The following is a 72,089-nucleotide window of genomic DNA, read 5'->3' as shown; positions in this document are numbered from 1 at the left end:
AAAAAATCTTGTGCCCTTTTAATACATTATTAGCTCTCATTCCTTAATTGTAACCTCCTAGGAAATGCAGTTATGTGAACATGTAAAGTGCTGGAGTCCAGTCGTTGACTGCTGTCCTTTTTCAGGTGTTCATGTTAGTGTGCACGCGGAGAAATTTCCTGCAGGGGCCGAAATTTCTAGGCCCCTCCCGACGCGGCCCGTTAGAGACACTGCCGGGCCTTGTCTGAGCCCGACAGAATTTTTAGATATAAGCCAATGCGGTGTCCAAGCCCGACAATTTTTTTTTCAAATATGAGCTTGAGCTTGGCCTGAACCCGACATATTATAAACATGAGCCCGAAAAACGTTGGAGGTCTTAACCTAAAAACTGTCTGAAGTGGGCAGTCCCGGTGCACTGGTGGTGTCAACGTATACGTTCTTTTTCTATCCACTGAAAAGCTTTCCATGTGCAAGACGTCTTTTTTTTAACAGCGTTGTTGTGGCTTTACACTTCGCGTATTTGTTTTGATTGAACCTAAAATATCAATGAGCACACTTCTTGTTATCAAAAATTCAAAATATGCTGCACAAGACTGTATTGGCACGGCATGAAAAATGTTTTGTTCAAGCCGGAGCCCGGACCGGGCCCGAGAAATTACCTGCTACCCGACACGAGCCCGGTCCGCGGGCCGGGCCCGTCCGGTGCTCTAGCGCAACCACTGTAATTTATTTGTTTTAACCAGTGCATTGTGCCGGCGTGATTAAGCCGCCACAAATTGGATTTAAGTAGTATAATATGCTTTTGGTTTGAAAAACTGAGTGTCCTCAATATGACTATTGTCGATCAAACTGAACTACTGCAGCATTTTTCCTGCACATCAAGAAACAGCCATATGTATGACGTAATCACTTCTTCGCGATTCATTCTTGCAGTTTAGTATCAAACAACAAATTGTACAGCATAAATAGCGGTCGAATTTGTTTTTCTTTCTGCGTTGTGCTCTGTACATCACAACTCATGAATGCTGCCCCAGGAAACATTTCGGCCTCTCGCTGCAAGAGAGAGCACTGGTGTCGTACCCACCAACCAATGAACCTGACCCTCCAGATTTGGGGGCACTGGTGTCCCATATGACAAATGCGGCTGCCAATAGCGCAGAACAGTGGCAGCACCCACGACTGATGGCCAGTGCCCTCAATGCCACCATACGCCATTTCCGAAGCCACGCTCAACGAGCATGACGACTGTGTCATGATGCCATGTAAACGCTTTATTTTGTGATTGAATCTGCTACATACACATGAAAGTCACTTTCTACTAGACCACACATCTTCCAATGTTTAATTACAAAAGGAAAAAAAAATGTCGATGCTCTTTCGTTTAAAAGTTATTTCGAATTTGGCATCTGTCTAGTAGGAACGCTAAAAAGGTTGATGATGAGCCGCGTTTACGTGAATGGGACTTATGGGTTTCACCTTGGGGGTTAGCACGTAAAAATACAGTAGGTTCCTTGGGTACGGATAGTAATGTGACTATTCACAAATACGCCGCACGTTTGATTGAGCGCCAACAAGGTGCGAGCTAATGGCGCTGTCTTTTTCACGGTATCACCACTCGGAGTCCACGCTGCCACTATTCAGAGTATCACGGAAAGGTAATAGTGAGAACAAGAATGAAGGCTTCGTCGAGCAGATTTTTCCCCAGGAAGAGTCGCTCCTTGGCCTATGGTTTTGGCCGTCTTCTATAGCCCGAGGCTATGGATGCGACTGTTGTGGTCGGATGTAGGTTGGCTCCCCACAGGGACTTGCGCGTCCAAGTATCAAAATCCCAAAGGGTGTGCCTGAGGCAGACCATTTGGGAAGGGCAGGGAGAGCCGTCCACAAGGGGATATGGCCTCGCCTCGCATCCGGGACGTGCCCCGACATGGCGACGCCCACGGCCTGCCTAAGCTAGGCCAAGATAAAGATACGGCAAGCATGTGGTTCCCACAGACTTATCCGCATCAAATCTAATTGTTTTTGGATGCACATCAAGATCTACGTAAAGACGGAGCGATGCCGTATCGCAACCCTGTACATACCAAAACAAAAGCTGCGTTTCCAGCACGTGCTGCTTCAGATGACCACGTTTTCTGGGCGGTGTTTTGGGCTTCTTGGCTGTGTACCACGAGAGTGCACTAAACTAAAGTGCCGACGGAAGAGCGCACGACAGGAGAGCTCCACAACAGCAGAGCGCACGACAGCAGAGCGCCGCGACACCAGGGCGCACGACATGAGAGCCCATGTCATAAGAGCGCGCGTCTTAAGAGCGCATCAGGGCGCTTTGGGAATGGTCGATATTGGTGTCTTCAAACACTTTTTTTCACGGAGCTAAAATTTTGACACCGAAGGCAGCCGCATTTCGAACGCTTGGTGTTGTTTGGTTAACAGAGTCTGTAGACCTGTGAGAAAGTCATTACAACAAAGTTGCCGTCGCTGCCACTTGTATAGAGTGTTCTTTTTGAACTTGTACACTACTTTAGCTTTCGAGACAACTCTACTTGTCATTTTTGTCCCCCAGAGACAGGAATTTGGTTTACATATTAATAAGCCTTAAAAACAAAAAGTCGGTTTGGCGATGAGGTTTCTTCTGGGGGATTGAACATTTTAGTTATTTACTGCGAGTGAGACTGCAGGAGTCTACCGTGAGCACAGGTGTTACATTAATATCACGTTCAAGTCTGGCAAATATCAGAAAAACATCGAATTTGGAACGCTGTTGAAGTCAATCCGTTCGTTCTTTTGTTTAATGACGAACTATGAAGCTGCATTCACATATTGTACAGTGCTGGCTATCGCGTAACAGCTAATTAAGTTTATAACTACCAAGTTACTAGACAAAGAATTTGATAGTTGAACGTTCTGCCACGAGGAAAAACACCTGTGACTGCAGCTGTTCAGCGCTCTCCCGTCGCACGCTCTGCCGTTGGTGCTTTCGTGTCGTGCGCTCTTGTGACGCCTAAAGTCACTGGATCTTGGGGAAAAAAGCGCCAAGCTCCCTGTATGGTCCCCATGTTGGTCCGTGAAATGAGAAATTTCTCTTGACCCCTCATTTCTTGGCCAGCCGATCCTGGCAAGCAGGATCATTTCCAACCGGTCGCTGGATACCAGCACTGCGCCAACCACAGCCGAAACGTGAGGCCAAGGAGTTCTGCCGCAAGCAGGAGCTGCACCGACGTAGGAACTCCTCGTTCTGCAATACCACCGCTCGGAGATCTCGACAACGTTCGTCCTTGTGCCAGGGTCTCAAACGCTCTCTGATGCGCAAGTCTTGATTCGCAAGGCCAGGCCAAGGGCCAGCCTTGCTGAGCAGCTCAGCTATATTCAGCTCACAATAGCAGGAAAACGTTGTGTTACTTCTCACGGGTGAACATACGGGACCGTGCCCGTTTTCTGCCGCCATTGTGTTCTCAGCTGTTCACTCTCTCCTACGCCGAGCTGCTTCCCATAATGGTGCCCGTTCCAAGGTGAGATGCGACCTCAGTTTAAATGGGCTGTAGCCTGGTTGAAGGCGGTATTCACCGTCTAGATCCATCTCCGTCTAGCAGCTTGAATGCGATGCGCTTCCCTAGCATATTGTGCAGCTTACCTGACCGCATTGAATGTGAGAACGTGAGCCCATGCGCTTAAGTCACATTCAATTAAACGCGGCTTTGGGTGAAAACAAATTTTAATAAAAGCAAAGCAGAGTCGAGATTGCATCTAAATATCGTACACCAGTTCGATTCGGCTTTTTCATTCACTGTGGCGATGTTCATTGTTGTTTAATTCAGAAAAAAAAAACGCATTCGTGGTGAAGCGGTTGAAGATTAAAATATTGCAATATTGCGTCTTTTAACTGTCCACAGCACTGAGAGTGGTGCAGAACAGGGCACCTATAATAGAGTTTCCAGTTGACCACCAGTTGGCTTTTATCATTCCCGTAGTGGGGTCATTGTGACAGTCTCTACCTGTACTCCGGTGTCTTCACCGTGCCTGTAATGCTAGGTGTTAATGTGTTTTGCTTGCCCAGATTTTCCTGCCCCGCCTGCCTCACCGCCGCTGGATTGGGGCGACATCATAGAGGGTGTGGTTGCTACGTCGCAAACAAGCTCCCCGACTCCTCTACCTACTCATCCGCCACGTGTGGTCCTCCGAGTGAGGACGACTGGAAGTCACTCCGATGCTTTTGAGTAGAGGCTTGCTTCCGAGTAGGAGGCCCGTACGGTCGCTTTCAATAAAAAGCAGCAGGGCAAGGAGGAGCTGCAGCTGCTGCAGATGCAGCTAGGTCAGTGTCAGATTGCCTATTAATAGGCACAGTTTAAATGGTCAATAAACGCAACAAGTTGCGTTTATTGACCATTTTGAGACCCTCTGTACTATTGTTGATTTTTCTAAATACAGGGTACAGATATATTTAGTTTTTAACCTTTCTGGTCTTGATTGGTCGACTGGAACGGCGTCGCATATGAATTGTGTTACTTGTAAAAAAGCAGAATGGTTACTTTCTTTTTCAAATTTCTGTGGGTTTACTCAGTCTAACTTTTGCGAAAATACTGCTGATAACGTGCTTGGCTTATGCTTATTAAATGCACCTGTAGAGTATATTGTTCCGGCTGTTATACCTTCGGTGCCTGTCGATGCATATCATCCTCCCTTTGTAGTTCAGTTCTGTTTGTCATGTAGGACCCGTGCAAATCATCAGTTGTCGTCGTTGTTTTATCGAAATGGAGACTATTGCGGTTTTCGCGATAGTCTTGTTCAGCATAATTGTTCTGATGTTTTATCGGATCAAAATGCTGATTCAGCCGCTACAAAATTGACTATGGTAGTGTCTACTGCAATGAGCGTTTTTATCCCGAAACAGCAAGCACATTAATCTAAGTATACTGGCTGGTTCTCTAAAGAGCTAAAACGACTATTTCGCAATAAGTCTCACTGTAATCGAATGCATAAGAAAACAGGACTAACCATCTGGTACGATAAATTCAGTGTTTACCGTGCTTTCGTGAAATAAGTCTATAAAAATGATAAGCTATTGCACTCGTCGAATGTTGAAAAGACTTTAACTAGAGAACCTCGGACGTTCTGGCGCTATGCTAAAAACCACATGTACGACAATGCGCAAAACTTATGCTTACGTGAATCAACTCGCTATTTTTCCTCGCCAATTGACATAGCAAATCGTTTTTCTGATTACTTTTAGTCACTGCTATTCTAGTTTGAGAACTGCCGGTGCATCAGACAACATTAACAACACAGAATTTTTATTTGCTTTTACTGTTTTTTAAGTGACGATCGCGAATACGCGCTTGCCTGGAGACTCAATCGTAGCACGCTTTGAGTTCATCAATGCAGCTGTCGAACACGTCCAACGTAAGACGAAACTCAGACGAGGGTATGACTCCATAACACCGCCGTACTTAGACTATTTACAAGGATCTGGAACTTTGCGCTGTTTCCTCCTTACTATAGTTTGTCACCACAAGGGGGGCTAATCCATGTAGGAGTGTACTATATATAAAAAATTTAAATCTTGAAGAAACTAAATTTGAAACAGTACAATACCTTCATTTTTTTTAAAGCAGATAAAGCACACTTCACGTTCTTCCTAATTATTCTGTAACAAAAGCTTGGAGGACACTTAAGCTTCGCCTTTAAGAGTGGAACGCGATAGCGTAATCGAGCCCCGTTCGCAAAACCTTCTCATATAAACCTGCGCTCCCTCTCAGGCCGTGCATGCGTGTGTGCCTGGCCTAGTTGGTAGCGTCACGTATGACGTGACGTCACGCGCTACGTCACATAACATCGCGTGAAATGTAATGTGATGTCACGTGTAACATCACATGTGTGCCGTCAAGTGACGTCACGTGTAACATTATGTTTCGCGTGACGACACACGTGAGTGTTCAGACAGATTGTTTCATTTTCAAATCATTCATTCAATTATACAACAATTTGTTTGGACCCATGTCCACAGTGGGTAGTCCCTGGTCCAGTCATAAACTACGCTTCATAGAGCGGCACGTAAACTAATGTTAGAGCGAATACATTTATGATTACATGATGGCACGGTTACACCATCATACTTCAATTTTTAAAAAAATATCTTTTTAATGACTGCAAGAAGTTAGTTTCTGCTTTACATCCGTGGGTATTGCATTCCATATAAATGCACCGTTAAATTCAACGAGTCTTTTGCCCTATGCATTTATACATGGCGGTAGATTAAAATGATTATAAATTGAAGCCCTCATGTCTTATTGGGCTTTTGAGCAAACTTAGGGGCACTGGCTCATTAGTAGCTATAACGTTGTGTATTATTTGAGATATTTTTAACTTTTTACACCAAGCGTATAGGTAGTACGTGTATTGATTGAAATAAAGGTCGGCTTACATCAGTTGACAAAAATAATCCCTGGAGAAGGGGAACGAGGGGGACAAAGGCCGAACACAAATCTCCAAACACTGGCGCACGACTGGCGCACGACCGAAAAAATCCGTCTGGTCCTGGTATCAAATAAGGGACCTCTCCATTTCCAGTACAGCTGTCTACCAAATGAGCTAACCAAGAGTTAAATGTCAATAGGGCTGCCACCAGTCTAAGATAAACAAAGGTTAACGGCTTGCATTTTAAGGTTTTCAATAAAATACAATTAAATGCAGAGGTGCAGGCGAGCTGCACAAGAATGACGAAAATTATCCCTGGAGAAGGGCAACAAAGAGGACAAACGACAAATTCCCTTATTCCCCTTCTCCAGGAAATATTTTCGTCATTTTTGTCCAGCTCGCTTGCTCCCTTGCATTTGATCGCATTATAATGATAACCTTAAAATGAAGCCGTTCATTTTTGTTGGTGTTAGAATGGTGGTAGTTGATAAAACCCTTTTGCTCTACAGACGTATAACCTCTGGTTAGGTCAGTTGGTAATGCGCTCCACTGGAAATGGAAAGTTCCCTAGTTCGATATCAGGACCAGGTGGATTTTTTCGGTCGCACACCAGTCACCTAGCTGTGTTTGGAGGTTTGTGTTTGTCCTTTGTTCCCCTTCTCCAGGGATTATTTCCGTCATTCTTGTCCAGCTCACTTGCACCTTTGTTTTTAATTACATTGTATTGACAGGATCAGTTATTCTCGATAATGAAACAATTCTTAGCCCATGTTTCTGTTGACGATGAACCGGATTTAGGCAAGCAGGATAAGTACTTCCCCAGGACTCTATGCAATAGGTAAGTTGATTGTGTTCACATGCGAAGTAAAGAATTTGTAGAATATTGAATCAAAACATTCGCGTGCCTTTAGTAAATTATAACATCTAAATGGAGCCTTTAAACAAATATTAGTAATTTGAGTTTTCCAAAGCATATCTGAGTCAACAAAAAAAAAAAACGAAATATTTGTAGCAAGAAACATGCGGCAGCTCTGTAATATCCAGGTGAATTGCTAGCCCATAGTAGTTTCTATTCTTTATCCTCGAATGAAACGCTGTATGTCTAGTTTTCAGTATTTCATCGGTATGTTGATTAATTGGAAATCATGCCAGGGCCCTAGTTAACTCATCGGGCACTTTTGAGTCTTGACTGTAATGCAGGTGCAGTATCGCCTACAAAGATTAATGCCATATCATCAGCATACATTTGGGAACCTGACTACTTAAGGGACGACGGGAAATCATCTACATAAAGAAAAATAAAATATTCCTTAGGACAAAGCCTTGCGGTACACCGGTTAGCACAGTGTGTGGATAAAAATAAAGTGATTCATCCACTACTCATTGCCTTCGGTACGTAAGGTAACTACAAAATATTATATTTTACATGGAAATCTATAATAGTTTACCCTTTTCCCAATAAGATCATATGATTGACTGTATCGCGCGCCTTTTTTTATATCTAGATAAACTTCTATGGCAGTCTTGCTGTCATTAAGAGCCTTGTTAAGAAGTTGAGTCAAAACAAGCAAAGCAGTAGATGTAGATCTGTTTGTCCTACATCCGTGTTAATTAGGACAGAGAATATTGCACTTATTTATCAATTACAATACACAGTTACAAAGTATTTTCTCGAAGATTGTATTAATTGCGCTAAAAACCGAAAACGGTTTATAACTTGAGGGATCAGATGAGTCCCCATATTTTAGAAAATAGGATGTAAACATCTAATGGTATTACAAAAAAAACTTTAACGACAATGAATGACTAAATTAAACGTATAGCTCTTTGGAAAAGTTGACACATAAAGAATAATACAAACTAGGAAGAAGAGACGAACGCCATAAAATTATAGAGTAAATTAAAAATATTTAAATACTTAGCGCTCTAAACTCTCTGCGTAAGTTGACTTGCAAGATAAGTTCGTGGTCTCTTGCCTCGAGTTTGTTTTATTTCCTTTCTGTCAAGTCGAATAGCGAAGAAACGCAGTCACATGGGAATATATCTATTGCAATAGCTCTACGGTGTCGGGTAGTCAAGACGGCAGTGCCTTCTAGATGCTATCTCGACAGGAAGAAGACTCGAGTGCTTGCGCAATAGCATTAATTCCAAAAGCAAATAAAATATCACCAGTGAAAAAGAGTAACATATATGCAACAATAATTTATACCCGTGCATGATGGCAGAGTTGTATAGAAGTAATTATGCTGACGTGGAAGTATTTCTAAACCGTTTTATTTGTAATTCTAAGCTAGTTTTAGTTATATAGTTGATCGATTTGCTGAAAGGAGATCGTGGACTTTTCATATCCACCACTCGTATAATTCTGAACTTTATGAATGTGGCACAAATTTACTGTAAACAATCAATACTTGTTTAACCAGAAAGTAAATTCATAATCTCAGATGCAAAGGGGGTCTAACATTATTACATCTGCTTGACCTTCCAACGCTTGGATATTACATCTTTCAACACCTCAGTGGCACTTCATAACGTGTTTTGAGGCTCAGTTCGTCCTGCTCTTAATCAAAAGCTTCGAAAATAGACATTCTCTTTTTGTCGTGTCAAAGTAGCTTTCTGAGTTCAGGATTCAACATTCGAAGACAAAAAGAGGTGCCTATGGAAACGGTTCCAAATTATCGATTGTTTTGTTTATGACACCTTGCATCATCATTTGTTGTATTGCATCGCCCCAGTTCTCAAAAAAAAAAATATCGTGCAATATGCTTGTAATATGAAGGTAAAGTTCGAAAATACTAATGACCTGTACTGCTTGGCAAATATCCATAGCGTAGTTGGCCCAGTAATTTGATTGAAGTTGCACGATCACGTAAGATCTGACAATTTAGTACAACCAAATGAAAACGCTGAGGGATACTTTTTGAGATTATGAAAATATATTATATCTGTAGAATTGTGGAACGACGTCGAGAATATTTGGAGCAGTAGACACGCTCAAAAGTCTACTGCAGAAATTGTGCGCTTTGCTGAGCTCGACAAACATACAATTACAATGCATGACATGTGCGGGTTGCACACAGTCCTATTCTGCATCCTGTCGCTGATTTGCTGGTTTTGTTGCGATTTTCATTGTATAAACCACATGCTCACTTAGGTAAGCAGGCGAAAGTCACTATCACTGCTTCTGCAAACGATGAATTCATTTAAGCATTTTTATTTAGTTTTATTTAATTTCATTGTGTTTTATTAGACAATTTGAAATGAAGGGTGAGATGGAAAAAAAGCTAGGTGTATAATAACACCTAAAATAGTCCTATGCCCCGTACCGCTTGCAGAGTGGTAACACAGGTACAAAAACACGCACGAGTTAGTTAAAAGGATAAAATTAACATTGTTGATAGATTTCTAAGCAATAAACATTTAGGATCGATAATATAATCTTTTTTTTTTAATGTATGTATGCATACATTAAAAGGTGCTAAGATGGTTTTATCCAGAATCTAAAGATGCATATTTATACGTTGGGAAATTTGTTTTCTTGATGATGTTTACCATAGCTCGTATGTATTTGTAAGTTATTTTTGTAGTGTGCATTGCCTATCTGAAGTTCGGTGATAACTACTCCGTGTCAGTTTTAAGATAATTAAAGATTTCTTTCGTAAGGGTGAACATTATTAACCGCTGTACACTAAAAAACGAATGTTTTTTTTATTTTTCTTTATAACCAAGACCTTGCATTTATCAAATCGGTTTTTGCGTGGACGACCTTTTCTTTATTTATGTTGTTCCGAAACCGGTGGGACAATGTAAATGCTATTGGAGAAGCGCATAGTGAATTCGCACTTCATTTTAAGTCAATTGGGAGAAGAGAAACACAGAGTAATTAATGAAGTAATCCAAATCTTAAATGAACTTTTATGTAGTCGCATTTGACAATGATTTCTGAAAGTGATAGACTGAGTGAGGAAAAGTTTGCCTGTATAATGATATCTGTGTCAACTATATTCATATAACCAAAGAAGTAATCAGAAGGGCAAATGAGCTTCTACTGAGATATATTTTTGCGCTAATTCCTCAAAGTAGTTGGTCTGTATTGAACTTTCGTTATATAATTTATGTTACTGATATATCAAAGCAATTAGAGCTGCAGGATTTACGTCTGGTAAGCTTCAAATTAAATCGCATTACTCAAAGGAGCGCAAAGTAATCAAAAGAGTAATCACAAACTCCAATTGTAATTATATGATCTGATTTGTATAATGATATCTCAAAGTAATAGGAAGGAGTAAACAAAACGTCAATTCAGCTATATTAATGTCGGGTGCGCCACCAATCACTAGAGTTTACCAAGGGGTAATCGACATGTCAATTAACTTCAACGACAGTCAATGTGTTTTAGATCTCGTATTGACTACTCACCCTGAGCACGCAAGTGCCATAGCTTATCTTCCAGGGATAAGTGATCAGTCTATGCTACATTTTCTTTTCCAAACGTTTTTCAGGAAAGTTTTTTCCAGAAAAAACTTTCCAGTTTTACAATCCAGATAGTGAAAAGTTATACCGGCTTTTTCGGTAGGGTGACGTTGTGATTGTCACGGGCAAAACATTTTGAGGTGATAAAAGCCACGAAGAACAAATAAACCTATGAGACGCAATATGTCTATTTCGTTACATAGCGCGAAATCGGCCCCTTTTTAAACACCAAGCACATCACTATAATGCAAGTAAACATCTCTGACATACAGCGTTTCATGAGAGGTCTTACTGCAGTTAACGCTACGATTCGAAGGAACAAATCATGTTGCGGCAAAATTGTTACGTCATGGCAGTCATCGTCTCTGCGCGTTTCTATCACTGGCTAGAACTATAACGGACAAAAAACGCAGGATTACGGCGCATTCAATGTGTGGTATTGTTATAGCCGATAATAGCCAACGAAGAAAAGTGACGAGCGCCGTGACGATGCAATTTTGACGCTGCTTGGTTGGCTAGATTATGTCGTAGTGTGGGCTACGTTCCGACTGAATGTGAAACGAAGTATAGTGCGTCCTATAATATGTATCAAACACTACAATATAGACATTTGCGATAAACACCCTCTCCGCACTGCCATCTTTGTCTGCTGGGCTGTGGAACGCCTTCTGAGCATACGCTGCTGCACTATTGTGCGGCATATCAAACCCTGCGCATGCGTCTGCAACCCAGTGACTCAACATTTATCACTCGGGTGATAAGCGATGGACAGGTCTGTACCCGCAATGTTTCATAGGCTATCACAACCCAGGGGCATTTAAAACACAGTTAATGCTGTCTCAGAATAACCTTGCCACGGCTATGCAGCCGTCACAATGCTATGAACATGTTAGCTGTATTTTAGTATCATAAAGGAAAGAAAGAAGACTGCAGTCTCAGCCAATAAGAATGTCCGTGCAAGGCACGTGACAACTCACAAGCGAAGCACAGCCGCACAAAGACCCGTCACGCGAACCTAGACGGCTGTCCACCTGGCTGCCTAGAGTTTCACAGGGTTCTCCTTTTGGGGATCGAGTTATGAGGAAAATATAATCATAGTAGACTATAAAAAATATTTTGTGAGTTCACGCTATTGATGAGCACAAGCCAACCACGGACACAATACAGAACTAACGAATAGACCAGCCCCCCCCCCCCCCCCCCCAGCCCCGTCCTCGAAGCTCGACTGAATAAGCCAACCCTACCAGGGTGTTCGAGACCACGCTTTGACCCTTCCTTATCCGACACGTGACGAGCCAGCTCGACAAAGTGTGGTAGACCTCAACAACGGAGCTCTGGGCACCTGGGAAATGTGACAATAAGGAGCAAACTAAGCGTGATATCATACGTTCATTATTCCTGAGCACCTCACTTCTTGTTTTTATGTTGGGGACCCAAATCTAATCTTTACCGTTCGCTGCGATACTTGGTTTGTTTACCATAAGTGGAGTGTTTTGTATATTTTAGAAGGGCAAACTCGCATACCTCTTCCTCATACTTTATGACATGCACGGTCACTGTACCCCTATCATTTTGAAGAAGTGGAAAGCTTGGAATAGTTGGTGCACGATTCGTATAACACCCAGTGAGGGAAAAGCAGTATTGACGACTTCGGTGAGCTCTAGGCGGTGTTCTGGAGTAAATACGAGGAGGTACGAAAACCGTCGATATTAGGTTCCAATAAACGGCCCTACGAAAATGGACGCGTCTCGGGAGTTTTTGTTGATATTAAGGTGCCGAAGCCTCCCGAAAGAAAATGATCCAACAGCGCAGGACCCATGAGAATGTCCGCCCTGCCATAACTTGAACACTCGTGCAAATCGACATTATCTTGCAGAGCCGGGGCTCAACCGAGCTGGAATTGGATTCAACTTGATTGCCTTCTCCAGAAACCATCCAGCATCATCGCCCTCGAGAAAAACGAACTGGCTACAACCACCGAAAATAAACTAGGTGACAACCTTGTAAAAACCGAAGACTACCATTTGGGGATCAGCCAGGGACTGACGGGCCTCCGATATGCACTGGACACTCACAACGCGCAAACGAACCTTCAACATCAGCACAGTCGGGAAAACGAGCAACCTTCCTCCAATTCCTGGTCTAAGGACTTGTTGGACGGTAATCCTACCAAAAATTGAGGTGCCGACATTTGCTGAAAAAACTCAGGGAATGGCGAGGGTTGCTGATACCTTACGATTCGCTGCAATTTTGAGCTTTCAGCCACTTAAAAGTTTAAAAACCTATAAACATATCTCCGACAATGCAAAGGCGGCCGTGAAAGAAATTCACCTTTAAGAACCGAACTACGATTTAGCAGTTCGCACGCTGCATGACCTGTTCGGCCGACGGGACACGTTGATCGGCGTTCACACCGACCAGCTGATAAATCTACCAGAATTAAGCAGCTCGAGTCACTTGATTCAGATCCGGAAATTACTTCGTGCCATCCCATTCTGAAAAACACCTCAAGAATGTATGAAGGTGCAACCTAAATATTATACAGTTGTACTTTCTCGTGTGCTAATGCGATCGCTTCCCGATGATCTCGTCAGTTTGTTTTGACAAAAAACTGAAAGAGGGCGCAACAACAACCATCCCGAACGAGACTGAATTGCGTCGAACCGATCAAGTCAAGATCAACATGAACTTTCTCAGATTCAAGTGAAATCCGGGAATAAGAATCCAATGAACACCCCATTCGAACATTACATCATCTACCACCTTAGCCTAAGCATGAAAACGAATCAATCCCGAACAATCTATCTGCGGTGCCGCTGACAAATAAGCCCCTTCACCGCGTCCGCCAAGCCCTCAACTGCCCCCTATGCGACTCCGGCGCTTACGAGATTCCAAAATTAACAATCGAACTATTAACCCAAGACAAACTATCAAGGCTGACACAGGCACGTTGCTCGTATTTGTGGTTCAGCTAGAAATGTGACATCCACCACCTCTGAGTGATTTAACCGAACTACTCTTCGTGATGTGTTTCGTCCCCCTTTAGCTACACAATGCAACCCTCGATCGGATGACCATACCGGAGGGAATTCCACTCCCGTTGTCAGCGCTCCCACAAACCAGATATATTGACATGAACATGAATAAGCGGCTAACCCTTTTGTATCGGGGAATCCTAAATTACTGGATCTAGCAAATTTATCTGTGATTTTCTTCTCAGTTTCCCTTCCACTAGCGGTCCAATCTTTTTTCCCTCTACCTCCGGCATAGGCCGCGAACCCCTGCCCATGGTGTTGACTGCGCAATCGTTTGCTCTATGCTTACCCTCCACGTGGGATTTCCGCAAGTCCAAAGTCACCCACCATGTGTCCACCGCACGGCAATACCTGCTGCAGGCCCGCGCACTCCAGGATGACGAGCTGTAGCGTTTCTTCGGCCCCCTTTGTGCAGAAAGCGCATCCCACGTCGGTGTTTGTGTACTTTGCCCGAAGTACGCCCGTTTGCAGCATGCCTCCCTGGGCAGTAAACTTCAGTTTTTCAAACGGAAAGTGTGGGCACGTACAGCATGCCAAACGGCCCTTACACGAGTCCTACTTAACAGCAGAAGCCAATGAACATTCTTGCATCACGACCTCCCACAGAAACAGAAATGTCAGGTTCTTGTGAACGAAGAGCTGACCGCGCTAGCAATTGGAAATGCTCGAGGACCATATTGATATATCGGTCGACAAGTATGGCTCGCGGTACGAAGCGAGTTCAATGAAACTGCCCCCACACTGGATGCGTTAAAATCACCGAAATATGCACTGTAACCAGCAAACCAATTTACGATAACCTCCGTGCTCAACTCCGCCACGAAGATATGTTGTCTGCCGACCTTAAGCCGGAACGCTTGCCTTGTCATAAAAGGTGCTCTGATTCGATTAGATGCCAATTAGAAAATTGCCCCAAGAAAAATAAAACATCTTAATGGCCCACTGATAGCAGTTGAGATGACATTTGTGTGGATGATTCAAGGCAGCGATACCCATTATGCTTTCGCTTCCCAAAACGCAATCAACACCCTCTGTCCTCAATATGCGTCATCCAAAGATAGAAGCCATCTCTGTGATCCTTCTGAAATGTGGCATCTAGATTCTATCAATATTTTGGATTCCGCCAACACCCACTGCGTCGACCACCCGGCTCTAGAACGCTTTAAGTAATTTATCAAAAAGCTATTTCATCGGTATAGAGTGCCTGTCATGATAAGCGCTTCAGGCCTCAAACCTGACTGTAACCACTGAGGCATCACAGAAAAACCCATCTTTTCGCAATTTCGATGATTGAAGAAAGAGGCAGTATTGCTTGAGAAATATAACAATTTTTAGAGCCTACTTTGACGAAGTTCGTGCAAAAAGAGTGGAGTCGTCACACCAGCGAGGACAGAACATGTGCCACTTGCCTCATCACGCCGTGATACGCCGAGGCAACAACACTACCAAGCTCTTCGGGATATTCGATGCCTCTTCTCACGCATCCGAAGAACCGTCATCGAGTAACGTATTATAGAAGAGCCCCTCATTCAAGGGGCTCTTCGCTTTTCAATCGGAAAGCGAGCAGCTTCTGCTCGCTTTCCGATTCTCCAGGGCCATCTGCGTGGCTAAGATCCGGAACGGTAACCTACAAAATCAAGTTCGTCCTGAAAGTCCCTACTCCTTCGCTTTCTTTGGGCTAACAAACTTCCTACCTTCACTATCATGCCAATGCTCGTTCAATGGAGGATGGTGAGGGTCTAATTTGGAACTACTTGAAGTCCTCTTCTGCTTGCCGTGACTCTTCCTAATCTTTTAAACGCTTTAAAGAGCAATTACCAGGATTTGCTCTTCCGAACACAAGATGCATTTTGTGTCGACGACTTAATTGTTGCAGATGCTATTGATGAGGAAGCACTGCATCTCTTTTTTACAGTGGTGTGGTCCTGGCCGAAGCAAACATAAAGCTAAGAAAGTGGGGCTCCAGCTCGAGCAGGCTTGAGCAGCGTTCCTTACAAGATGGAGCCGCTTACAACAATGAAGTTGGTACAACCGGCGCAATGAAAGTTCTTGGCTTGAGCTCGGAGCGATCAACCGACGAAACAATTTTAGCACCCAAAACGTAACCAAATTCCTTGCTTCACAGAAGCCTACAGAACGTTCTATGCTCCAAGGTTTTTCTCCGCTTATTAACCTTTCTGTATATTTCTCACCTCTTACGAATCAAAAACAATCCGTACCGAAAAAAAAAAAAAAACTATTCGTCTATAAGAAAGTAAACGGGTTCATACCGGTAACAGTTTAGCCATACCAGTCACCGGTTTGTCAAAGGGGTGGCTCGTATGGCCCCGTTCGAGCCATAACGGTCACCTATTTGGGCAAACAAGTCACTCCTTTGGCAAACGGGTCACTCGTCCGGGGAAATGGACCACTCGTTTAAGCAAAGTTGTCGCAAGTTTGCTCAAACCGGTGACCATGTTGCAGAAGCGAGTGACCAGTCACCGTCAGACTGTGCAAGTTTAATCAAACGGCTTTCCGGAGCCCGTTTGATACTGAACGCACAGATTAGCGGCACACGTAAGCCTGCTTCAGCCGTAGTAGCCTATGTTTCCGGAAGGCCGGGAGCGCCGGTTCATAGATTTCAAATCGTCCGCGTAATGCAAGTAATTAAATTTGTATTTTAATGGCGGTGATGTTCGCGTTACCTAAAACTGCAATAAACAATTTTGTTTTACGTAAACGCGCGACGATGGCACGCCGACATTTTTGACAGAACTTTAAAACGTCGGCGTTTTTGTTGGCTCAAATTGCCTATTAAGCTTCAATATCTCTCGCAAAAGACGCAACCGTGTGAAAAAAAATATATTTCTAGACTCTGTTTCACCTCAATTAAAGACGCAGCGAAGGTAGCGCCCGAACACGTGGCTGCAAGAACATCGAGCATTGCGAGAGCACGCCCGCCATTGCAGCAGTCAAACTACGAGCTCGCGCTTACTATTTTATCTTTAGACACACTGCAGGCCTTGAACAAGCCCCTGCAGGTGTGGGGTCTATACAAACAACAAAGATATACATATAAAAAACAAAGAACAGATGGAAATCATATATATTGCTTATACAACGACATATATATATGCTTGAATGTGCACTATCCACCAGTGGTGGATGTGCGTTAGCAGGTGTTTAGACAGCGAACATTTATGAAAAGCTATTTTCTCTCCGTAAACAGGGCTATTTATGGAACTAGCATTAAGCATTATTTTCTTTTCGCCACGCGTCCTACAGAGAAATGCCTAGCGGAGCGAAGATGTGCGTTATGTTCCCCGTTAAGCAGCTGTAGTTTGAGCGCATCCAGAATCGTACATCTGTTATTTTATACACATGCGCCTCGTGTGGGTTGCAGTTGATTTGAAACTGCACTTGCTGACAAAAACACTAACATATGACGCATGATGAATCCAACCATACAGAGCCAGATGGTTGATGCCGTGATAGTCACGGGCAAAACATTTTTTAGGTAATAAAAACCACGAAGCACAAATAAACCAATGAGACGCAATACGTCTATTTCGTTACATAGCGCGAAATCGGGCCCTTTTGAAAATCCAAGCACGTCACTTTAATGCCAGTCCAAATCTCTTATATGCAACGTTTCACGTGAGGTCATACCGCAGTTAAGGCTCCTATTTGAAGGAGCCAATCGAGTTGCGGCAAAATCGATAAGTCAAAGCGCTCGTCGTATTTTCGCTTTTGTATCACTGGCTAGACCTATAACATGCAAAAAAACGCAGGATTACGGCGCATTGAATGTAGGTTATTCTTATAGCCGATGATTGCCAACGAACAAAGGCGACGAGCGCCGGGACGATGCAGTTCTGACGCTGCTTGGTTGGCTACGTTAGTTCGTAGTCAACGTTACTAGATTACCTCAGTTGTGGAACTCCCGCGGAAGGGGGTACCCCCCCCCCCCCCCCTCACTAACTTTGATCCGCCTGCCATGAAGCCCCTCTATCCTGGGAAAAGTGGCGCCCAGGGTGTAAGACAGACAGGTGGCGAAACGAGAGTGAAATGAGCGACCGGATTGTGTCCCCCTCGGTGTTCTCTTTTTCAGTGGCGCCATCTATGTGGAGCACCGCGAACTCTCACTCCGCGTGGGCGACCGGTGGCGACCGGCTGAACTGACGGAGATGGTTTCTCGTGTATTTTCAATGCGGGACTGTCGTGCTCTCGGTTTATTTTACGCACTTTCCATTAGCGTTCAACGCGAATCAGATTCCGATGGTGGTTAAACGTTTTTTTATTGATGAAAGGGTTATGTCAAGGCTTCTTGATAAATATCATCTAGCCTTGATGGGTTAGGGAATAGGGTGATGAGGGTAGGGGAATGGGTGGAAGTTAAATGATTTGAGGAAGGCCCGCCGAGCATACGTAGCCCAACAGAGAGGTTAATATTTATTTCCTATTGACGTTGTCACTGGCCGGTCTTGTCCATTCTCGGTAGTTTGTGGGTCTGGCTTCCACGGGCAGTTCGTGTATGGCAGCTTGTCTTTCCTTGCTGGTGGCCTGACAGTCCCATATAAGGTGCTGGCAGGTAGCAGGTACGCTGCAAGTTTTACAGAGCGGGTCTGGGCCGGGATCGTTCGGTGAAGTAGGCTTATAAAATCGAGCACGCCATACTGGGGTCAGGGCTGTGCATGTCTGGAGCCTTCGGATGCATACCCTCTCCCATCTGGTAAAGCCTGGTGGGATGGGGCAGTCGTCCATGGGCAGCAGGGATGCCAGTCGTTGTTTCCTGGCTATCCGCTCCATCTCTTTCTGTTCCTCTGGGTCCGGTGCCACGGGTTTCTCTTTGACCGAAGAGGAGGCGAGTCCTTGTGAGGGTACGTCATCTTGTAGTCTAGCCCTCGCGGCCTCGTTCGCCTCTTCGTTTCCTGGAATTTCCATGTGTCCCGGAATCCATGACAGTTCGAGCCGCCTTCCTTTAAAACGTAGTGTTTTTGCTAAATTCTTGATTTTTCGTGTAATATTGTTCTTGCTGCCTATGTGAAGGCATTCCTTAACCGCTTCCTTCGAGTCGGTGAATATGTACAGGTGTTTGTTGGTGCTTTCTACATGAGCTTCAATTGCTAACTGGATGGCGAGCAGTTCTGCTGTTTTTGTGCTGGGTGTTATTGGTGCGAGCTTACTCTCTTTCTTGGAGGAGCTCTCTGCTAACCAGGCTACGGCCGTTCTCCCGTCATTGTCTCTAGCTGCGTCCGTATATAGGATTTCGACGTCTTCCTGTTCCCTAAGTCTTCCGAGATCTTCGAGGTGTTTTTTTGCTGCAGCTGCGCGACCTTTCCTGTGTCCTTCACCTTGATTCATCGGTATAGGTTTGAGGGAGACGACAGGTTCGTCCTCCCACGGAGGCTGTGATGGTTGGTTGCTTGGAATGCACCACGTCCTTCTGCCTAGTTTTTCTAGTATGATGCGTCCGTGCCATGTCTTCTCCAGCCTGTTGTACTGACTGATCTTCATTTCTTGTGCGATCTCTTCGATGGTGTTGACCTGCGCTGCTTTGTGCAGTTCCTTGATGGGTGTTATTTTTGGCAGGCCTGTGATTACCCTCATTGCGGACCTGTTGAGAACCTCGAGTTTCTCTCTTTGCGTCGCAGTGAGCCTAAGATAGTTTATTCCGTACACTGCTCTGGAGACGAGCAGTGCTCGGACTAATCTTCGGAGCAAATCCTCCTGACATCCCCATGATTTGCTGGTAATCCGTTTGAGTAGGTTGAGTCCGTCCTTCCACTGAGCCTTAATTTGCTTCTGCCAGCTTGTAGCTCTACCGTCTTCGTCGAAAGTTAGGCCTAAAACCTTGACTCTGGGTTGTGGTTGTATGGGAGCACCGTTAAGGAATAGCTGGATGTTATGCTTGCCTCGGGCTCGTTTGCTAGTTATGGTCATATAGGCAGTCTTTTCGGTAGATATCTGCAGTCCCGTTTTTTTCATGAATTTGTCGGTGACGTTTAAGGCTTCTTGAAGTATGGCCTGTTGTTTCGAGGCGGTTCCTTTAATAGTCCATAATGTGACATCATCAGCATATATAGTAAATCCTAGGTCATCGATCTCTTGGAGTTCGAAGGCCAGGTCCGTCATAGCCATGTTAAATAAAGTGGGGGATATTACCGCCCCTTGGGGGACCCCGATGTGGTTAGGTTTGGGGGTTCCTTTGATGCGACCTATGATTACATGAAACTGCCTGTCCTTCAGGAATGCCTTGATGAAGTTGAGTATGCGTCCATGTAGTCCTCTTCTTTCCGCTGCGCGGATTACTGTGTCGTGAGGTATTGTGTCAAAAGCCTTTTTTATGTCGATGGCGACCATCGTTCTGGGCTTTGCATTGGCAGGGTTTTCGGTCATGTCCTTGTGTATAAGCGCCAGGCTGTCTTGAGTCGAGAGGTTGGGACGAAACCCCGTCTGCATAGGGTGCAGTTTCCGGTGTGTTTCGAGGATCCATGTGATTCGAGCTAGGACCATTCTTTCCATAATCTTGCAGAAGTTCGAAGTGAGAGAAATTGGGCGGAGATTCCGGAGGTCGGATGGAATTTTGCCTGGTTTTGTGATCGGAAGGACAGTGGATGTCTTCCATTCTGTCGGAATTATGCCCTCTTCCCAGATCCTGTTGATCCAGTCTAGAAGGTCGGCGGTGTCCTTCTCAGGCAGGTTTCGTAGCGCCGCAACCGTAACTCGGTCTGGCCCAGGTGCCGTGTTCGCCTTTGCTTTGGCGAGAGCTGCCTGCAGCTCTCCCATGGTGAATGGGAGATCCTCGTCGGTCGGTACTTGGATCTTGCAAGGCTCATAGCAGTCCGCTGGGGGTGCCGTTGTTGGCTGCGGAAAGAATATGTCTCCCGCGAGTTCTGCAACCTCTTCTTCCGTGAGTCCTAGACTGAGGGCTAGGTTGCCGCTGGTACCTACAGATCTAGTTTTACCCGCCATGCATTTGTACGTGCGCCATACTTTCTTCAGGCCCGTTTTCTCGTTGAATGAGTTGCAGTGTGACCTCCATCTATGCCGGCTTAGCTCAAGTGTGTAGCGTCTGGCTCTGGCTGTGGCTAGGTTAAGCTTGATTCGTAGCTGTTTAGAGCTCTTCTTTTTCCGGTAGCATTGTAGGGCTTGAAGCCGACTTGCCCATAGGTTTAGGAGATGGAGGTCCGGGGTTGGGGCGTCGTCTTTTATGTTATAAGTTTCCATGGCTTGCTCGAGTGCCGTCTGGATCTTTTGGGCTAAGTCTTGGCCGGGGAGGTTGGCGATGACTTTTCGAAAGTTGTCCCATTTAGCGAAGTGGGTCTTCCTCCGCGGTGATGTCTGGTTGTGTAGTTCGATGTGAATCGGAACGTGGTCGCTGCCCATGGAGTCTGGCGAGGCGTGCCAGGACATTCGGAGCCCCTTGGAGGCCCATGTTAGGTCCGGCGACGTGTCGGCCTGCGAAGGGTTTTGGGATATCCTTGTCGGCGTGTCTTTGTCGTTAAGAAGTACGAGATTATGAGTCTCGCACAACTTCTTGATGGACCTTCCTCTCCTGTTCGTCGTTTTGTATCCCCACATCGTGTGTCTGGCGTTAAAATCGCCACAAAGAATCGTTGGTGTTTTGTCCGTTAAAAGTTGGTCGAGCCATTTGCAGTCTTTGTCTTCCGTTATAGTTGGTCTGATATAGACATTAAAAACATTCAGGGTCTTGCTACCGATCTTGATCTTGATGCCGATCACCTCTTTATTATTATCGCTGATATTTGACGTGTCGATTTTTGCGTGGTGTACTCCTTTATGAACCAGTGTTGCAGCTATACCATAAGAACGGGGCGTGGCTCCTTTGTGCCTTGTTATGGTGGGCGTTGTGAATGTGACATAGCCCGGAAGTGTTATGTTCTCACAATCCGCCTCTTGCAAGAGAATCATTGCTGGTTTTTCTACTCTCTTGTCTTGAAATCGAAGTTTAAGTTCCGCAGCTTTGGTTTGAAATCCTCTGCAGTTCCATTGCATGATCCAAGGCATATATTTCTTTTTGTCGGTGTGATTGCGTGTCTTCTGATGGGACTGATTATACATTGAGCTTGCTCAATAAGGTCCCTAACATTTGCTTCATTTCTTTTATCGAAGTTTCTACGGAGGTCATTCTTGCCTCTACCTTGCTTTGCCAGATGGCGAGCTCTACGGTTGCTGAGGGTGTTTCTGCCTGTTTGTTGGATGGCATGCCAAGTACCACCGGTGCGCCAGTATCGGTGAAACATAAGGGAGTGCTCCATGCTCCCTTACTTGGTGTGGTTGGTATCACTGGGGACGGGCCCGGGGCTCCTTTTGTGGGGGCCGGTTTGTTTGTTTTGTTCTCTTGTGGAGGCGTGGCTGTGTGCGTCGTTCGCCTCTTCGGCGGAATCCTGCGCTTGGGACAATCATTGCTGGTGGCCACATGAGAGCCTCCGCAGTTGTGGCATTTGGGTTGTAGCTCGCAGTCGCTGTCCTTGCTGTGGTCGTGTCCACACTTGTCGCAACGGCTAGTTTTATTGGGACAGACATCTGACTTATGTCCGATTTCGTGACAGTTGAAGCAGACTACGGGTCGTGGTCTGTACGATGATACTGGGTAGGATTCGTATAAGAAACGTACGTATTTTGGAATGGACTTGCCTTCAAATGTGATAAGGACGGTCCTGCCGGATCTGCCTATCACTCTGGCCGCAACAATCTTATTTGTTCGACATATGAGGTCTTGCATGAGAGTTTCGGGCGTTTCCTTATTGTCGGAGCCGTGCAGATAGATCACTCCCTTGACTTGATTGCTAGCCATAGCCATGTAAGGTGTGACCTCATACGTCTTGTCATCCTTTTTTATTTCTCCGATGGAGAGCAGCTTACTTGTGATGAGTGGATTCTTTGTGGTTATTGAAATCGTGTTGGATTTCTCGCTCATATGTACCGAGAAGCCATCTTTGTTGCGCACGCCGGTCTTCTCAATAGCGGCACAGATGTCTCTCCCGGTAAACCTATATACTTCGGCCTTACAGGTTGGCTTGAGCACAACTGTCTGCGTGGGTGCAGTGCGTGATGTAGTATTCTGAGCATTGTCTGAGCTGCGGTGCTTGCGCCTACGAGAGGGCTGCCATTCACCGTCGTTGCCTTTGTCTTCATCCATTGGTGTCATATTGTTTCCAACGTCGTCGTCTTTCTCGGGAGGATTTGCCGCTGCTTCGCCTTCGGAAGACGTGCTCGATTTGCTTTGAAGAAATGATTGAATTTCTTGCTTGTGAGCCATGTACTCTTTTAGCTCTTGCTTGAGAGACATGAATTCTGCTACCTCTTCTTGGTTCTGCAAAAACGCGTTGAAGGTTTCTCGCAATTGCTGAAATTCAAGGTACATCTTCCACTCTGCTGGGTCCACGCTCAGTGGTGATTGCGCTGAGCTTTGCATCGCTGCGATGTTTTCAGTTGAGGGTGCCGGGTATGGATTCCTGGCTGCCTGGTTCATTACCTGCGTCTTTGTGAGGACGCGGATCTTGCCATTGAATGCCCTTCTCGGGGTGCAGTTCGGGTTCAGGGAGGCCTGGTCTTCAGCGTCCGCTGGTGAAGCGGGATACCCGGCTACGGCGTCGTCCAGGGTTGACGATGGGGTCCGGGGTGGAACCCCGTGGGGTTCGGATTTCAGCCGAACGAATGCTGGCTGGGGCAATCAGATTCCGATTTTTTTTCCTCTCGCCGCAGCGCCATCTGTCGCAAATCGGGGGTGCCCGGAAGCAGACGAGTACACAATCCGGTCACGGCGCTGCGGTACGCTTCTATGGGCCGTTTCCCCACCTGTCTATCTTACACCCTGGTGGCGCCATTCTTTGAACTAGCCGCCGCGCACACGATTCGCCGGTCGTCACGTGACATCTGGCTTTTGGTTTTGGACTTCCGCTCGCCATGAATTTCCCAAGATGCTACGCCGCAGCTGACGGGCTGCTGCGCCTGTAGAAAAGTCGGCCGGAAAGCCTTTCAGTGTTCCCGTGCCGTGGAAGTAAAGGCCCCTACGCACAGTTGCGTTTGAGAGCGTTCGACTACGTTGCGTGGAGAAACGAAAGTGAGTGACCGGCACATCTGGGTTTCGTATTGTCACGGATGACAAGTGACGAGGCGGTGAGTGACCGAGTAAACTGAACGTTTAATGGGGCGAACTTGTGCCCGAAAATAAAAGGAAAAAGAAAGATAATAACAGAGCGTCGCGGGCGTCGAAGGCGGCGAAGCAGCACGATCGAACGCTGAGGCGAAAACTGACTCCGGCTCGCCACGCGAGGCTCCTTATGTACAGTCGGGGACAAAAGTCCCCAGGACGTGCGAGCTGTGGCTGAAACGCATTGCTCTGCCATCTGCCGGCGGGTCGCCTGGTTTCGAGATCACACAAAAGCGCATGCGCGTCTTACTCTGCATGCAAACATGTGTGTTTTCCCGCTCTCCTGCGGCACTGCACCTAACTAGGAATACGACAGGTGGTACCACCTCGGAGATAGCGTTGGCGGCTGACGAGCGTCTGCTGCACATTTCAAAAGTGGAGATACGACCTGAGGCATTGCGCCGCATTTCGCCGTTTCAGCGCACCTTGCTTTATAACCAGTTCAGCTTATCGCTCAGTTGAGCTGCCGTGACTTCTTGCTGTATAGGTGCCATGTCAGTAATCGCTATCTCCGAGGAGGTACCACGCGCCCGATTCCGAGTTGGGCGCCGCGTCGCAGAAGAGCGGGAAAGCGCACACGTTGGCAGGCACAGTAGGACGCGCATGCGCTTTTCTGTGATCTCGAAACCAGCCGACCCCCCGGCAGATGGCAGAGCGTTTCAGTCGCAGCTCGCGTGTCCTGGAGACTTTTGTCCCCGACTGTACATGCGTGAGCTTCTGGAATAATCGGCGTAGAATGTTCGACGCGTAGAATATTCGGACCTCGAACAAGCCCCCAACATGATTCTTGAATGTACCAGGAAAGTAAATTGTAGGAATAAACAAAAGGGCGCGTGACTCCCGGGAATCGAACCCTGACTTTTGGCGTGGGAGGCAAGCGCGATAACCGTTAGGCCACGGCCGCGCTGCCTTCTTGGCGCGCGCCAGTATGAAGCGTGGAATCCAATTCAAGGAATTGCTTGTATGCGATAAAAGAAGAACGGATGTCCTGCGTTCTCGCGGTAGCAACGCAGTGAATCGCTTTCAAACGCAACTGTGCGTAGGGGTCTTAAGTAGTTTAAAATTGCCTGCTCCTGCTGGCGCTTGTGGCATCGGCGTCGCTCGCAATTACGGGTGGGTGCGGAGTACGCGCTTTCGTCAAGTGCTGCGTACGTGCTCGCGTATCATACTTTGTTTCGCACACATAGCTTGCAACGCGGCCGCGGCTGCGAACTTGAGCATGTGGATGTATCTATACCCCGTTTCAATATAAGTGCGAGCGCAGCCAGTGCGACGAGCACGAGTATGTCTCTGACAACGTTCTTACTGGACGAGCGTGTGTGCTTAACCCGCTCAAAGTGCGTTCGCTCTCGTAGTGTCAACAGGGTCTCCTTGGCTCGCAGTCTTATTGAAACAAAAACGCAAGCCAATAAAACACTTGAGATCAACCCCACACTCGCGCGAGCAGCTTTGACAGCGCAAACTTTACGTGCAGGTCTTTGGCAGGCTAACCTGGGATCTGCAGAAACGGGCGTTTGAGGAGGAATTAGATGATGTGCTCTCGACTAAAATTCGATCTCTTCAACCTATTACTTTACCACTTCAGTATCGACAAATTTAAAACACTAATCATGCAAAACAAAGGAGAGCAATAAATTGACGAAAGATGCTCTTTCAAACGTCTTTTTTTGCTTTACCTCCAACCAAGAGAGTAAACCACCACTGCAAGGGAACTGGAAATGTAAGTGGTATGTACAACATCTCACAAACCATTTTTTTATTCAGTAAGACACATTTTCTGTTTTACAATACATATTCAATGCACAAACTGATGATTTTGAATGCCTCCTTTACAAAATGCAGAAACGGGAATCAACCGAGCAGAAATGGGATTCAACTTGATTGCTGACTTCAAAAGCCAACCAGCGTCATCGACCTCAACAAAGACAAACTTGATGATGAGCTGGGAAAAACCGAAGATTACCGTTTGGGGATCAGCCAGGGACTCACGAGCCTTCGATATGCCCTGGACCTTCACAACGCTCAAAGCAACCTTGAACATCACCACAGTTGGGAAGACCAACAACCTTTGTCCAACTCCAGCTCCAAGGACTCGTCGGACGGTAACCCTGCCAAAACTTCAGGCGCCGACATTTGCTGGAAAACCTCAGGGACTGGCGAGGATTGCTAAGACGTTACGATTCGCAGCAATTTGAACTCCGAGCCTCCTGAAAGGTTTAAAAACCTACAAATATATATCTGACAATGCAAAGAAAGCCGTCAAAGAAATTTACTTTTCAGAACCAAACTATCAATTAGCAATTCGCACGCTACATGGCCTGTTTGGCCGACGGGGCACATTGATCGACGAACACATCGACCAGCTGATTAATCTACTAAAATTAAGCAGCTCGAGTCACTTGATTCAGATTCACCAACTACTTCATGCCATCCCATTCCGCAGAACATATCTAGAATGTATGAAGGCGCAACCTAAACATTGCCGATTGCTTCCCGAAGATCTCGTAAGGTTGTTTCGACGAAAACTCGAAGGGGGCGCAACAACAGCCATTCCGTACGAGACCGGATTGCGCCCTGCCAAACAAGTCAAGACCATCATGGACTTTTCTAAAGTAAAGCGAAATTCGGGAAGACAAATTCAATGAACTTTCCATGCGAAATTCGGCACCAAAACGAATCAATGTCGAACAATCTATCTGCGCTGGTGCTGACGAATGAGCCCGTTGACCGCCAAGCCCTTAACTGCCCACTATGAGAATAAGGCGCTTACTTGATTCCAAAATTGACAATCGAACTATCAGGCCAAGATAAATTATCAAGGCTGACACAAGCAGGGTGCTCCCTTTAATGTGGCAAACGTAACCACATTGCTCGTGTTTATTGTTTAGCTAGAAATTTGACATCCACCACCTCTGAACGACACTACCGAAGAACTCTTTGAGATTTGTCTCGACCTCCTTCAGCTACACAAAGCAACCCCCGATCGGATAATGATACCCGAGGGAACTCCACTCCCGTTGTCAGCGCTCCCACAAGCGCACATACATTGATATAGATATGGATATTCCGCAAACCACTTTGTATCGGGGAATTACAGATTACTGGATCAAGCCAATTTATGTGCGATTTTCTTCTTGGTTTCTCTTCCACCAGCGGTCCAGTCGTCTTTTTTCCCCTCCACCTCCGGCCTAGGACGCGAACCTCTGCCCATGGTGTTGTCCGCGCAATCGTTTGCTCTATCATTGCCCTCCTCGTCGATTTCCCGGACGCCCAAAGCCATCACCATGTCTCCACCGCACGGCACTTCTACTGCAGGCCCCCGCACTTCAGGATGACGTGCTGTAGCGTTTCTTCGGCCCCCTTTGTGCAGACGGTGCATCGCACGTCGGTGTGCGTGTACTTTGCCCGAAGTACGTGCGTTCGCCGCATGCCTCCTCGGGCAATAAAGAAGTTCAGGTCTTTAAACAGGGAAAGTGTTGGCACGCACAGCATACCAAACAGCCCTTACACGAATCGTACTTGACAGCCGAAGCCATAGGACCTTTGTGCAGCAGGACCTCCCCCAGAAACTGAAATGTACGGTTCTTGGCAACGATGAGCTGACTGTGCTAACAATTGCGAATGTTCGACGACCATAGCGTTATATCTGTCGACAAGTTAGTCTCGAGTTACGAAGTGAGTTCAACAAAACTGGCATCATGCTGGAGGCATTAAAAATCTCTGAAATATGCACTGTAACCAGCGACCCAATCGACAACCTCCGGGCTCCACTCCGCCACGTGGATATGCTGTCGGCCGATCTTAAAGCGAAAAGCCTGCCTCGTAAAAAAAGTTATTCTCATTTAATTAGATGCTTATTTGGAAATTGTCACAGGAAAATTCAAACATCTGGGTGGCCCATTGATAGCAGTTGAGGGGACCTTCGTGTGGATGATTCAAGGCAGCTATACATAATATGTTGGTGCTTCTCAAAACGCAATCAACGCCCTCTTTCTTTAATATGCGCCATCCAATAATAAAAGTCATCTCTGTGATCCTTTGAAATATGGCGTCTAGATGCTAGCAATTCGTTGGATTCTGCGAACACCCACTGCGTGGACCACCCGGCACTTGAACGTTTTAAGAAATGTATAAAAAAATTAGGTCACCGGCATAAAATGCCTCTCATGATAAGCGCTTCAGGTCTCGAACCTGACTGCTAAAACTGCAGCATCGCAGAAAAACCCATCTTTTCGCAACTTCGATGAATAAAGCGAAAACCAGCGTTGCTTGAGCAATATAACAAGATTTTGAGCCTGCTTAGAAAAAGTTCGGGCAAAAATAATGGAGTCGTCACACCAGCAAGGACAGAACATAAACCACTTGCCTCATCACGCCGTGATACGCGAAGGTAATAATACTACAAAGCTCCGCTAGTTATTCGGCGTCGTTTTTTCACGCACCCAAAAAGTCGTCATTGAGCGACGTTTTAGAGAAGGACTCCTCACTTGACCGGAATCTCCCTCAGCTCATTGTCGCTTTCCGGTTCTCCAACGTCATTTTCGTGGCTAACATGCTCGGAAGGGTTACCTACAAACTCATGTTCGTCCAGAAGGTCACGACTCCTTCGCTTTCTTCGGTTTAACCCAGTTCCGACTGACACTATAACTCCAAAGCTCGTTGAATGGAGAATGGCGAGAGTCCAAAAAGTATTTTTCTCCTTGCCCGAGACTCTTCCCTATCTTTTCAACCCTTCGAAGAGCAAGTACCAGGACGCGCTCTTCCGTACACAAGCTGCATTTTATGTCGAGGATTTAATCGTTGGAGAAGCCACAGAAGAAAAAGCACGGCATCTCTTCTTTCACAGTGGTGCGATCCTCGCCGAAGCAAGCATAAAGCTATGAAAATGGGCCTCCAGCTCAAGCAGGCTTAAAAGCATTCCTTACAAGATGGAGCCACTTAGAACAACGAAGTTGGTACAACCGGCGCGATGAAAGTTCTCGGCTTGATTTCGGACCGCACAACCGACGAAATATTTTTTTGCACCCCAAACGCCACCAGATTGATTACTTCACAGAAGCCTACAAAACGTTCCGAGCACCAAGGCTTTCTTCACGTATTTACCTTTCTGCATATTTCGCACCTCATTCGATTCAAAAGCAAAATCACTCTTTCAGTCGTTTAGGGTCGGAACGTGTACATGGGACAAAATGTTACCGCTAGAACAGGAAAGTGCGCAGTTTACCCTCGAATCGTTTCGCATATCTCTATGCGTCATGGAAGTATGCCCATCACAGTTGAGCTGCACGTGTTTAGTTATGGAAGCCTAGGAGCGTGTGATACCGTGATATACATACGCTCAACGAACACAAATGGCACGGTTTAAACTATATTGCCAAACAGCAAAGGCAGGGTGGCCTCGTAAAATCCGTAACTTTCCAAGGACTATAGTTGCTTGAATTTCTAGGAGACCGCCTAATCAACAGTGTACTGAAAACGTCGAGCTTCGTGAAAACACAAATATTTCTTTGGACAGAGTAGATATTCGCAGTGCCCTTAATCAAAGGTGATTATAATAAATGGTAGACCCCTCGTCGCAAACTCAGTCACAGAGATTAGCCGTCTAACAGACCCCAATCGGTAAGCGGATTGATCAAACAAAAATAACCCAACGGACCTTGTAACACGCGGTACCCTGCCGTTTCTTTTAAGAATAGAGAACGTTGGTGTACAGAACATCTCTGGCTCTAACAATCAATACAGGTCTTAACACGAGGAGTCAGTTTGAGCTCTCTCGAATCGACGTTAAGAGCCCAAATGCAGGTATTTGTGGTAAATTCTGGAGCAGAAGAACTACCCGAGGGCCTTGAGCTACACCGTCATGGATCGTTAAACTCTGTTGTTCGCATTACAGCCTCTAGTCAAATCTTGAGGTCCAATATATCTGGTTTTAAAATCTCCAGAAACATACCTTTGTCAGCTTCCGAACTCCAAAATGCCAAGAAGTACTCGATGTCCGTCATCGAATGAGAATATATGTTGTGTTTCTATAACGTCACTTCCAACACTGGATGAATACCTGCCGCATCAGGCATCAGGAATTGACAGTTTCCACCCATCTGATGAGAACGACGGATCAGCGCGAGGCCCGTTTTACCAGCAGATGACTTGCTCGAAAAAAAAGAGAAAAAGATTGAAGTATGCTGCCGGGAAGGACCGAGTTCACGGAACTAATGGTGTCGGCCCCACACATTCAACTTTTGCATGGTGATGGTCAAGGTACGCGTACTGAGTTAGGAAAACGCATCTGGATAATAAAAAGCCGCCAAACACTGAAGCGCATCATGAACTGGTGCCTGCCGTGTCGGAAAAGACGCCTCGCGCCTGAAACTGTCCCGTTTATTCTACTCGCAAGAGGCCAAGTCCACAAAGCTAACTCGTTAGAACTAATGGGAGTTTATTTAATTGAACTCTCTACGCATGCGGCGCACCACCCTCCTCCCCTAGACACTATATCGCACTCTTCTCATGCGCCGTAACTCGCGCCCGGCACCTAGAAATTGTTTCGGACGTGACTGCTGAGAACATTCTGTTCGCATTGCGTCGCGTTCTGTAGCACTACGAGGACTTTTGCTAACTATATACTTTGACAACATCCTGACTTTCAAGTGTTGCGCACACATGCACGCCACCCTCTCAACACACGAAGTTTTGGACTTTTGCAACGAGCTCCCCGAACACTATAGATTTAGTGTAGACGGAGGATAGTGGGAGCGAGTAATTCGAACCACCAAAGCAGTTTTGAGATTAGCCCTTAGACGCAGCAGCTTGACATTCGGGGCTCTGCAAGCTCTACTGTGAGAAGTAGAGACAGCAGTAAACTATCGACCCCTAACAACTCTCGGACCGCATCCTGCAGAACGCCAAGCCCTAACACCCTCACACTTTCCCATAGGCAGGTGCCTCACTGCATTAGCCAATCAACTAGAGGAATGCAGCCCGTCATCTACGGATTCCGGCATTCAAACACAAGCCAAACTACGCCAAACCTCATTCCACCATTTTTGGCGTAGAAGGAAACATTATTATATCCTGCTGCTTCGTTCATCTTATCAAGGACGATAGAAACCTGAACCCAGAGTAAAGTTTGATGACATCGTCATCGTGAACGATGATGAAACCTCTACCCATGCTGTGAAAAGTCGGTCGGGTTTCGGCTTTCTTTCCCGTCCGAGATGACGTTCTACGGGCTTGCGAGGTAGTGCTCTTCCCTGGCGGTTGTAAAATTACCATGCCCATCCAGAAATTCTTATTCGAGGAAGCAGCAACAGCAACCCGGGCCCGGCAGGATGTTGTGGGATATAGTCGAGAAGAAACACGTGTGGTAGAACTACTGGAGGAGCGCGCGAGCAGCATCGATTGGCTGTACGAAAACGGACGCGTCTTGGCTCCCTTCTTTAATAGGGGTGCGCTATTCAGGGAAAAGAGTGGACGCAAGAAGGTCTTTTAGATTGTTCAGCACGCGTACTACATTAGATTTCTCGCATTGCAGGGAGAAGTAGTGTTACATACGAAAGCAATCTTCTTTTCGAACTGTGATCACTTTCTTCTATACTCCGTTTCATGATAACCTGGCGAACTGTGGAGACTGCGGCACACGCGACCAAGTAAGACCATTGGAGCAAGTCACGTGATAACAATCCATGTTCGAAGTCACGGGAACCTCAACCATGGCAAACGCTCCAGTGTATACGTACCTTGCTCCGACGCCTTTATGGGATCGTGGTGGCTGTAGCTTCCATAGTTTGCCAAGTTATTGTGAAAAGGGGTATAAGTCAGTGCTTAAGAGTGACACAATAAAATCACAAACAAAGTTACTGGTCATTTTTTTCTTCTTTTTTTCCAACTTTATTTTAAGCACTAGGCCGAAGTTAATCTTCTGGTTTGTTTTCAGAGTACTGCACTTAGCGAGATGGAACGTATTGAAAATCTTCAATCATATTTGAAGGATAAGTTTTAGTTAGTAAAACAGGGTTCGTCAATGGGCGGATAAACGTTCGCGTTAGGTTTGTCCTGTGCGTTTTGAACGTCGTCCTCGAGTTCACGTTTGAAGAAAACAGTGAGCGACCTCGATAGCTCGGTAAATATTTTAATTATATTTTTTATATCTATTCTGTTTTTTTTTTGTTATTTATTTTATACTGAAAGTAAAACGGCTTAACTACGATTCACGTAGCTTTTAGACTCCTGGGGCAGCCTCCTAGGGCTAGAAGAAAAAAAAGCCTGGTGCACACTTGGAAGCCAGCGCTTGTTTTCTGAACCTAACCGAGTGCTTATAAATTTTACTTTGGTACAGCTTTAGTTTAGACATGAAAGTTCTTCATTCGACTTGCCAATATTCCTTTAGATCCTTCATAAAATCTAAGAAAAGATGCAGTCAATTGCCTGTTCAGCTATTTCAGTGAAAGGTAATGAGGAGGGCTAGAAGAAAAAAAAGCCTGGTGCACACTTGGAAGCCAGCGCTTGTTTTCTGAACCTAACCGAGTGCTTACAAATTTTACTTTGGTACAGCTTTAGTTTAGACATGAAAGTTCTTCATTCGACTTGCCAATATTCCTTTAGATCCTTCATAAAATCTAAGAAAAGATGCAGTCAATTGCCTGTTCAGCTATTTCAGTGAAAGGTAATGAGGAAAATACAAAACAATATATTCGGATATCATCCAGAGAAATATGCAAAACAAGGTAATTCGAGATTAAAAGTTCCATGAAAATACCCAAGCACAGATGACATTATAGAGAACAAGATCAAAATAATTGTATTTTTTTTTGACAAAATAGCCAGCCAAGTAAAAGCCCACGTCAGTATTATCCATTACATGTAAAACACATGCTGAGATAATAGCAAAATAGATCACAGAATGAAAAAATAAAAGAAATGACATGAAGACACGCCATACAACATCAAAATGCTTTCCTCACACTTCGAATTGTGCACGCAGCTTTACTGATTGGTGCAATTACTTGTACCTTTCATAGGATACCTCTAAAGCCCTTACACGTTCTACTGCTATGACTGATTTGGTACACCTGAAGATAGCATAAATTGTACGAACTACGAGGAATTCAACGTTGAATTCTTTCATGAGACAGGTCTGCAGGGATCCCAGACATCAGGTGCATACTCAAGATGAAGATGCACGAGTGCGTTATATGCTGCAAGTTTAACTCGCCTTGTATGCTAATGAATAAATTAGCATTTGCAATATGTCTGACACAAACCTTAAAGGAGCTGTGCAACAATTTCAGGGCTTTGCTTAAATAATTGTGGAAGTTGATGCCTGACACTCTGAAGTGAACTACTGAAAACAGATTTCGCCTGGATACCCTAGTTTTTATTTTAAAAAAAATGAAAAAGATCCAGGTTTTCGCTACCTCTCAACTCGTACATTCTCTTCCGGGTCACCTGCGCAGTGACGTCGATGGGGTAGGCGCGGGGTTCCGGTATAGTTCTCTATCTAGAGCCATCAGTGAGCGGCGAGAACTCATCCGCTCGCGACCGCGTGACCACGAGGAAAGTCTCATCCGGGTCCGGCCATACCCGTCCGGCCCTGTCCCCCTCCACCTCCGGCTTCTGGCGGCTGTTCGCGGTAGCAGATAGAGCTGACGGTTTCTTGGACCTAGGATAGCTGGCGTCACTAAAACTTTGTATAATAAAAGTTTTGTCGATGACACCAGGTTTTTGACGCATTTATAATTATGTTGGAACGACAAAATTTATAGAAAAGTTACCTTTTATCGAGCACGTATTCGCACAACTTGCTGTCTTTCTACAAGACCCCCATTGACGTCATGTTGCGTGTTTCTCATGGCCGCCCCTCGCTGCTGCAGGTCGGGGAATATTCTAATTTTTGCCTCGCGATTACGCGGCGGAATCGCAACATTCCGATGAAAGGAGGTGTGTTTTTGTCATTTGTGACAAGGTGAAGAATGTCAAAAGTAGAAGATGCCAATTATTTTAACGTTAAAATCGTTGCACAGCTCCTTTAAGTTCTGCAGAGGCTACTGAAGTGTACGTTCCGCAGGCAACAGCTGCACCAAAGGCGAATCTTAAAAGCTATATCGAGGTTCTCTTTATTATATGCACCGCCCTTCATAGTGAATGTTTTGAGACACTTAATTTAATCTGCAATAAAAAAAAAACGCTTAAGTCCACATTTAAAATGGCTCCCTGAAATCCTTTACTACTACGAGAACGAGGACGCGGCATACTGAAAAAAAGATACCGGAAATACCTGGGAGTGTATGTAGCTTCGTTCGACGCGAAGGAAAACCGCGAGGACGCCCTAAAAATGTGCAACCTCACAGTGAATCGAAACGCCACTAGCGCGGTTTGTCGCTGTTGTCAAAGTGTGGTCGCAAAAACGGCGCTTGAGCGAAAGCGACGTTGGTCGATAGGCCCGCGGCGATATTGCATTATGACGCGGCACTCCACTGGCGCAAGGTGGTCTTACGGATGTAAGCCTCGATGAATGTGCAGATAGGATGGCGACGTACTAGAGGAGTTATACCAGTAGGCCCTACACCTGCGGAGCCAGATCCCAAGTGACGGAACTTGAGGCGTGTCAACCCGGAGCAGTTAATGTAGCCCTTTTGAGAGGGCATGAATCCATAAATTGTACCAGAAAGCACAGTGGTACACGCATTCTCAGTTTTAAGGAAACGCTTTCTGTTGCTAATTAATTTCAAGAAATTCACTCACAGAAACTGAGCTAGTAAAAAACGGATCGCAGAAATCCACGACATACGGTAGTCGAGTGATGAATAATCCGTGGGACAAAATTGCAGTTTGGTCCGTTCTATGAACTTGACACAACCCAACAGTGCTTTGAAATTTTAGTTGTCGCTTGGCGAATAAGTCGCTTGCCTTTTTTCACCTGTATCACTCTCTGCGCAACAGGTGCGCATAAAGTGTAATAATTTGGTGCACGACTCAAGATTCATGGTGCAGGGTACATGTAGCTTCCACCGCGCTGTCATCGTCACAGTTAACAGACTGTATTTGGTTAATTGTTTTTCACTACGAGTGAATGTAAATACGGTAAAGAAAACACAGTAAAACAGAATGATAAAACGAAACTTGATGAAGCCTACTACGTGAGCGCTTTATTCTGTACGGAAGTAACAAACCAACTTGGTCGTAATACTACCCTTAGCGTTCACTTCACTGACAAGTCATATCTGAAGAAAGTTCAAATCATTGTCGCCCTTTCCAAAGACTTGGGCAGTGTGGGTCTCTAGTGGCGCCTATCAAGACATACGTATGTAGCACCAAGGTCGGGAGCACTGAGTACATCCAATGGAGTCCCACGCTGTTAGTAATTAATTCTTACCGGTGTAGTAGGTTGCGGAATTTTATACTTCAACCACTGCCACTGAGGCAGTAATAAAAGGACGCGCGTCACTCAAAACATTTTGACCTGTGACTCTACCCTCTTCAAAGGATCAACCGTTTAGTCATTGACTCTACTAACCATGAGCCTAAAGTGTCAGTACGAGAAATCTGGAAACATTATTATGATAAAGCATAAGTACGGAGCAGGACTCCATCAACGAGATTTCGTCGAAACTCAAATAAACATCGCAAGTATAACCACCTGAATTTATAAATGCAGACGGAAACAAAAGGGCCACATCTACTGGATTGTTTACAAACATCAGAAGTGACTTGTATTCTGCGGTTCAAAAATGTAGGGGGGAAATCTTGAACAGATCGACGCGTTGTGGACGGTTCCGTGGTGTCCATGTCAGTGAAAGACGTTGAAAGTGTTTTGCTGTTTGCTTCGTTTAAAAATGTGTGTTATTATTTAAGACCCCCGCTTCTCTTGCCATTCCTTGAAACAACGAATTTGTGTTGCCTAGAAGCTTGTCCACTGGCCCGTATTCGAGAACTCTGCCGTCTCCCATCACCAGGATTCTGAAAAATATGCGAGAAATTTGTGTTTTCGCAGGATACAGGCTGCGTGTAATAACGACTTATAGTCACTGGAAAAATGAAAATGCTTGGGGCGCTTCTTTCATCCGCCCGCCATCCAGCACGCTAAGGTATTGTAGCGCTTTCTACCATAGCCTCCTATCACTCTAAGAAATGAGGGAGCGTGACTTGCTCCCTCAAAGGAGAAAATACGCTGACGCAACCATTGGTCCTCTAGGGGATCAGCGGTAACTGGAGCAATCTTTGTTTTTCTACCGTTAGTCCTACAAAGCTGAACCCCCGGACTAACTCTGGCAGCCTTGCATTTACGCCACTGGGACTAAATGGTGCGCCCTTACCTTACTTATTACTAAAGTGCATCCTTACACGCTAAGGTGGCGCTAGTCAACGTCAAATTAAGAATTGGTAAAAAAGATGTTATTGCTGGGGTAAATCTTTTCCCGGCTCATTCACGTATGAACAACGGGTATCTCACATTTGCACACGTATTATACATTTAACGTAGACAAGAAATTATAACACAGAAGACAAACAACATACACGCGACGACACACACGCGACGACACACTAATTCAAACGCCACCTCGAATGCTACCCATGCGCCTTTTATACTGATCATATGAAAGGAGTCGTTTGGTCAGTGACCATCTCAACCGTGTACGATGTTACAAATATGGTTCTGCTTTTGCACAAATATTGTTCTCTAATATTGTCGCTAAACCTTCCAAGGAAAGTATCTCTTACTAAAAAGTAACGGTACACAGGGTAATTATTTGGGACAGTCTATAAAACAGCATCCCCATAGGCTCCCAGGAGCGGTGTTATCGCTTCCCCTCATAGACTGCTTCGTTTGCCTATGCGCGTCTCCGTGGCAACCGGATCGTGTCCTGTGAAAAAAAAACAAAAAACAAACACACATAGACAGTAAAGAACACAAAGAGAAAAGAAAACAGACTGAACCTTTTTTGTATTTGTGAACGTTTTTACCATGTGCTACGTGGTTATTTTCATCCCGGTTAAACATAAACAAAAACATAAACGCTTTCAAAGCACGTTTTAAAGAGTGCAGAGAGGAAGGACGCCAGGACAACGGGCAGAAGGCGCATGGCCAGTGCATCAACAATTGCGGCGTTTGAGTCAGCGCTGGCTTCCACGACGTGCTGAAAAAGAGGCTGCGATAGTTATAAAGTCAGCTCCAACCCTTAAACATGCCCCCACCTGCAATTTTTAATGCTACGATGGTCCGTGGATACCTCCCCCTGCGTTCCGAAACAGTGAGTGTGTCGCTAACGCTGGCTACCGGCGATGCAGCAGACGCCGCCATCTTGCCAGCGCGTCTTTTGGTCCCGCGCGGATCTCGCCGCTTGTGCTCCCGCGCGCCTCTCGGTTGGTCCCGGTCGAGTGCAGTTAGCGATCAGCATTTGCGTACGGTACCTAGCTTGAACCAGATGGTCTCCTCGGAGAGCAAACGGGAATTCAGAGGAACAAATGCTGCTGTTAGTCCTTTGAGAGCATCTTTTGCCTTAGAGGGTATATACCTTTTAAAAGCCTGGCAGGTCGGCACGAGAAGTGGCCGCCGAAATAAGAGAAGGTGGTGCGGCAGACAGCGGTTGAGAGGAGAGCCACGTGACTAGCGCCCCGCTGCGGCGAGGCGCCGAAACAGACTTCTCCCGAGCGAACAGGTGTGGTTCGGGTCCTCTCCGCTGTCAACGCTGTGCGCTGACGTCCAGGTTCCCCGAAAAATGGCTCTTTGATACTCTGTGCTACCAGACCCTCGCGCTCCGAATCTGCGACCGGTCACTTTATGGCTCCGTCGTCGAACTGTCAGACTTAGTGAGGATGGAGGATGCTATGTTTCTACCTTACTCTGGCTGCGCGCGCGCGCGCTCGAGGTGCACGAGACGCCGAAATGTTGTGGAAAGTTGTGGAGGGACAACTGAAGTTCCTATCAGTCATGTTCACGTGTTCAGTGACTGAAGTAGCACATCGCTCCTGCACAATTTGCATATTTACGAAAACCTGAACCTATATAGACAGTAAAAAGCACGCACTTGTCGTAGTCCAGAACGGTGTTGATGCGGTGTGCTATGGCCAGGAGAGTGCAACCGGCGAAGCTCTCCCTCAGCGTCGCCTGGATCAAGCGATCTGTGTCCCCGTCCATCTGGGACGTGGCTTCGTCCAAGAGGAGCACCTTCGGCTTGCGGATTAGCGCCCTGGCCAGGCACACTAGTTGCCTCTGTCCAGCACTGCAGAATATTGGGCAAGACGTTCGTCATGCATAGGAAAGGGTAAAATAGGTGCCTCCAAATCACAATATCTCTTCCGCTCATTATCACGCAAAAATAACGACTTCCTGTCCGCCACCGCAAAGTAGTTGACGTTTATTGCATCGTCTTGTGACCAGCATACTGGACCAACGTTCGTGGAGAGGTAATTGAGGTCAGACATATTAGAAGGTCAACTCAACCTAAGCATTAACTTTGGGGGTTTGTAATACTTGATGTGGTGCTTGCAGTCATCAATGTTGTGACATTGTTCCTAGCCCGAGGAAGGGATGCCTACAATAAAATATCGTAGCGCCTGGCATTGTCTTCACAACCAGCTCAGGGTTGTGAATATAAGTTTCCAACGGATTGCAAAAGGCTAACACCTTAGAAGCACAAATCTGGAAACTCTCCTTCTCGCGATCCCGGCACTCAACGTTGGAACTTGGATGGCTAGCCACGGTAACTTGAATCGCAAGTTACCGTGGCTAGTTACCGCATTCGCATGATCAGTTAGCGCATTCGCATGATCAGAGAACAACGGGAAAGTGTGGAATATGTCATCTATAATCCAAACATGACAGAATGACCTGAGATTTGAACCTCCGTCGCCTACTTCCAGGGAAAGACCCTTGGCCTGCGAGGTGACGAAGTCCGCCAGGTGAGCTTCTCGTAGAACTCGCCACAGTTCTTCGTCACTGCGGCTCCCAGTACGATCCAGGTTTTCTCGAAGGCTGCCTCGCACTAGGCTTGGATCCTGTTGTAAGACAGAAAAAACATCATTCAGGAGGCAGTAACTAGGCAGGTGGCTATACGGTTTAAAAGCGAAATCAGAAAAGGCTAAAAAGAAAACAAACACTCACGCAGACATACAAGCAACGTATGTCACCAATGACGTTTTTAAAGCAGTGCAAAATAAAGGATTTATTTTAGATAAAATTATCACCACAGGTTACGCCAAGTGCAAAGTGTAAAATCGTGATTTACCCAATCACCTAATACTGTAAACGACTTAATTTTAGCGGGCTCAATCTTTTGAGATTCAGGTCAAAGCTGAAGTTCGGGAATAATTCGCGGGTTCCAATTTTCGCGACATGTTGGGATCTCGTTATAGATTCCAATGTGTCTCCATTTTACCGAAATTGTGCGCCGCACCTATTTTTAGCGAATAATATTTCACATTAGCTGGCACATTCCCACGACAGATACATTGCTTATCTTGATGATATATATTTGCGGTTATTAGAATTACCACAACGAAATTCGGCCCACGCTATAGACGATTCGCAAAATTAGCGAAAATGAGGCCTTTGCGAAAATTAGGTCGTCTACAGTATTTGCGGAATCACGCTGGAAATGATAGGCTGAGCTGCACATTTTCTACGAATTTTTTTTTCTCGCCGTCATAATAAGCCAGGCATATTTTTAGAATTCAGACAACTGAATTCACTCTCCACTATTCGATGGTAAATTTTATCAGCCTAGAACCCGCCACAGTAAAACTATTATAAGAGACCGTGCTACTACAGCAGCACGGTCTCTCTGCGACCACGTGATTTTAAGAAAAGGAAATGCTGTCATATCGACTTGGGATGACTGGATATTGATGCTTCTTTGTCACTTCCGTGTGGTACTTCCGCCCGTTTTTGGCCTATATTGTTTGTGTCTCAGTTTTATTACGGCTTACATTTACCAGAGAATAGCGTGAACCGAATTTAGTTTTGATAATTCCAACAACCGCAAATGCACATTTTCAAGATAAACAACGCATCTGTCATTAGAATGTGCCAGCTAAGGTGAAACATTATTCTTAAAGTTAAATAGTATATTTAGGTAATTTTTTGTATTTATGGTTTACACTTTCTATCGGACGCTCCCCTGACGGTCAAGTTGTTCAGAAGAAATCAACTTTTTTATTTTAAGTGCCCGCAAGTTTAATTACAATTTGCCGTTGATGAAACTCCCTGTTAATGCATTTGTTTTGCTATTTTAGGAATGCTCACCTCACTTTTATGTGTCGAGTTAAGTGAGAAGAGGTTACCTTAAAGGACACATGCAAAGGAAAAAAACATTTTTTTTAGACAGCTTAGATGGAAAAAGGATGTCATAAAACGATTTTACAACGAAGAAACAAAATTTTTAGAGCTAGGAGGAGGAGGAATAAACATCTTTATTTGTCTTCAAAAGCTAGCCCATCTGGCTAGGGGAGGCCGAAAGCCCCACCCGGGGTAAGGGTGCAGGGGGCCCGGTTGCGGACCTGCCTGTCCCTCAGTTCCCGAGCCTTCTGAACGGCCCTTCGCTGTCCTTCCAGTGTCGTATCCTTGACTCCGGCGTCCAACATCTCAGGCAACGTTCCAGGCGCGCCTACCGGACTGCAGTCCCACAACACGTGCATGACCGTAGCCTTTTCCCCACATATAACACACGCATCCGTTCTGTACACGTCCGGAGCCACATACCGGCCCAACACCGGCGTGAAGATGCATTTCACTTGAAGCTGCCTTAGAAGGACGGCTTCCTCTCTGCTTAGGTTCTCGTGCGGAGGGGGATACACCCGCCGCGCTTCTCGTTTCGCTCGTAATACTTCCCCGTAGCCCACCGGAGCGAACACCGCCGCCCCACCGAAAGCCCGGCCTAATAACTCTCGGGCCATTCGGTCAGGAGCGACATTGCCGCCCATGTGCGCAGGGGTCCACACCACTTCCACCTCGTTACGAGGTTTGCACAGCTTGGCGACTAGAGGCGGAACACGACCGCGCGCGTACCCCCTCACCGCAGTCATCGAATCGCTTAGCACTGCTTTAACTCCTGGCAGGGAAACCGCTAGGCTTATGGCAATTCCTTCTGTTACACAAACATCTCCGCCCCTAACACTCAGGGCCGTCTTGATTTCCCCGGTGGCCAGATCCGTGACAACCGCCACCCCAACTCCATCACGTACAGCTGCATCAACACAGACCGCTCCTCCAGATTTCAAGAACAGTCGCTCCAGAGCTTGCGCTCTGGCCGCACGACGCCCAGCGTCCCTCGTGGGGTGCATGTGTCTCGGGATCGGGCGCACTTTCACACATCTCATGGTCTCATTGGGTAACTCAGCTAGTCCGGTGTTTCCACGACTTACGCCGACTCGGGCGAGAATTTCTCGTCCAGCCGCAGTACCGGCAAGCCTTAACTCCTGAGCTTCTCGGTGTGCCTCAATCATCTCGGTCACCGAGTTATGCACCCCAAGGGCGTCCAGGTCGGCGTTATGCGTGAAAGAGAGCACCCCCAAACCGGCTCTGCAAGCTTTCCGCACCATCGCATCCAGCTTGTTTAGCTCGGCCTTCCACCATTTGAGATATGGCCCTACATACATGATATGGCTGAGGGCAAAAGCCTGGACTAGCCTCAACACTCCCTCTTCTCTGATGCCTCGTCTCCTACTGGAGACCCTCTGTATTAATCGCATGGCTGCCAGGATCTTTGCCCTCAGCCTGTCTAGCATGGCGGAGTTGCCCGCCTTTTCTTGTAACACCAAACCCAGCACCCGAAGCGTAGGCACTTTCGGTATCAACCCTCCGTCCGCGTACAGTAATACTTCTTTCCACGAGCTTCGATGTTGTTGACACATTAAGTACTCAGATTTTTCTGGTGCACACACCAGTCCCGTTCCCTCTAAGTTTTCTTCCACCAGTTCGATACCTCTTTGCAGGGTCCCTCTCACAACCTCGCGTCGTTTGTCTAGACACCACATAGTAATGTCATCGGCGTATACTACATGTGGTATTCCTTCCCGACGTAGAGCACGTACTGCATCCACCATCACTATGTTGAACAACACAGGAGATATCACTGAACCCTGTGGTGTGCCAGCATTACCTAGGTTCCCTTCGCCTACCTCCAGATCCCCGGCCACCAATTTAGCTCTCCTGTTAGACAGGAAATCCTTTACGAAGGCAAAACTTCTATTCCCTAGCCCCGCCTTGCTAACTCCGGTTAGGATGGCTTCATGGGTTACTCGATCGAACGCACTTTTTAGATCCAGACCTAGAATCACCCCGGGCTTCTTGCTTTCCACCACCTCGTGTTTTATGATGAGCATGGCATCTTGTGCACCCAGACCCTCGCGGAAGCCGATCATTGAGCTCGGAAAGTACCCTTTGCTTTCCAAGAACGCTTGCCATCTCCTTAGGATCATATGTTCAAGGAGTTTACATACACACGAGGTGATGGAAATTGGCCTGAGGTGTTCCAGGTCCGGCGTCTTGTTGTGCTTGGGTATTAGCACCAGCTTTGCTACTTTCCAGGGCTCAGGGAGGGCTCCCTCTTCCCACACCTTGTTGTACAGGTCTAATAGTTTCTCTAGTCCCTCATCTGATAGATTTGACAAGACCGAATTACTGATCCCGTCCAATCCCGGAGCTGAGCGACGGTTAGCTTTAGTTAGTGCCGCCCTAAGCTCCCACATCTCGAATGGTTTGTCCAACTCTGGATTCTCTGGCCCTTCGTACCGTACTCCACAAGTTTTCTCACCTTTGCCCAGGAATTTGTTCTTAAGCCAATCTTTGACCTTTTGTACCCCCAGATCCCTTACAGATCTGCCGACCACTTCCTTAAGCTTGCGGCCTTTTGCCGCCTTGGTCGAGTCCTCGTTCAATAAGTGTCTAAGTAGTTGCCATGTGTCTCCACAATGTAGGCTGCCCTCCGCTCGCGCGCACACGTCGTCCCACTGCTGACGGGACAGGGCTTCGCAATGCCTCCTGATTTCCCCATTAAGCTGAGCCAATCTTTTGCGCAGGGCTCTGTTGCGCCTACCAGTTGCCCTCCACCTCATCCTGATAGAATCCTGTGCCTCTAATAAAGATATCAGCCGGCTATCTACTATGCCCCCTACTGCATTATTTATTGCCTCATCAAGGTTCACTTCCCTTCTCGCGCTTTCAACCGTATTCGTCAGTTCCCTCGACCACGCTTCAACGTTCTCAATGGGGCCGCTTGGGCATAAAGCCCTGAAAAGGTCCCAATTGACCAGGCCCTTTACTCTCCACTGCCGCGGTTTCTCCCTCAATGGTACCTCAATCTCCACTACCCGGTGATCGCTGCCGAGATCTTCCATTAGGTTTTCCCATGAGATCCTAGCGTCATTGACGTAGACCAGGTCAGGAGTTGTATCCCTATCAGCAAAATGCCGCGCAGCCCGTGTGGGCAGGCCAGGATCCGTAACCAGCATTAACCCCACTTCCTCCGCGTCTGAGAAAAGGTTCAAAGCTTTTCTAGTGTTGTGGCCATGTCCTAGAGTTTCATGGCTAGCGTTAAAGTCCCCGGCCACCACTAAGCTTCTTCCGTCTGCCCAGCGGACCGCACCGTGCAGAATGTTACTGAACCTTTGCCGTCTAAAGTGGGGGTTACTATAAATGTTGCATACGCATACTCCCACCCTGCCCACGAGGACCTCTACTGCGATTCTTTCTACATTTTCATCCCCATCCATACAGTGTACTAACACCGGCCACTTTCTTCTTACAAACGTACAAACTCCCCTGACTCTACCAGGGGGCCCCCCCTGCGCCCTGTATGCCACATATCCCGGTAGGGTTACACATTCAATCACAGTTTCCTGCATCAAGATAACGTCTGGTTTGCGATGCCTACTCCTGAGAAATTGTTGCAACCTGGCCCTCTTGTTTCCATATCCATTACAATTCCAAATCCATATGAGCAAACTATCCATTCCTGTTTTCAAGCTTTTCGACCCTGCTTCTGATACCGTCCACACACCTGCAGACGTGTTCCAATTTAGACATTATCTGGGCCATACTCTGCTCCAAAACCCCGAACCTTCTTTCCCAGTCTACCTGGCCTTGCACCTGCTCTTTTCCTGCCGCGATTCCGACGGCTTTGGCCTTATCCCCCACGACCTTACGCTTCATAGGCGGGCTATTACCGCTCGCGTCAGACGATATTTCCATCTGGTCTACCTTACGCGTTAGCGCCTCGACCATTGCTTTTAACTCTTTGTTTGTCTGAATCAGCTCTTGCCGTTCCCTTTCCATGACTTTCATCTTCTCCATTAGTTCATTATCCTTACTACCCTTCCCAGTAGAGGGCTTTTTTGCAGCAACCTGAGCCCACGACACCTGGCGGCCTGTGCTACGGCTGCGGCTCCGCGAGGTACGCGACTCCACGGAGCTTGAGCGCCCCCTATCTACGGCGGGGAAATCGCCACCAGTAAACCGAGGGATCGAGGGGCTACGCGCACGTGCCCCGATCTGGCTCCTTTCCCATTTCCTACTACGAACAATGTAAGGTTCACGAAATTTGTTCTTACACCTTCTGTCCCCAGTCTCGTGCGGACCACCACACAGCTTACACTTGGCCATACACTCATGTCCGGGCGTTGGGTCTTTGCCGCATCCCAGGCATCGACGAGCGCTTGGGGTCGGGCAGACGTCCGCCCGGTGCCCGACTTTCCCGCAGATTCGGCATACCTCGTAGTGCTTTCGGTATAAGGTGCACCGCAGCACAACGCTATCGTAGACCACGCGAGATGGGACCACCTCCCCCTCGAACACCACAATCACAGCACCAGATGAACCGATGCGCTCCGCCGCGATAAGGGACGGATTCCTGGGACCAAGCAGCGCCTCTTCGATCTGCTTCCTCGTGTGCGTCAAGGGTATCCCGCGGATTACCCCCTTTGCACATCCTTCGGGGACTGTCGCGTAAGCCCGTGCCTCGTACAGGGTATCACCCATCTTCAGGGCCGTGATTCCGACGTACTTCCTTGCGCGCTCCTTACACGAGCAGCTTATTACAATCACGTTCTGGGTGCCGTTGATACACACCAGGTCTTCACTTGCCGCTGGGAGCTCTACACCGGCCGCGTTCTTGACAGCCGCTGCCAGAGCTACGTCTGAGACCCTTCTTAAATCCAAGCCCCCGCGGGGCCTAACGATGATCTTGGTGTCCCCTCGTACTCCAAAACGGGGCATGCCACTCGCTCGAATCACACCTATACGAATTTGTAGTTGGCGCTCGCGGGAGCCGCCGCTGGTCACGTGGTAGGCCCGCGCGCCGCCGCGCTGCGTCGCCGCCGCGCGCTGAACGTTGTGCGAACGCCGCTTCAACGCGTTTCTCCACGCCGCCGTCGCCGCCGCCGCACAAGTTCGTCTGCTTCGGGGCGCCGCCGCCGTCGTCTGACCGGCGCACAGGTCTATCACGTCTGCTTGCGCTTTTTCAGGAGTTTCCTTTGGGCTCTAAAAGTTACTTATTCGTCTTGGTTTTTTGTTATACTTCAAACAAAGATGAATAAGTTACTTTTAGAGGCCATAGGAAGCTTCCGAAAGAGCGCAAGCACCACGTGATAAATAAAGACCGGTCACGTGATAAATACAGACCACTTTTCCGCGGTGCCCGCGGGCGCCAACTACAAATTCGTTTTGCGCCGTAAATATAGCTCTAAAATTTTTTTTCTTCGTTGTAAAATCGTTTTATGGCGTCCTTTTTCCATCTAAGCCGTTTAAAAAAAAATTTTTTTTCCTTTGCATGTGTTTTTTAAAGGCTGTAGTGTTCAAATTGAATTTTTTGGCACATTCTTGCGTCTATGTATAATACAGAGGCACGATTACTTCCTTTGTATTGCTTATTATCGAATCGGCTAAAATTTGGGTCGCATACCAGGACTAGTTCGCTTCCTGGGAATCAGCGTTTCCATAAACTGGCAAGATTTCGAGGTTCACTTAAGACTTGGAATGACCCAAATGTTTATAGAAACTGAGGTTTGATTTTGAGCCTCCAGGATCTAGTGGTATGGCAAACCTTTGAACATGCAAAACGTTCGGCAAAGTTCAACTACTGAACTCTGTTTAAAGACTTCTGGGTAAGCAGTTAAAGCACCCCTCAAATATATTGGTAGTAAAATTTGCTACATGCATTACACATCAGATAAGCAAATGCATAATCCTTAATGGCGGTGTTAGTTTGTTAGTGTAGAACAGTATACCCTGCAAATATTGCCCTCGCTTTAACTTCAGCTCGTGTTCATTTGCCGTGTGCGCGCTTGGTAGTCGAACTTCAGTTGAACTTCACGAACCTGGTCAAAAGGTTGAGCCTGATTTTATTGGGCCCTGTGCAGGTTTGCGAAATGTCTAAATAAGACTAATGCTTGCCTCGCACACTACGCCGCTGCAGTGGTAGTGATGGCACCATGACGCAAAGCAGACGGCTCGCCTCATGTGAATTTGGTCTTTGACCACGTGCAGCGTCCAGACTTAGCTGGGTCGCCAGGCTCGTCGAACACAGCTTTGTATGGGAATTTCGCGGAGCGTGCCGATTGGACTCCAGCGACTATGAGCTAACGCCTGACGTGATGTCAATCTCCCGAACTCTCTCATTGCTGAAGTTCAAACCTTATTCGCCCAACAGAAAGTTGTAGCGAGCTTCATCGGTGCATGCTCGGTTAGCACTATGGGAGCCGGCGACTGAACGACACCAGCGATTACCAACCCTTGCGTACTGACGCGTTAAAATCATCGGATTATTTCTATAGGCACGCTGTCAGTAGGGAAGTTTTAGAAAACTTCTTTGTTTTTGCCTTCCGGTAAGCCGCGTTCTGCCATGTTCTGAACATTGTCCGCCACATGTTCTACTTTGTTTGCACCCTGACGCTTGGCTAAGCCGCAGTCGCCATGCTCACACGTCATAAAAAATACACTGTTTTGACTGCAGACATAATGAGAAGACTATCTGCGGACAGGCGGGAGAGTGCTTGAATCAATTTTCACTCTCAGAAAAAAGGGTGTATTATTACACCTTTTGTCCCATATAAGACACCCCAAACTTTCAGCTCGACGTACAGCGCACTGACGTCCAACCGACGGTACCAACTTTCACGAGAGACTTGATTGATGACCGTGTGGTACAACTTATTGAAATAACTGATGCGCGTGTTACTGATTAAAAAAAATAATCGGGGTTTTTTTGCCTTAACGCAAAATCTTGGAGTTTTCTTCCAGTGGTCTTTAATGCGTACTTTAGCTGCTTACTAAGTTATACCGCACCGTTATCAAGTTCCTCGGAAAATTTGTGTGCACTATAGTCGGTTCGACTATAGTGCGCTGGACGTCGACCTGAAGCTCTGAGGTGCATTATATGGGACAAAAGGGTGTAAAACGACACCCTTCCTTGAGGTGCAGTTCATGGATTTGTTCTCTTGAAACACGTCCGCATAAGGTGTTTTTTATGACTAATGTGACAGGATCGACATACATGAAAAGACACACGACTCAGACAGGTCCGTATACTGTCTTTTCTTTGATGGGCCAGCAGTGTGAGCGCAGATTTTGTTGGCGTCCTGTTTGGTGTTGGTGGTACGCTGACGCATGACCAGTAACTCCGTCGGCCACATAACTCAGTAAGTACGGTCTGATTTTTTTTTCAGAGTCACACAGAGAGAATCTAGTGGGGCATTAATTTCCCCAACCAGTCGGATTTCCGATCTCCGGCTCGTCTTAAGTCCGTATAAAAATTGGCATGCGTAATACCAATTAATGCTCTTTTGCATCGCTACTCATCTGACTGGCGCAATCGATCACGACGCGACAGAACACAACAAAGCTGGAAAATACTGTCTCTGCGAATAGAAAGACATGTGGTAACAGTTGACCAATATGATGTCCGGTAAAATATCCAACCTGAAGTAAGCCATCTGAAACCGCTCGCGCGGCTAGAGGACATCTGGACACTCCACCTGAGGTATCACGGTGACCGCGTTTCTGAGCCTCCTCAGCGGCACCGCCTTGATGTCGACGCCGTCGATCCGGATGCTGCCCTGGGAGCTCTTCAGGACCCGAAGGAGCGCGAGCACCAGGGAAGACTTGCCAGCTCCGGTTCTTCCTACAACGCCCACCTTTAAAGAGAAATATAAAAAAAAAAATCCGCAGAGTCACTCCGTTCCTGGGAAGCTGCCCCGACATCCATGTTAGCTCAGCTTGCTTGAGTTGTTTGAGGTCGCTTACAGTTCGCTCTCACTAGAATGAAGAACTCGCAACGCAAATAATGACCCTGCATGTTTGTATTGCTGCGGAGTGGCCAGCAGAAATTTCCGTAAATTTAGCTGGACAACAAAATATTTCCCAGAATTTGTACGACTTCGTTTTGATCTTTAGGACGAAACGGTTTTCGCAACATGGGGAAAGCGAAGACATGCCACATCCACCAAAACCAAAATATAATTTTAGAACCAAATGCAACAGCCCCGTAGAACTGGGAGATAAAACACCACTTCGGTTTTTTCTAGTTCACTATTTTCTTTCGTATGATCAGTATTTCACGCGCTTAGTGCTCTAGAAAAATTGCTACGCGGATCAAATAATAGGGCCATACAAATCTCGCGTGTTTCCTAACATAATTGGTGAGTTAACACCCCTTTTTTATTCCAACACCATTTTGGGGAAGTGGAGCTTCCAATAATTCAAGTGCTTCAAGCTCGTAAGGATAAAGACGCCATCTTCACTACTGGGATGTCTGAACCTTGCCATTTTTGTTTTCTCTAGTTCCTAAGCGTGTGATATTGCTTTTGGCGGCTACGCCGTGCGGCCGGCAAAAGCAGCATGAAACTGACATTATCAAACGGATAAACAACTGCAAAATTATAGGGACGCGTCGCCAGCGCAATTTATTCCGGGCGAAAGGTGTCCGAGTTTATTCCCCTTTCCATTTTTACCAGCACTACAGACATTTCGTTTCCCTACCACTAAAGGGTCGCGGAGCCAGGAATGGTTTGCTAATTATTTTAAGTCAGGACTGTGAACTCCGTAACACTGGTGTCAAGGCCTCAGTTGCAACAGAAAATTGCAAGAGGAAACACTCGCAGTGAGACGGAAAATGTTAATGAGAAAGTAAAGAGTGTACTTGCCTTCAGTAAAGGCAAGTGCCTGTCTCGGTGCATATTAAATGATCCTAGAAAAGTATGTCAGAACAAATAAAACTCGTCTGTTTCGTGACATTAAATAAGCGCGTGTTAAACTACAGAAAAATATAAAATGCAGCTCCAAATTCAGCGACACGTACAGGTGCACAAAATTGTCATAGTAAACTTTCAGAAACTCACAAAAAAATAGCTAAAAGATTAAAACTGAACTGAAACCCTTCCTTCATTCTTAAAAAAAGTTTTCCACGAGTCTTCCCAGTAAAGAGTCTACTGGTATGTCTATTTTTAAACAGCTGGGCATCACAGTGTTTCGAACGTTATTAGGAGGACCATGGTCACCTCATAATTTGAATCATTTTTTGAGTCGACCCGTAAAGTATATGTGGTATTGGTCCACATTCGAAACAAAAATGAGAAAGTCATGTGTTTTCTTTTTGATTGCTACAACAGTATGTTTAGTGGGACAACATTATGATCATTTGGGAGTATCTTATTTGTATGCAATATGCAGTGGGTAAAGTGCCAACTAAGACACCCTTTAATCGGAGTCCCGGAGTGCTTAATAACGTATACCGCAGTCACAAAAGCACACTAAAGGTCTTCAGAACGAACTCTTTTAAGGAATCGGCTACTTAGGTCACGATTTTGCGCTTATCGACGTGCGCTGGCTTGCCCACTTTTTAGAGAAGGTTTTTCTGAAGGTCTTTTATGTGTGCGCCTGACCCAGGTATGAATGAATGATCATCATTCCGAAAATGTGGCGCCCCAGAACAACACGGGTGCCAAAATGCAGTTTTATTTACTTTAAGCCCTAGTCTTACGCGCCTTTAGCTAGAATCTACAGGGTGTTTTTTTATAGTTACATTCATGCGTTTTGTGAAGGTGAGTTACGCGACCAGGGGGACATAGTACAAAGGGCTAATCGTAACAATCATTTAGATAATTAAGTGAAGTATGTTAATTAACTTTTTAATTAGTAAAACTAGTCATGGCTTTCAATTAGAAACATGCTGAGCGTCATCGAATACGAGAAAATCTATTATTTTTAGAAATACTTTTAGCGTGTTGGAAGTGTAGTAGTGCATTAAACATACAACTGGTGGAACAGGCACAAGAATGAAACTATAATAAGAGACAAAAAAAAAAATCTCGCGGGCGCGTTATTGCAGCGATAGCCTTGCTGCCGCTGCACAAGTAACTTTAACACACTACTACACTTATCACGCGCTAAACGACTCTCTAATACTTACTCATCTAGTGGTTTCCGATCACGTTCAGCAGGCTTCTAATTGAAGCCATTTGCCCATCAGAAAGTTAATTAACGAATTATACTTAGTTAGCCGACTGACCACTACAATAAGACGCCTATACTATGTTTCCCTGGCTGAATGACTCACCTGCACACACCGCATAAATGGAGATTTCACCGACTTTTCCCAACAAATTTGTTAAGCTATAGAAAGGAGGACCCTGTAAATCTAGGCAGAGACACGCAAACCAAGTGAAACCGAAACGTTTTATGTGACGTTCACGTTTCTCACTTTGGGATTCGTTCTTCTGAATAATCATCGGCTGATGTCGCATTCTTATTAGTGTGTTTTAGGGAACCGTCTTTGCACATCCGATACAATGCAATGGGACCTCCGGTACCAAGTGCACATAGGCGAGTCTTCTGTGGTAGCGTATGCACAGTTCTTACAGGAGGGCCCATCGTACCCTATCGGATGTCCAAAGACGGTTCCCTGAAAGTTAAAACTCTCTATTGGCTGCAAATGGATAATCAGTTGTTTGGGAGTTGCCACGCCATGCTTTTCTAATGCTGTCCGTGTCAGTTGTTGCGGTCGCGCGAAGGCAAGTAAGGAAGAACAGAGGAAAGCTTCCATTGGGAACTGTAGAAATTTAGTGATAGTTTGTGGAGAGATAAAACTTTTAACACTGAATGTGTTATATGGCTGGCATCTAACCATAGAATCAGGTTAAGGGCAAGCAACAGTAGTCGACCGGCCGATTGGAGTCGGAACGCCGACGCAACGCTCGTCTCTTCGCTGGTTGGACACCAGTGCCAGCAAAACACTCCCTCTAGTCCCTTCCGTGTTTTTTCCTGCTGGGGTAAAATATCACGTGTTCAGAGAACCAGTGCGCTCTGTTACATGATACGAGCGGGCTGGCGTCCTTTTAAGAGAACGAATATAAAAAAAGCGAAAGAAAAACAGGAAAAAAAAACGCATATTCCTTTTCCAAATTTCAGTACAGTAATGTCCTTACTGCCATGTCTGATCCACGGGTACTGAGGTCAGTTAGACCGAACGGGTCGGGCGGGCTTCGACACGAGCGCCGCTACGCGGCTGTGAATGGCAGCGCGCCGTCTTTTTTTCTTGGAGCTTGTAAACTTCTCCGATCCAGTAACGTTGTTGTGTATAATATCCCCCTATCCTGTGAACGGTGCTATTTGGGACAACCTGGCCGGTGTCTCAATGAGAGGCTACGTGAGCACAATTTGTCCTTAACTTCAGGAGGCCACCTTTCTGTGCATCGGAAGAGGTGTACGTGTGCTCCATCGTTTAACAAAACATCAATTATTGGATGGTGCAAAGAAAAAAAAAAAAAACACGCGAGGTGGGCGAGGCGTATTGCATTATGAGTTTAGCCGATAACTGCGTTAGCCAGCTGTCGGAGGCCCTTAGCGAAAAATGAGTAGCCTTTTTGCTGTATTTTGGGCGTCACCGAGTAGTATGCCCACATACCGGTGCCTCCGTCATCTTGCTTCATCTTCCTTTTCTTCACGCGATACATTTTAGTTCTGTGTACGCGCTTCTCTTCCGTTCTAATTTTCCTCGTCAGTCCTGCCTGTTTGTACGAGGTCTATCATCATGTTGGATCACGAAGTATTTGGTCACCCGCCTCAGGGGGAAAATAAGACCATTCGTATGCAACATTATGATAGTGGTGTGTTGATGCCAGAGTCTGGTAAACAAAATGAACATGCACGAGAACAACACACCTTCTCATGTGGCTGAACAACGAACGTGACACCCTTTAGGACATCGGGCAAGATGCCTGGACGGTAAGACGCTGCGCAGTCCTGGAACTCCAGCCTGCCTTCCGTTGGCCATTCGTGATCCAAGGGCAGAATCGAAAGGACCTCCGATCTATTCTTGCTCTGCTGGTCCTCTTCTTGGATCTCCACATCAGGCTGATACGCATGAGAAGAACAAATATTAATTTTGTCATTGACCGAGCTTCATTTACGTTTTAGGACACCTGAACCTATCATTTGAAACGGTCCTAAGAGCCTAGCCACGTGGACTCGCTTCGCACGAGTTGCCTAAACTCTAGTTCATACATTTGCGCTCGAGTACGCAGGGATGCATTGCTTTCCCTTGTAACTGGTTTCCACGAGAGAACACACAGGCACACTGCGCCATTTATTACTTAGTCCATGGGTCGCTTCTGACCCGCACATATATTTTTATGATTTTTTTAGATATCATTCTTACATCATGGTCTTCAAACATTTCAGACAATGTCATGCGCGACTACTTCTCAAAGATGAGCCAACATTGCATCTCGCCAAAACTGCATAAACCTTCATTCTATTTGTACACATTTAACCAGTTTTCCAGAGTTATCCGGTATATCGCGCCAGAGTTGTGGTGTGTCCTCTCGTCGCAGGCAGGACAAGGAGCCGCAACTAATTCTGACACATACAACTACAAAGTCGCGAGGTTTACTCGGCAAACCAAAAGAATAGTTTTCGCCCATGAACCATGAGGGGAGGTCACTGGTTGCGCGAGTGGAATGGCCGATGGCTAGTACGTCTAGATAGATATTCAAACGCCTTAAATATGCCCACCTAGATTGAGTATGAAACCGTATGAACAAAGTCAGCGCGAAGATTAAAATAATTTAAGGGCTTTAAGCAGAAAAAATACACCTGTTTCTGGATACATGCTAACAATATTTACTCTAGCTACCATCGAACAAAAATTTAAATTTGTGTTTAACCAGAAGCTTAAGATAGTATAAAAAGCGATAACGATACGATTATGGAACCTCTCTCTTCCGCACTTCGTACCTCTCGTGGCAGTTCCGCGTACTCCAGAGCACGCTCGAAAGCTACCATTTGTTGCAAGCAGCAGAACAGAACCAAAAACAGGGACGTCAGGATCAGAGGAATCTGCGTCGAAAATATATAAAAAGTTCGAATAACCACGTCTTACTATTAGCTGCACTTTGCTCAAATATGTTTGCGAATGCGGGAATTTGAGCGATGACCTTGGCTCTGTTCCAAACCTAACCCAAATGGGTCCGAATTACTCCGGCGGGTCGTGTCACGTGACAACAAAGGTTGAAAAGCGCTGAGCGCGGGTAGGTTTTGGAACGCCAAGGTACAAAACCCTTACCCTGGAGTAAGATCGAGTAAATTTTGGAACACGGCCCTTATGTTTTGGGCGAAGATATTTTCTATGAATTTCGCTTCATTAAAGGCCGACGTACACTTCGCGCTCTCCACTTTTGCCAGCCTCCTTCTCTCCTATATCCTCTCCACATTTTACCTTGGCCCAACTTGGCTCCCCTCGCAGCTTAGGAGAGGGGAGCGCTAAGAGGATTATCTTCCCTGCAGAAAACCGAGGCTGGTACGTCGGCCTTTAAAGGGGTACTCCACCGATTTTTTGAGCTACCTCAACTAACTATATTTTCTGACTCCCCTGCCTTCAGCCTTTCCGGTATGCTATTTAGCATCGCGAAATTCATAATAGGTATTGTGAAATTGGCAAATGAAAATGGTGCAAAAACCAATATTCAAATATTCGCGCACTTTTCAGTGCCGTGACGTCAGTGGCAGGCAGGCTTGCCAGTCGAGCAAATAGTCTAAAAATAGAATATGCCAATCATTTATTCCGTGCTGGAGCGCGGATACGGGAGCTAGCTTCCAAAGCACTCATTTGACACCAAGAAACTGCTTCAAACCGTTGGGAACAACTTCTGTAGTCCAAAAAGTAACCCCTGCCTTCCACTGACGTCAGTTTGCTGTTGTTGCCAGTACAGACTTTCAGTTTGAAAAACATGGTGAAGACCAAAACTGTAAATTCAATAACTTCGCGAAAAAACAATATTTTGGCCTACTATTTGGGATACTATTTTAGCAATGTTTGTTGGTTAGTTTAGCGAAATTTCAAGCAAATCGGAGACAATGAAAAAACGGTGGAGTACCCCTTTAAGGTGCTCTTATTTCTTGCATTCAATGTCGCAAATGCTGTATAACGGAAAGAACTTTTAGATCAAAGTAATACGCTTAAGAGTGCCATTACGCACTAGGTACAAATATTTTCCAATCTGTTCATTAAAAGTTTACTAAACCGGATGTCCACCGAGCTTTTTTGTACTCTGTTTCACATGAAGTCCTCCAGGAGGCGACACCGCGGTTCGGTGGAGTTAATGGAGCAGCGTTAAAAGGGAATCGTCGGCGACTTGTCTTTGTTTGTTACTACAGGCTAAACCAATCACCCCTTAAAATATTTTATGTAGTCTATGGAAAGCCTACCCACGTTTTAACGAGTATTTTGACACCCCCTCCAGTCATGTCGTATAGACAATTTCAAACAAATTTTCCATAGACTTTTTTTAGCCGAAGTCTGTGGAGTGCAGATTTAAGAAATTATACAAAATTTATATCGTCGCGTCTTTATAAAATTTCTCTCACCATATTTCTACGGATTTCTTTTATGGACTCGACTCAAACGCGATAGTGACTTATATAATAGGCCCACCCAGCTTGATCGGGCATCGTTAGTATTGCATTCTCACTGTTTGAAGAACTAACTGTTGCTCGCATGCACGTATACAAAATGTTAGTAGACACTTGTGAACGAAGATTCACAATCTAGCCACAAATGCACAAGTGGCGTCTAGCTCACGATTCTTACTCAGGCCAATGACCATTCAGCATGCTTTAGGTTATTTGAGGCTACAAACAATAAAATGGGCACTAAATGATCTGAGCCTTATGCCGCGAAAGCGTGTTCGTTTACTCACGGACAGTGAAGAGCTGAGAGTCAAGCCGACGCCGCTGGCGCTGCTGTTGACAGTGAAGAGAGCCAATAGGAGCGTGGAAAACACGACAGCAAAGCCCACTGCACCGACCAGGGCCCTGCCGACCCTCTGGCAGCAGACGAACGCGTTTCTGGTCACCATGTTAGCGTCCACGAGTCGACAGAAGCAGCCGCAAAAGCGCTCCACCATCCCATATGACCGGATGGTGCTGAGGGAGTCCACTGTCTCCGTGACGTGCTGGAGCACTCGGGACGAAGACGCGCCTTCGACAAAGCGAGCCTCGTTGGCTGCTCGAACGATGAGACGCTGCACCAAACCAGCGCACAGTGCTAAAGCAAAACAGTATAGTTTCTGTGCGGTTGCGAGCATTAGGGTATGCGAAATTCTCAGCTCTTTGCTATCGCTCTGCTAGCTATGTGACAATGGCATTAGCCGATACGAACGCCAAAGTACAAAAGACGAAGCAAGCGCTGCTGACATAAGCCATACATTGCATTTATAAGATGAGTGTGACTACAGTGCACGTCGCAACTTACATTCCAGCGGGTTATTTCACACGAACAGCGTCGTTTAGTCAAAGGAGCTGTTATTTGCATGCTTCAGCCCACAGATCACAAGTTTAACTGTTGTCATTGACATGGGTACTTGCATGAGGATGTAATGAGAAAGAGGGTTGTGTTAAATGCTGGCGCGTCATATGGCTCACAATGCATCTGCACTATTTTTGTCTTCGGCACGATGGAGTTAAATGCATCTAAGGAGTGTGTCCGGAATCAACATTAGTGACATAAACTATTGCCACCTTCTAAACACTAAAAATACCCTAAAATGGAGCAAAACATTCCGGAATGCATGGTAGCGGCTTTGCATGGCAGCATAGGGCAATACGTTTCAAGCACTGTTGATCAAGAAACTCGACAATAATATTTAATATGAGTTACTAAATACCTGCTTTATAAAGTATTTAGTGTATACTACTCAAGTTGCTCTGCCTACAAAATATCTTGAGTAAAGTACAAATACTTCGAAATAAATTCAAATTATTTTCAAAGGTATCTTCCCATTCATGAGTTTGTACCATCCTCAGAAACAAAAAAAAGTGCTCTATTTACAGTCAACATAAGGGAACAACACGAAATCGTAGGGATTGTATGCAGCGCCACCACAAGGAGCAGCATCACTGATGCATCTAATATATTCAATTTTTAAGACAAATAGAAAAAATGTATATAGTCACATCGCTGAACATCACATTTGTGTTAATTTAATATTGCGTACCTTGGACTAATGTTTTTATTGATCGCTGTAACTCTAAAACTAAAATTCATGTTAAAAAAAAAACATTTGGGATACGTTGAAGAATGACCGCGCCCTTTTCAAATATGTTACAAAAAATATATATAAAAGGAAACAAGACTTCGAAAAGAAGCGCTCCTTTCTTCCTGTCCGTTTCTAAATTCTTGATTTTTTTCCCGCACTAACCTTTAAAAGAGCTTTCAGGAACGCGTAGACCTTTCGGATGACCCTTTATTTTGAACTTTGGGAGACAATCCTGCCCAGACTTCGTGTCCTGCATTTTGTCTGTCTACATGAAAGCCTCGAGCTATCTCCGTTCCCCCGCAGAGTGTTCCGGAGAGTACCAGACTGATGAAAAAAAAGGTCATTTATGCCGTAAACCGGTAAAAAAAAACGAAAATAATGAAACATAGTGTGTCTTCTTTGGTACTTTCCCTCTTAAGCTCTTCCCATCTTTCAGTTGTTGTTTTTTTTTTTGGCATTTTGAGCTCATTATTGTTGCAGGCTTTTTGTTCCGTTTTACCATCGGTTGTTTCCGCTCCATGTTGGCAAAGGTGTGCCGATTCCTGCTCCCGTAAGAAATGCAAGCAAAACATTTCAACATTTTTTCGAAGGTTGAAAATTGCAATTTGATAAATGAATACAATATTTTGTGGGTGTAATTAAAATAGAGTAGCAAATACCTTCGATCAAAGGTATTTGCACGATGATAAAATAATACACAACTATTAAAAACATCAACCTACGCGAAAGAGCGGAATAGAACATGTACCGAATTATAGCATTGCATCTAGTGAACTGTTTTCGTTCAAAATAGTAATTGTACCGCAGAAACAAACATGACCTCTTTTTTTAATGGGCGTCAACTTTCACATGTGAAAACACAAAAAAAAGGTACCTTATATCCCTATTAAAAAATCCGGCAAAAACTTCCAGTGACATTCGGTGGAAACGGGTTTATTTCCACTCATTTTCACCAGAAATCAGTGTAGTTTACTAGTTTTTTCGTGTAAATATTACCAGCCGCCACTTTCAGTTACCAGATTTCGGTGGACGTTTTAAGGAGTCACTTTCGGTTAAAATCCGGCAAAAGCTTCCAGTGACATTCGGTGAAAACGGGTTAATTTCCACTTATTTTCACCAGAATCCAGCGTAGTTTACCAGTCTTTGGTGGAAATATTACCGGCAGCCACTTTCGCTGGAAGTTTTACCAGAACCACTTTCGATTACCCGTCGCTGGAATCCTACCGGAAGTCACTCTCGTTTGACGGACACCGAACTTCACTGGAAGCCGACGCAAGAAGAATGGCTAAAGGCAAGGAAGCCAAGACGAGCAGAAGGACTGAGTTTGTAATGGTGGCCGCCAGTGCAGTGGCATTTTCGTGAGTGCGTGTTTTAGCTCGAGAGGACGTTGCAATCCTGCAAGAATTGCTTGCAGCGAACTGTTTTGACGATCAACAAAGGTGGGCATCGATCACCAGCAACTTGCTATTTGCGACAGGCAAAAATCGGGGCCAGAGCAGGTACGAGACCACTCGAGCGGCATTCACGTGGGTGCGAGTTTTAGTTCGGGACCAATTTGCAATCCTCAAGAAGTGCGTGCAGCGAACTGTTTTGACAATCCCAAAAAGGTGGTCACTTTCACCCGTTTTCATCCGAAACCAGTTTACCTATCTTTGTTAGATTATTTGCCGGCCAGCAGATTTTGCTGGAACTTCACCGGCATCGGGTATCCAGATTTCGCTGGAATGTCACCGGCAGCCACTTTCGTTTACCAGACGACCCGGTTTTGCTAGAAATCTTATCCTAAACGGGTGACTCGGTTCCCTGTTTACCGAACTTCGCTCAAAACCGACGCGAGAAGAGGGGAAAGCCGAGACGAGCCGACAACTGGGTGTGTAATTATGGTGCCTCGCACCAAGGACGAGTCCCCACGCACCCTCTCTCCCTCGCATTGGGTTCGTGGGGAAAATGCGAGAGGGTCGTTTTGCTGACTTTTTTATTTTGGAAGAAAACCGGGTTCTTTGTCCGTCAACGAGCAACGGCCGGCCAGGAACGAACGCTCATTCTCGGCTTCTCTTTCCATTTGTGGACCTGTATCTTCCAAAGCAGCTGGGTGTGCAGATGAAAAGAAAATATTTTCCAGTGACCTGTTTCTTACGATTCTGTCCGTCCGACTTCAGAAGCATCGAGCGAGCGAAAAAGTGTGCGCCCAAGATTTGTCAACGTCGGCGGATGTTCGCTTCGCGCGTTCGCGATTTTCGCTAAGCTTGCCACAGACAGTGTGTATGTGCCCGCATGGTGTACCCGCGGCGACGACATCAGGGACGACATCGTGACTGTGCCCGTGATTTCTCAATGGCGGCGTATGTTCGTTCCGCGCGTTCGTGGTTTTCGCTAAGGATGCTACTGATAGTGTGTATGTGTCCGCCTGGTACACTCGCGGCGACGGCATCAGGGACGACATCGTGAGTGTGTCCGGGATTTCTCAACGGCGGCGGATGTTCGTTACGCGCGGTCGTGGTTTTCGCTAAACGTGCTCCTGACAGTATACGCGTGTGTGTCCGTGCGGTGCACCTGCGCGGTTTTATTAGTTGAACTACCGTACGTCTAGGAATTTACCCAGCGGCATTGTGAGTACCTAGAAAGATATCTTTTCCGACAAAGAACTCGGTTGTTCCTATTCGGTCTGTTTGCTTTTGTTCCAGCTGTGCAAATTGTTTCACTGGTACCGACCTTGTTATATAAATACATAGAACCCTCAGGTCTATGTGGACTAACCACTTCAATTGTTACCAAATCGACCAGCATTTGGTAAACATACACCAATCACGGTTCACAGGCTTCCTCCTAAGTGCATCCATTGACGTCGACGAAGAAGAAGCTTTCAGTCACAAAGTACTTCTTACTCGGGAGACGCTAAAACAGCTTAAATTAGTCGAGTCGCATTTTGAAAGCTCATGATCATCACTGGGGGCTGTTTCGCGGCCTGTAGTTCGGCCCGAGATGGTCGCCTATTCGAACCAATGTATGGTCAAACTCTTTCAATATACGGCTCTGGTTTCGTTTGCGCAAGAACGCGTGCAAATGATCTGTGGGATCAAAACCAATGCTCGCGCCAGCAACTTGGGCAAGGGTGTACAGTAAATGTGAAACGGAGCTAACTTTTCGGGGCAATTAAACTGTCGTTAATGCAATGAATACTAATAAGTGGTGTCAGAGGAGTAGGAAAGCGGAAAACGCATTGCCTTTTAAATAAAAGGGACAATAGTTAGGACTATCCCTATATGTTTAGTGCAACGAATTAGATAAAAAAACAAGGTGCTATCAAAAAGGTCTTTAATTTACTTCGTAGCGTAAACGTAAGCGGAGCTCGATTCCCGGGACTTCCCTCTCGGAATACTTTCTCAAAAGGTTTTCTATGCACACTTGGGGCTTCTCCAGACGAGGTTTTGGGACAACGTGCACAAAAACTTCGGAGTGTCACCAAAGACTGAAAGCTCGAACTCGGCAAATCTAAAGCAGAGACCTTTGAAATGTTCAGCAGGCTTAGGTAAAAAATAAGTGACTTCTGCTAAGTGTTTGGAGGGGCACTCGCGCTTTAAGAATGACAGAACGTCGCTGCAAGATGAAGGTCGGAGAAGTTGGCCCTTTCTCTCCTCGTCTTCAGCCAAGTTCCGCCACACCAAACACTACTCACAGCTCACAGCATTTTTACAAAATCCTGCTAAATTATATGAAGTACCCTGATTTTAATTTTTCGAATTTAACGCAGAATTGATGTTCGCTCACGCTCTAGTTTAGAGTCAATCGTAAAACCACCATTGTAGTCATACACGTTGTCAGAAAAACTCGTGTAGCGCAACTTGAAATGTTTACAGAACGACGCACTTTGGCATATTGAGAAACAAAGGTTTCTCACTTTGGTGTTGTCTGCGAGCGTATCAGCGTGCTGCCCTTTCTTTTTACGCTAGATAATCAGTCTGGGAATATTTTAATCGCGCCTCATATACCATTGTGCTACCAGGATTTTATTTTACTGCTCTAAAGAAACTTTTCGTTGTTAGTAATCATACTTCTAAACGAGTCAATGCAATAACATCACTGAAAACTTGACCATAAAAAGTTGGAAAAATCAACCAGAAAGGACGGATTTCCTCCCAGAAAGTTATATCTAAAGCAAGGGGACGCTCATTTGTGACCGTCATTTTGGTTTAGTTTCTTTCAACATAAGAGACATGTCATGATCCTTACACAAAGTCCTCCACTCTTCCCACTTTAGCAGGAAAAAAAACGCTGGAGAAGGGGCGAGTGAAAAGAGGGAAAGCACTGCTCTTTAAGTCCATAGAACTTTGCGGGAAAGGCTGGTCGATCGGTTCTTAGCAAGCAACAAACTGTAGGCAAGTATTTGTTTTATTATTAACACTACTATCCCCATGTGGAGATTTTAGCGGTTGAGGAAAGCCTCTTTGTTAATTCATTATGACCATCTTTTTTCTCGATATAATTTTAGAGAAAGTTTGAATAAATTAATACATATTTTTTTTGACGCTCATGTCAGTCAACGAAAGTGAAGCAAAAGGTAGCCTAAGTAAACTGACTGGGTTCCGTCACCCTTAAGAGTGCTACAGCTCTCGCAGCATGCAATCCTATAAATAATGCACTTGAATACACATGTTGCCTTCATGTAAAATAAATAAGAAATTCAAAGATGTGCAAATTACGCATTTATCCAATCTAATATGAGATGAATCATTGACACGTCAACTATTGTTGTAAAAATAAATGTGTTTAAATTTGTACCATTTATAAGTCGTGCTTTGCAATGTACAGCCTTATTTTGTTCCTGAATATTTCTATTCACCCACAGTCTTTAAAGTTGTATAATTATTTATTTATTTATTGTTTATTTTAGAGACACTGCCGGCCAGCTTTTGAGGGCCAAGGCATGTGTGGACGAAAGAAAAAAAAAGGTCAGCAAAACAAATAAGTTGTGATAAACATACAGTAAAATGCGTAAGCAACCCAGTCCGTACAGTTTAGTCAAATAAAAGTTTATGAATGGCACTAGAGAATGAAGCGAAGGAGACAATGTCCATCACGCTGCGGGGAAACTCGTTCCATTCACGAACAGTACGAGGCGAAAAAAGAATAAATTAAAACATGTTTCCTGCAACGAAACTCACGGATTAGTTTCTCATGCTTCTGTCTGGTATCACAGCCTAAGTTAAACTAAAAAGAGGCGTCCAACTTCAAACAAGTTTTGATATATATACTTTGATGTAAAAGTTTAGGCGATTTACTTTCCTTCGACATGACAACTCAGGCAGTCCAGGCGCAGTGTACAACGGTGAAACATGTGATTCTTGGCCATATGATTTATATATCAACCTAAGAGACTTTCTTTGAACTCCCTCCAACTGGTTTTTATACGGTTGCTAATGCAGGTCCCATAATAAATCACTATATTCTAGAAAAGGACGAATTAGAGTTTTATACGCGGTTAGCTTCTTTTGAGTGCAATGAATCAAAGTCCTCCGCAGTCACCATAGCTTTCTAGACGCTTTGGCAACAACATGCCCAATGTGAAGCGACCAGCTTAAGTTAGAGGAAATTGGGACACTTAGATACTTGTAATCGTGGACCACTGCCAACGCATTGGAGTTGATAGTATAGAGAAAAAAAGAGGTAGTTTCTTCAGCGTTAGTATCATATGCACACATTCCTTAACTTTCAAGGCCATTTGCCAATTTTTACACCACTAAGAAATAATTTTGAGGCTATCATCTAAACATGTTTGGTCAGGAACGCTATCTATTTTGGAAAACAATATACAGTTATCTGCGAAAAAAACGACACTGTATCGAGGATTTATCCACCATCAGAGCGTTGATAAAAACTAAAAACAGCAGTTAACCGAGTACCGATCCCTGGGCACTCCAGATAGCACAAGTATTTCAATGGATTCTGCATCGCATATAGACACGAACTGTTTACGGTTGTTTTTGGACAGTGTTATATGGAATCCCATTTAGAAAATCAGGTCTCTAATAGCCTAATTTTGATGACCCGTAATGTGTCTTAATTTGATTTTGAGGATACTTTTAATGTCAAAATTGATATATTGTGTTTTTCTGGGGGTACATTTCTAGGAATAGGGACTCATAGTGTTTAGTTTTCGTGTAAATTAGTTTCAAAACTCTAAAGCTATAACGTTGCTGGGCAGTGAGTATTTCATAATTAAAAAAAAAGCTTTCGAAGCACGGAATTCAAAGTGCAGATTGCACCTAATAGTATTTTTGCCGTATAAATGTTCACTTGTCAAGGCTAGTTTAGCAAGTAGTACCCCCCCAAAAAATAAACAATTTAGTTGGAGTGCAATAATGAGTAATGTAATTGGCGCTTTAACCAACTGAAGAAGTGATCTAAACCTACGTAAAATGTCAAAAAATATTTGAACAAAATGGTTCAACATGACAAGTCTAATTAAAGTGTTCATTAAACCAGACATCCAAACATTTAAGCGTACTGACACTCTCGATAATTGCATCGCCTAACATGATGCTCATGCTGTACGTAAGTTTTCTTTTCATTAACATGTCTTGTCTTTGCAGTGTTTAATCGTTGTTCGTTAGACTTTAACTACCGTTATCAACTATTTAGTCAATCATTTACATTGTTTATACGCAAGTAATAGATCAGAAGAAAAAACTTTTTGTCATCTCTATACATATAAATTTCCGATGTCTGTGGCAGATTTGCAAAATTATTATACAAAATAAATAACAACGGACATAGAACAGATCCCTGTGGGACACCATACGGGATTTTTCCTGTTTGAGATGGTACGCTATTTATAACTAGTGTGAAGGGGCAGAGAGGTTATGCACTTACAGTCCGTTCGAACGCTGTACCTCTTATTCCGTATGTAGGCAATTTCCTTAAAGCATATCTTGCTTAATAGAGTAAAATGCCATAATAAACTATAGAATATTCCGAATGTAAAGAGTTTATTTTTTATATTATAACAATCTTATCTTTTGCGTGTAATAATGCCGTTTCCGAGTATGTTTTTTAACCGTATTTGCATATTAACAATTTTTTCTTGTACCGAGACAGTGATTGAGTCATGTTTTCATAAGTCGTTTCATAATTTTTGAAGACACTGGTAAAACAGATGTTGGTTGGTAATTATTGAAAACTTTGGTGCTCCACCTTAGTTCAATATGTTAACCGTCGAAAGTTTTATCCTCTCGAGAAAAATGCCTTTGCTTAGTATAGAATTGAAAGCATAGGCTTGTTATGTGGAAAGCAAATTATATACTGCTTTATTTCGTTCGGGTTTTAGCTAATTTCAGCCTGCTGTGATATTGTTAATCAGAGTAATAAGCATAGTACATAATTCCTCTTCGCTCACAAGTGACAGGAAACTAAGCCCCATATGTTTGGGAGAAGTACGCCCTAGAGTGAATCGACGACAGAGATGCTCCAAAAAACAAAACAAAAATGTGAGTTAATTGTTTTGCTATTGTGTCACCAGAAACCAAAGACCGGTCACAATGACTTCCTCCGTAAATCTTTTTTTTAGGGGGGGGGGGGGGGGGGGGGTGAGGGGGGGGGGGGGGGTGGAGATAGTACAGGTTACTGTGACCCAGATTTTTCCTAGGTTGTTTCGAATCCTAGTAAATTTTGATGTGTTGCATTCCTTTCATGGTAGAAAGTTGATCAGAGTTAATTCACCTAGTCAGCTGGTATCATAAATTTTGAAAATAAATTATCCGAATATTTTAACATTGAGCTCTTGGCTTTACTTCACAATGTGTCCTCTGTAATGGCTTCATGCCATCAGAATCCAATCACGTATATTCAAGATTTCTTCAAAGCTTTATAAATTTGGAATTATAGTTTCTCCTCGACACTGCTCAATTTGTAGGCAAACACCAAAGTTCCTTGCGCACATGATTCCGCATCCGCACCGTGAAGAACTTTGTCTTCAGTAGCTACATGTGCACGTATGTGTGACACAAGAGGAGAATACGCATACTTTTATAAAACGGTTCATATTACCAAACTGGACTTGCATAACCTGTTCAATAATATACCGCGTCTCCCAAAAATATTTTTTTTAACAGCAATAATAAGCTGTGCATTATCAAATGCTCAGTCTACATTCAAATGTAGCGCTAGCAGTTCGGGGCAGATAACAATGCTTTAAAAATTTCCATACTATTCTAAATTTATCAGTGATTTTGGGAAAGACCCATTGGGAAACTAAGGCTTTTTCTACTAAGCTCATGGAATAATTAATCATTTATTCGTCCGCTGTCATTACCCTATAAAACGATATTCCGAATGTCCCTGATAACGTTTTGTCAGATAACGACAAGGTCGGAACCTGGCGTTCTGTACAGACTGCTTGAGTTAAATGTGGGATCGGACCGAGCGCTCGGCTATGCATCACTTATTCTTGCACTACAAAAAAAGATTTGGGGAGAGGACATTTTGTAAACAATGGTGAGAATGCAGCGCGATGTAAAAATGAAAAATGTGCTGGCATACGGGTTCCACCAGGGCATATGTTGTTTTTGAACATCATGGCACACTTCCCGTAGCTAGCAGCAAACAGCACGTTACCACCATTGTGATGTGCGGGACACGTGCATGCTAACGTTGTTGCCACAACATGGTTCGTACTGAGACATCATGGAATATGTTCTGTAATGGACCCTTTTCAAATGTCCGCGCCAACACCTGTCCGCCATTGCTTGCCCTTATACTCTGGGCATGTACTGGAGACGAGGGCTACGGTCAGAGTTTGGCGTTCCCGGATCCAATCTAGCGCCTCGTGTCCAAGCAATGGTGACAGCCAATGTTATTCAATTGTATTCAATTCTATTTTCCAACACAGTGTTGGAGGTCCTTGGGTGAAAAAGCTGTCGTTGACATCTTGAGAGTGCCTGGGGACCCATACAGACAGCAACGTTTGGTGAAAAAGTACAACAAATATGACGCGTAATAATATGAGTACACGGAAACGCCGTATGATTGTATACGACTCCATATGGCACATGTAAAACACTATATAAAGATTATCGACAGTTGATGAAATTAATAATGGCATAGTTCAAATTTTCCCAAATGGCTTGTGTTGTAGGAAAAATTACAATAAAATCTTGAACACAACTTTGTCATTTACAACATACAGACTAATGGATTGTAATGTATTGCTTACAAAAATTCTCGCATTTTTTTGCTAGTAATTGTATCAAAGTTAATATTTTATCCTAGATACTTGTTTAGAATAAAAGGTAAGTTTAATGTCAGCGATTGCGAGAAGTATTCAGTGCGCCTGCCCGGCCCTAATGACCTGTCACAGCTGCGGGTGCGAGGGCCAGTTATTTCTTTCGATAGGTCAGATGTCATTTTTAAAAATGATTTGAAATTTTCATTCCACAAGAATAAAGTGTGCAATAAACGAAATTTATAAATATTTTTTACGCTTATTATACCATATGTGTGTCCAATTTTGCACTTGATTGTAACCGTGGCACTGTAGCCATATATCGAATCGCTTTCTTTTGAAGAAGAAGGATGGTGTGTATGTTTCCTGCTGTGGTCGTGCCCTACACGAGCGTGCAGTAATTTATATGTGAAGTAAATACGGCATGATGAATTTGAAGTCTTGTATTATATGGAAGAATGTGTTGGACATCGTGACAAGTCTCCTGTCGCCAATGATAAGGAGTTAGCTAGAGCTTCAATGTAATATGTCCATGTCATATTGGCAGAACATGTAACTCCAAGGATCCTGTGTCTGTTAACTATTTCCAAAGAAGTGTCACCGGGTAAGAAATTGTATATTATATTTGTGTCTGTCTATGTGTAGTTATGAATAAAATTGCCTTAGATTTCTTTGTTTGTATTTTTAGACCGTTTTCGTTGGACCAGTGCCACCCTTTTGAAAGTTCCCTTTTAGCTTTTAAAATTATTTCCTTTGTATCCCATCCGGAAATAAACAGGCTTATGTCATCCGCATAGATCACGGAGACTGCGCTACTATCCTGCTGAACAACACCATTAATATACACTTTGAAAAAGAACGGTCCCAAAACAGTTTATTGTGGAACACCGGCAGTAATTAATTTGGAAGATGAAATATTATTATCTATTGATAGACACTGCTTCCGGTCGTAAAAATAAGATTGAAACAACGATCGGGTGATTCCGCAGACACCGTATGTGTGCAACTTGTTTAGCAATATCTCGTGGTTTATGTAATCGAATGCCTTACTGTAGTCAATAAATACTAAGAGGGTAAGCCGATTTACTTAATGATAAATTTCTTCATTGATAAAAGCGCTCTTTCTGCTGATTCCCTGTCCAAAGCCATGTTGACTGCCCATAAGTATGCCGTGTTTAGTGAAAAAATTGTTGACGCGTGACAAAATTATGCTCTCAAGTTCTTTAAAGAACGCTGGGAGAATGGACACTGGCCTGTCATTGTAAAAGTTGTTTTTTATCCTCCTTGAAAAATCAATGAAACTTTTGCCGTTTTCATTATACTTGGGAAAGAACCAAATATAAAACTAGATTAAATATGCAGTTTAGACAGGGAGCGACAGCATCATTTGCGTACTTTACAGACTCTCTGAACGTCCTCTATGTCCGTTGAGTCAGTGTTTTTTAAAGTTCATAAATGTGCGACAAATTTCGATATCATTCGTAGGTTCACGGGACACGGCTCCACTGCATTCGTACCCGGGTTTGAACCAGTGATGTTATTGAGCGGTCTAACCATATTAACAAAACGCGTTTTGAAATCCTCGACTAATATGTCCCATGAAAGTTTGTTGTTTCCTATTGTTAATCTAGTTGTGTTACATTTCGTGTTTTGTCATTTAAGAACCTCGTTTATTATCTTCTACACTCTTTCAGGGCGCTTTTTGGACACCTAAAAAAAAGGTTGTTATAGTAAGATGTTTTTTCCTTCCTTAACTCGGCGGTTAGCTTCTTTCTGCTTCTTAAAAGCTGCAAGTTTACACGGTTCCCTCGTACGCAAGTAAGCTTTAAAAAGTTTGTTTTTTTCGTTGATAATTTTTAAATATTCAGGTCCTATACAAGGCTTTCTAATTTTCTTTTTTGATTTTAGGTTATGTGAGGGAAAGGGGCATTATAGGGGTGAAAAATTATTGATAAGAATTTGTTATAAGCGTCACTACCGTTGGTTTTGCTCTAGGCGGATGACCAGTCAGCATTTACGATATACCTACGGAAGGTGTTCAGGTTTCTGCTTGATAGGCACCGATATGTTAATTTAGATTAACGTGTTCTTCCTATGATGTAGAAGTAGACTACGTTATAAAAACGGGAGAGTGATCACTTATGTCATAGCATACTGTACCTACCACGCGAATAGGTGTATCTATATTTACAATGAAAAGGTCAAGGATGGATTGACCCGTGAGTGATACACGAGTTGGGGTCGTGATGATATTCTGGTAACTGCACGAATTATTCTGTTAAAATCACGGGCATGCGTGTTATCATCAAGCATAATTGTATTGAAATCACCCCCGATCAGCAAGCGATACCGACAAATTGATGCGAAATCTAATATTTCTTCAATAAAATTAAGAAAAACGTTCCGGTTACTAGAGGGGGGACGACACACAACCGCAAAGATTTCACTGCTACTTAGCAAACAAGGTGCCTCGTAATCTGTTGTGATAAGCGTGCAACTTTCCAGCCCTTCGCATGACGATTGCTGTTTAACATGCATCGCAACACCACCACCGTCGATGTACTCTTGAAAAGGGTACATTCAGTGGTATGGAACATGTTATGGCAACAAGGCTAGCATAGACATGTCCTATACTTACACGTTATATTGTCTACAGTGTACCAAGCGTATTTGAATTATAGAACCTTGAGTTGAATATTTGAGATGGAAACAAGCTTGGTTTCAACTAATAAAAATACTCTTATTTTCACCCTCAGGAGTCGGTTATTTATTATATGAACGGTGCCGATGTATAAGAAATGTTCATTTATCGTTTCAGCATTCACTAAAACTGCGGACTCAACTAGTTTGATTATATAGGCTAGTTGAAAACAGCGAAAAGAGTTGAGATACAATTTAAGAAAAAATTACTTCAGAAATAAGTTATCTAAACACGATTGCTTGTATGACACAAGCATAAGGGATGGCACCATTTGTACCAGGTTTTCTCACTTTTTGCTATACAAAGCTGCCTTTTAAGGACATTCTACATATATGCTGGACAACAAATGTGAAGGCTCATCGGCACACGTTTATTTTGTTAAGGAAACATGGCGCTGCAGATATTGTTCGCAGAATGTACTCTATATGTATGTCGCAAGCAGGCACTTACAATATTACTTCCCGTGGGGTCGTAAAACGCACTTTCTAATTATAATCTACAAGAGAGTACTAGTAGCATATTAATGTTTTATGGTGCAAAAGCCGATAAGGGTATGAGGTGCCAGAAGTTAAAATATTTCATAAGACGGTTCAGGAGAGATAATCCGCATAATGCCGTGTACGTTCATTACTATCATGGGCCAAAACTCGCGTCTCACCGAGAACGCTCAAGTAGCTCAGAAGTTGCGATGCAAGGAAAAAAAAGAGCCGATATTCAAACGTATCTTTTGAATAAGGAAACTGTTGACTATTGAAACGGTCAATTTTCTTACAGTGTGTCTACGTACCATTCCGAGGACGAGAATGACGAATCCCACGCCCCCAACTCCGAGAATTATGGGACTCTGGGTAGCGATGACGGAGAGCCTAGACATCGCCAGAAGGACGTTCTGGGCGCAGGTCTTAATCGAGAGGTAGGAGCGGGAGTCAATCGCGTCGAGGTCCAGCGAGAACCTGTTCAGCATCCTTCCCCGGGGCGTCGAGTCGAAGAAGCTTACGGGGCTGGACAAGACGTGGCTCAGCATCTCATAGTGCAGAGAACGGGACAGTTGTCGCATGCTCGCCGCCAGAAGGGCACCACCGACGCACCGGAAGAGCACTGGGACGAGGAAGCAGCGTCAGGATATCTTAGGTATTGACCTTAGTCTCAACGGAATGAGCTCACCCAATTATAACGGAATGAAAACACGAAGGTAGTCGAAGATGAAGGGTACAACTATTCAAAGGTTCCTCCTGGAGCTATTTCAAAATGATGGCCGGCGTTTCGGTATGGAACTCATGAAAGTCAGGTAACAAAATGTCGGCTCTTACTTTGAAGCGTCCAGGAGGTTACATTTCAATAAATAATGTAGGAACCAAGTCGATGATCCTTGACTGAGGGATCCTTAAGCTTTTGTTTTCTGTGCTTCGTTTAGCAACTGATGCGGCCGCAAAAACAAAGTAACTCTAAAACATCAACTGCGCAGGCAACACTGAACGCAAAATTTCGCTTGCGTTGTCTGTTGTTACTTATGTAGGCTTTTCCATTTGTTAAATGCAGTTCGTAAATTGCAATGATTAGTCACCCACCTCTTTTAGGTCGAAATGGGAGGAGCGGAATATTATAGTGTTAACCCGAATACAATACAATCTAAGACGCAAGTGTTGTATAATTCAATATTTGACCTTTACAGTCACTCATACCTTCAAGAACGCAGGTCGTGCCCAGTTCCGATCAAGGTTTTATCGGTCAGACATCAAGGAGAGTAGATTATTACGCAATTATAATGTCGATTACCAAATAACTTATGACGGGCGATAGCCCCCCTCCCCCTTCTTCCAAACCGTTTTTTTAGGGTGTGAGTGAGAGATTTTGGTGCCGCTGATTTGCATTCGGTGAATGCGAAGTAGCAGTCGTCTGGCAAGCATGCTATGCTGCTTGGGCATCCACAGCCAATAAAACCTAGATGAAAGAGGATTCATAATTTGAACTAACGTGATAGCAGCGTGGCACGCTGATTGGACCTGGCGCCTATTAAAAATGGCAAGGGGGCGTTGATGGCTACTTAGTCCAGTGGTACTGTGTATACTGCGCTGACCGTTTTTGCTAGACAACAGACCTCCAAGATTGCACGGGCCTAGCGCTATCTAGGTGGGATTATAATTTGCGTAACTTAGAAGGTTCATGCTAAATATATGGTTTGCCATTTCAAAACATGACTTTCACGGCACAGACGATCAAACACGAGCTACTATTACGCCCTACTAACTCCATAAACTCTGACCTCATTTGCCACGCAGCACATGGAATGCCGAAGCGACAAAAAGCTGTTTTCCATGACTTCAAGTGTCGCGCAACGACATTGGGTAGTGATGTTTCTCACTTAAGAGAAGCCAAGTACAGTCGCACACAACACTCCTTTCCCGAGAACATTCGCACTCAACGCCCCTGATCAAAAAAAATTATTGTTGCCTTACGATCTCAAGAATAAACGCGGATCTTTTTTTTTTATTTTTTCCTTTGCGAAACTTGATAACGAAGTCGTGGAGGTCCTATTGATGGAGTTGACAACAATGCTAACCCCAGGATCTCGTCAACGAGCTGTACGATGGCCACAGTGACAATATATAAATATGGCTCACACAGTACACACGAGCACTGCGAGAGCATGCGGTTTGAGCTCGTGACAAATAATGCCTCCAGAGGCGTTTAGGTAGCCGACGGCGCCCAAACAGCGATGACTGTAAAAGCCGAACCCTTAGACGACTGTACCGCGGCCCCAGTCGAAATACCGGTGGCAGCTGTGCTAACGCTCCTGCTTGTGGTGCGAACGTCGTGTCTTTGCGCGTGCCCCGTATTTCGTTCTTTTCGCAAATAAATGGTCAATTTATCATCAGTGCCTTAATGCAGAATGTGACATTTATTTTTCAAAACCTAACAAAAAAAAGTACAAGCTTATTTTTAAAGACCTGCCTTTACAATTTCAAGTTTCTAGACTTGTAAATCATGCAAGTCCCGTTTTAAATTTTAATGAATGTATAAATGACTCGTGTGGTTTTCTATTTACGTATTTTTCTGGTTAGTACCTCTACATGTTTAATCTTTACTGAAAAAATTGAGTTTTTATACAATTTTTACCTGTCATAACTCAGTTTCACATCATAGAACAGCAACGACTTTTAAGGACATACTCCTGGGAAACATAGAAACTTAGCCTAAAAAAATACGAGAAGTGATACGTCAGCGGTGTATTCGTAAACACCCCTTCAGTTTGATCAAGTTTCAAATAATTTACTTTACGCGTTCTTGGATTTTTCAGATCCGATTTTAGCATCTGATATCATTTTGTTTAAATTGTATGCTATAGGTACTTGGTTGGTTCTCTGCTGGTTTTGTTGTATTCATATTATTCACACTTGTTTAAATATTTTAAAATCATGGGACTATTTCGAAGCTCGACTTTGTGTGCAAGGAGCCGGTTTCAGGGAAGAGGACAGAAATTAAAAGGACGATTTTACCATTGAACATTTTATCATTTTATTTATAATCACTTTTCATGATTATAATTTTTAAATGGGACGAACAGTCGTAAATATCAAAAGGGACTCGTGCTTTTGC

General features: G+C 44.9%; 2 protein-coding genes across 3 annotated transcripts; both read right to left on the bottom strand.

Moving 5' to 3' along the window:
• Positions 1 to 35,676: 35,676 nt before the first annotated feature.
• LOC8038717 (ATP-binding cassette sub-family C member 2) lies at positions 35,677 to 69,309 on the bottom strand. Of its 2 annotated transcripts, XM_040210698.3 has the most exons (7): positions 69,280 to 69,309; positions 55,237 to 55,560; positions 52,202 to 52,393; positions 48,019 to 48,177; positions 38,882 to 39,048; positions 38,079 to 38,273; positions 35,677 to 36,009 (listed from the first exon to the last, which is right to left on the bottom strand). In XM_040210698.3, the coding sequence occupies exons 1-7, from the start codon at positions 69,280 to 69,282 to the stop codon at positions 35,880 to 35,882; spliced, it is 1,170 nt and encodes a 389-aa protein (XP_040066632.3). In that variant the 5' UTR covers positions 69,283 to 69,309; the 3' UTR covers positions 35,677 to 35,879. The 2 variants fall into 2 exon arrangements, with proteins under 2 accessions (XP_040066632.3, XP_042142608.1); XM_042286674.1 differs by lacking the exons at positions 55,237 to 55,560; positions 69,280 to 69,309 and adding an exon at positions 53,276 to 53,371.
• LOC120840271 lies at positions 40,466 to 42,517 on the bottom strand. The gene has a single exon (XM_040210697.1). The coding sequence runs from the start codon at positions 42,466 to 42,468 to the stop codon at positions 40,492 to 40,494; it is 1,977 nt and encodes a 658-aa protein (XP_040066631.1). The 5' UTR covers positions 42,469 to 42,517; the 3' UTR covers positions 40,466 to 40,491.
• Positions 69,310 to 72,089: the final 2,780 nt, after the last annotated feature.

The sequence above is a fragment of the Ixodes scapularis genome, unplaced genomic scaffold (genome assembly GCF_016920785.2).
Source record: "Ixodes scapularis isolate PalLabHiFi unplaced genomic scaffold, ASM1692078v2 PGA_scaffold8__174_contigs__length_109621045, whole genome shotgun sequence".
NCBI lineage: Eukaryota > Metazoa > Arthropoda > Arachnida > Ixodida > Ixodidae > Ixodes > Ixodes scapularis.
The sequence above is the reverse complement of the archived record's forward strand: the minus strand, read 5'-3'. Positions and strand labels throughout refer to the sequence as shown.

Bases quoted from the DNA above. Each gene is read 5' to 3' on its own strand.
- LOC8038717 (XM_040210698.3), bottom strand. The intron at 52,394-55,236 runs GTGAGTAAACGA...CATGCGTATCAG, and splicing joins CTCTCAGCTCTTCACTGTCC to CCTGATGTGGAGATCCAAGA. The intron at 36,010-38,078 runs GTGCGTGCTTTT...CATATTTTTCAG, and splicing joins ACCGTTCTGGACTACGACAA to AATCCTGGTGATGGGAGACG.
- LOC120840271 (XM_040210697.1), bottom strand. From the start codon at position 42,468: ATGATCCTAAGGAGATGGCAAGCGTTCTTGGAAAGCAAAGGGTACTTT.